At 37.6% G+C, this 72,089-nt stretch overlaps 1 protein-coding gene, 1 long non-coding RNA gene and 1 pseudogene across 8 annotated transcripts; 1 reads left to right on the top strand and 2 right to left on the bottom strand.

Moving 5' to 3' along the window:
- Positions 1-5,439: 5,439 nt before the first annotated feature.
- On the bottom strand, positions 5,440-8,135 carry LOC113289094. Of its 6 annotated transcripts, XR_003330849.1 has the most exons (5): positions 7,980-8,135; positions 7,433-7,518; positions 6,679-7,335; positions 6,378-6,493; positions 5,440-5,884 (listed from the first exon to the last, which is right to left on the bottom strand). It is a non-coding gene; the product is annotated as an uncharacterized LOC113289094 (long non-coding RNA). The 6 variants fall into 6 exon arrangements; XR_003330847.1 differs by having other exon boundaries at positions 6,679-6,736; positions 7,190-8,135; XR_003330848.1 differs by having other exon boundaries at positions 6,679-6,736; positions 7,262-8,135.
- A 22,059-nt stretch (positions 8,136-30,194) lies between these two features.
- LOC113289093 (probable purine permease 5) lies at positions 30,195-32,366 on the top strand. Of its 2 annotated transcripts, XM_026538264.1 has the most exons (3): positions 30,195-30,365; positions 30,897-30,935; positions 31,176-32,366. In XM_026538264.1, the coding sequence occupies exons 1-3, from the start codon at positions 30,338-30,340 to the stop codon at positions 32,243-32,245; spliced, it is 1,137 nt and encodes a 378-aa protein (XP_026394049.1). In that variant the 5' UTR covers positions 30,195-30,337; the 3' UTR covers positions 32,246-32,366. The 2 variants fall into 2 exon arrangements, with proteins under 2 accessions (XP_026394049.1, XP_026394050.1); XM_026538265.1 differs by lacking the exon at positions 30,897-30,935.
- Positions 32,367-35,061: 2,695 nt separating this feature from the next.
- LOC113291404 lies at positions 35,062-37,111 on the bottom strand (annotated as a pseudogene).
- Between the last annotated feature and the right edge of the window lie 34,978 nt (positions 37,112-72,089).

The raw sequence follows: 72,089 nt of genomic DNA, 5'->3' as shown, positions 1-72,089 counted from the left end.
TTTTATGCAGTTCCATCGTATGTAATACTATGCAGCATGGCATGTTCCCCCCCCCCCCCCCCCCCCCTCTTTTCTGTTTAAATATATACTTTTTAGCGCATATATCATTTCTCAGTGATTGTAAGTCACTATATAGTATATTCTATATATTTCTTCCCCTTTTTGTCACAAAAATGAAAAAAGTACGAAAAATACAGCAAGCATTTTGAAATTACCCTCAAGTTCGTAAGAATTCGATAGAATGTATAAGAGATTAAGAAAATCGAAGATCTAACATACCATTTTTGATAAGCACCACTAAAATCTAAACTATTTGTTTTATCCTCTTACCAAGGAACAATTACCCAAAATAATTTTCCTTTATTTCGATAAGCCAAACTAAGACCATAATTAACTTGGTTACTTATCGGGATCCAATTATACAAAAATAATTGTACCATGTTTCGATAAGCCAAACTAGATAATTAGTTTCTTGTCAGGAATAATAATTAATTGAATATATTTTAATACATAAAAATTAATGTTAGAATTAACTTAGTTTTTATATCAGGAAATCGATTAACTAGAGTAATCGTTCCCTAACTTCAATAAGATAACTAAAATCAGAATCAATTCTTGTTACTTATCAGGAAAAAGATTATCAGGAATAAATTTTCCCTCGATTTCCATAACCATGCTCCCCAGAAAGAATAATCATCAAGCGCAAGTTCAAAGTATACTTCACCCCCTTATATGTTATTCCCTACAAAACAAAAAAATAATACAAAAATGATCTTTACCGGAGAAAGATCAAAATATTTTAGCCATCTATTTATACCGAATATACAATTTATAGAACATAAATCATTATTAGTAAGTAATTCTAATTGTGAGGTAATCGATTAGGCATCTTTATAATATTTTGAAGAGATTAAGTAATTCTAATTATTGGGGTTTGCTTGATATTTTCTTTATCCCTGAAGATCCCTCATAAGCAAACAAATTTTCATTATCTTGATTATATATCTTTCTGAAGCAAATCAATAGGCTATCTGTTAGAGGAATAATAGTTAAAAGTATTCACTACGGCTGAAGAAACTCTGAGGACTGTAAAGGGAGTGTGTCGGATCACATTGGATCCCGGAAGTAAGAACACGACTAAAGTTGAATTGCTCGGAGGGTCGATTCGGTCTCAACTACATTATAGTTCTAAGTCTGATAATATGTTAGTGCTTGTAGCGGATTTATATAATGCGATATGCACTTTTGCTTGAGCAATTTCTAAATGATCAACTTGAAATAAAAATAGTTCTTGAACAATAAATTATTTTCAACTAAGATTGTGAAGGATATAGAATAGTTGTTGCTTGAATCATATTTCTAGAGTTTAACCAAGACAAGCTTGAACTCGAAATTTATTCTCCAAATTATTAAATCTACTAAAATCATATGACATAGTCTCATAAGATAGAATGGTAAATTTCGTGAGTAAATAAGGAGGTTCAGTTTTCACATACCTCTTTGTCGATGAAGCTCTTGCAAATGTCTTCTTTTGTTCTCCAGTGTTCAGTCTTCGAGGGTTATTCCATGACGTCTGATATTCAACTACCATACTCTAATTCTAGTTCGAGACTTGACCATAGTATAGACACGAAGATATAGTTTTGTACATCTAACATTGACAACAAACTCGAGATAGCAAAACTTATGAGTTCAACTGAGCGGTACTCTAATAGAAGACAATTAATTTTTGTTACTCACATATTTGTAGAGAAAGCAACTCAGACGTTGACTTATTGGCAAAGTAACCCGCAGTGATCCTCGACTTTAATTTTTAATGGATACGCGATGGGCAACGACAGAAGCCCTTTGCCGGTCCATAGATTTTTTAAAAACGTAGTTTTATCTAATTTTATTTTATTTTCTTGTCAACGACACTTAAAAAGATGCATAATGGGCAATATATATGTATTCATTAATTATTCTCGGATATCCTACAATTATATTACGGGTAATAGAAATTTTCATATATATCAATTCTGTTAAGATTAACGGGATATTCGATAATTATTCGAAAACTACATCTAAAGTAAAAAAAAAAACATTTTACTTGATTGTTTGTGTTTGTTCACTTCTTATTCTCATGATTTTATAATTGTAACATTTGATGAATTTTTTGAATTTTTCATTCTTTTTTTCGTCTGGAACAAAATCATCGATGTGTGTAAAAAAAATTAGGTATATGTTAGACACATTTTTGTGTCTGGATTATTCTCAATTTTCTGTAATGTTAGTTCTTGATTTCGTACTTATGATGGTGTTTTATGTATGCATGAGTATTTTTGGAGAAATAAACTTTTGTGAAAAAATTGGCTAAAAAAGTGTTAAAGGCACCCAAAAGACGTACTAAAGGCACCCCTGAAATTACTAAAGGAACCCTCATTTCATATAAGGGGACCCAACTTGTTAAATGCACCCAACAAATGGACCTCTCTTCTTCTTCATCTTGAAACAGGTTCACAAAATTTATGGGAGATTTTAAAGATTTAACGCAAAGATAAAAGACTCTCCACTTTGACTTTCTCAAAATATTAAGGAGACCGTAGTATTTTACTTGACTACCCTTAGTTATTTACTTGTTAAATAGTATAATAAAAATGCTAGCAATAAAAATTACCTAAAATTGTTAGAAGAATTATAAATACGAAATATAAAAGAAAAATTAAAAAGTATTGTATTTATGAAGTATAAACTTTATTAGGAATTTAATTTTTGGATCTAAATATATATTCTCTTAAAAGGAAAGAAGGATTAGATTTGTTTCCCTAACTATACAAATTTCTTTAATATTTTAGATCGGGTCCAGTTAAAAATGAATTTATGAATATAAAAACTAAAGGGTATATTGGAGAGTTCATTGGAAATGTATGACTATAAATAGAAGTTGGACACAATTTTGAAGCAAATGAAAATGGAATAGAGGACAGTCTTTTCGAGACGGAGGGACTAATATATTTATGAGTTGGTTTTTATTGAAAAGGAGAAAGAAAATCTGGGATTTTATTTAAAATTAAAAAAGATAATATCCCCAGGATTTTATTCTAGCAAATAAAGGAAGATGTGTGACAAATAGAGAAAAAAATTATTCATGAAATCTTTCATTAAAGAGTAGATACAGTGGAGTTACAGGAGATATTTGAGAATATATCCAGTGCTATGTATAAATACTAGGATATGGCCCGTGCAGTAACGGCACGAGTTCTGGTTTGTCGAACATAGAGATCAATTAGGTTTTTTTCTTTTATAACTCCTGCGAAGACGGCATTTGTCGAAGTGAACGTGGCATAACCATTGCAGGGGATATTTTTTACATTTGTCAGATTGAGTGAATAGTTGCCAGTGGTGGTTATAGCTATTTTGGTTTATAGGTTGAAAGTGTTACCGTTAAGCATAAAATCTAGATCCACCTTTATCAGTATGGCTTTGAAAGTGAAGGCTAAAAAATTGGAGCTGTTTGGAGTGTGGCTTCCATGCATTTTACGCTTTGCTTTTCACAAACTGGAATTGTAAAAAGATGAATTCATTCGATGTTTGACCTTTCCTAAGACATGGATCAGCAAACCTTTCTACAAAGTAATGCTTGTATACCTGCTGTCGTAAATCACATGGTTTATCAGAATTTTTCCAAAATAACCTATCTCATATATGTAAATGATACTATTCCAACTAAAGATTATTCATACCAACTTTTTTGTGAACTCATGCAAACACACTCATATGAGTACCAAATACCAATGCAGTAATAGCACTTCAGTCCTAGAATGGGGAAAGAACACTTCAAATTATGTTGCTATCTCTGCTTCCTCTCTTGCTTCTACCATCTGACGTCTCTTTCTCTTCCAATATGTCTTTTGGTTCTCCTCTTGTGGGTTTGTCATGTACAACCTCAGCGGAAACAAATAAAAAAAAAGGATTCAGAAAAACTCATTAGGCACTTCATTCTTCGACCTGCAGAACACACAAGTATGGACGGAAATCAGTATGCTGAAAAAATGAATAAAAATGGTGTCCCCATTAAGAAATACAATTTCTGCCTATTGAAGTCTTTAATTTGTAGAATCCAACCAAACAAAACTTTAGCTCTAAAAATCGGAACCAAATCAACCATCCGCAATACCTCAAACAGTATAGGTATGACAAACATTAAATTTTTATGCATAAGAACTAACATACAAAACAAAGTATAAACACAAAGGACACCATATTTTTATATGGTATGTATAAGAATTCGTTAAATGCAAAAATATAGGATAATTTTTTGATATCAGTTATGGTCGATACATGAATTAAAAAAAATATATCGAATTGATAAATTAAAGCAAGTAGTCATTTTTTAAACCGCAGCTTTAGTTGCTTGCTATTGAACTTTAAAACCATTTCTTCTAGAGTTAATACAACAATAGTAGCCAAAATCATTGTTAAAGTGAAAACTATTAAAAATAAATAGCTATCTGCATTTAAGAAGCTCAATAGGGATCCCTGTCAAAAATATCTACCAAGTTGAAGCGTACAATATATATCAACAGTCCTACTTACTAAACCAAGAACCGAGAAATGAAAGACCATAGCATTCACTTGAACAGTTCACCATTCTCTATATTTGGACAACTTAGGGTATGACCCGTGCTGTAATGGTACGGGTTGCAGTTGTTCAAAATTAAGATCTGTTTTAGTTTGTGATCGCTATCATAAAATTATGCTTCAAAGGAAAAATATTATCCTAAAATAAGCTCATACGCCTCCAGACCGCATGATAAATATTAAACAGAAAGTAATTCAATCCAGCAATGGCCTTCTCAATCCGGAAAGCTATTGTCTTAAACTTTAGATTACATGCCTCCAAATTGCGTGATTCATTCTAACTAAAAATAATACAAAAATTCTTTGAGAACTGAGAATTTGTACACCATAAAAGTTGACTCTCGCAAATTAAAAGAACAATGCTCGTCGCTGGAGAAGTGGCGGGGTTCACAAACTAATGTGTGAGTGTCCGTTTATATGATATCTAAATTCCAAGTATGTACAGAACTGTCCAAATTAATATTACCAGTCCCATAAAAAGCGAGGTATTTCTTTTTTTTTTCTCTGATGGAAGAGGTATTTCTTTTTGATTTTGCATATTTTTAGACGAAAATCAAAAAGTAGTGCATTCATCATTTGGCCTTTTCACTTTTTTGATTTTGCTTATATTTAGACAAAATTAAAAAGCAATCCACTCAATATTTGGCATACCCGTGAAAAAATAATGTAACCAAACCAAAAAAATCCTATGTCGTGTTCTTTGCTAATGACCCACTACATAATGTATCACAGATTGACAATGTGGAGCAATAAACCTCAGTTAAGAAATCCAAAGAAGGGAAAAAAAAAGTGGTTAGACACTCTAGCATTTCCAACTGGTTGATTTAAAGTCTAGCAATGCATCATCAAAATTCATTGTCAAATGACTCTTCAAGGTAGATTGGCACAGTTACAAAGTTAAACAGAGGGTGAGCAAGGAGAATGCCTAATCCACCTAAACTCCCCCTTTTGGGAATGATAAAAGGCAAAGAACAAAGAGAGAAAAATGAAGGCAGAGATACACAAATGAGCATATGTACACTTTATAGGAGGAGGTAGAAGATGAAAATGACGAACTTGTAAGCAAATCACATTTTTTTCTCTCTGGTAGACTTGGTGCTTGAATTCTTCTCGAGTACTTGAGAAAAGTAAACAATAAAACATTTCCATATTTCTCTCCTTTTGCTCTCACATTGTAGACTTTGTACAAACTTCTCAACATCTATTACCGCTTCGACCAAACTCAAAGTTCCAAGCAAAACCCAAAATTCCAAAATTTAAGAACCTGCAACATTTAAAATATAAAGTTAATCCTGCTGTGTTGCAGATATACGCTAAAAAAGAATACCCGCAGCACAGATAGGAAACAAAAAGAGGTAAATAAATATAAATTAATTTTCAGAAATCTGTACATATGAAGTAGATTGAATTATTTTACGCACACAAACATCTAATACAATACAAAAACAATGATATGTGGTTTCACTAATGCTTTCTTCTAGTTCTAAAACGGCTAATGAAATTTTGTCTGAGTGCTCTTTTATTAAGGCTTTAGGTGGGATCAGAAAAGATAAGGCAGCATGCACTCAAGTTCAGAAGTTGCTTTGGACAACAAAAATTCCTAGGTTGCACTATTACAGTAATAAAGTCACAAAGGCCTGAAACGGTTGATTACTTATCTTATATGCATTTTGTTTTATTTCTATAACATTTTAAAGTTTATGTTGCTACACTTAGTAAATTAAACAATTTAGCTCTTAATTGTTACTCTCACAAACCTTTTTCCCATTACTCATCTCATCAGGCTGCCGAGTTGTAATATCAATCCTGCATCCTTGCTTTTCCAAGACACAATTTGGTTCTTAGAGCTGATATAAACACCAATACTGGTGATCTGGAGAAAATTCTCAAGATCAATAAAACAAAATCAATAAGCAACTAAGTAAACAAACCCAATTCTACAGTTTTACATATATACTACATGAGTTTGTAGCATATAAAAAACTTTTGATTGAAAGAGAGAATTTTCAAGATGTCAACTCGTGAGTAGTGCGGGATGGATAACAATAGCAAACACACCTAGTAGGTGGATTAACCCCATCATACCACCTTTGTCTTTCCTGATTCAGGATCAAATCTGAAAAACCATTGCGAATTATGCTCAGCTAAGATGTAAACATTAAATTCAGCACTCCTTCACACGACCGTTGGGAAGAAATTTGTTAGCAAACAGGTAAAACTAATCATGAAAGATGCAGAGCTAATCATGAAAGATGTCGTTGGCAAGAAATGTACACAATTATTTCCGATTGTAATTAATAACACAAAAGTCTTTTGGCAACAGAATAGCTATATATATTTATGTTTCATGTGCAGTTCGGATTATTTTAAAGAAGATCCAATGACAAAATACTTCACAGAACACACTGGCAGTCATAAGCCATGCCATTCTGACCAAAATCAAGCAGTCATAGAATCTAGAAAATTTAGATTAAAACACCAAAATGAGTAAATTTAGCTTAGATTGTGAATAAATATCCGTCAATTTGTTGTAAGTACACTGAGAAACTGAGAAGCTTGTAAAGATTACCCAGCGAAGTGCTTAAATGTAAGAGTAACTACATTCCAAAAATTCAGATTTGGAGAGACTTGCATCTATTACCGATACAATCACTTGCATCCAATGCACGGCTTTGTACACAAATTCCCTGATGATCGATACAGTCATTTGATCATCTATATCCCCGAAGTACATACCCTAAATCATTAACTTCCAAAAAGAAATCACAATCACAAAAGTAAATGAAAAATGGAATTCAAATTAATATTATACCTTTAAATCCATCGCAAATAGCAAGAATGTATTCACAAAGCTTGGACTCATTTTTTGTTTATCACATTGAGTAGCATAACCCCTTTCTGATTTAACGGATCAGTAACCAAAAATTATAGATCAGAAAGCAATGTAATTAAGTGTCAGATAATTAAACAGCCGAAAATTGTGAAAAAACCCCAAAAAATCATTCTTTATAACATGGTAAAAGAAAGGGTTTCTCCATAATTCTATAACCTCATCAAGCGGAGTATGTTTCAATCAAGTGCAGTATTGAAGCTGAATTCTTCATATTATTTACATGACTATGTGATTGGAAAAATGGCAATAGCCTTTTTGAAAGAAAAGATAACTACATTGAATTTGAATCTTTACATGTCTCTCACATTATTCGACCTTCATACTAAATCAACACTGAACTACCCATCTATTTGGTGAATGGTTTAGTTCTTAAACCTTCCAATTGATATACAATAATACAAATCAAGCCCTGACCTAAAGGACCCCAAAAAGATTACCAATCAAGAGAAATTCTATTGACATTTACCTGCCACTGGAGATGGATGCACTTAATTATACCTTCGGAATCTTATAAAGGAAGCGCCTTTCGAAGCTGAGAGGTTTGGGCTGCAGAAGTGAATCCAACCGAGAACCTAAAACGAAGAAATCATCTTGGAAGCTTCGAAATCTGATATCTACTTCAGCTAACGAAACATTTATATTGCATTAAGTTGATGGCGAGAGAAAAGGTGGAGAAACGGTTTCAGGCATGCGTTACGTTTTTTCTCGTATGTATGGGTAGCTTAATCGTGACCGTCCTTTACATAACCAAAATGTAAATCTCCCAAATTCTCAAAACCTAGGAATTATGATCAATCTGGACCGTCCTTTATGTGTCCAAACTGTAAAGAGCCGTCAACCTAGGAAAACACCACTGTCCTTTATAATATAGATGAGTTGGGGGAGAGCCACTAGGGGAATACGGAGAGCTTGGGGTTCGAAGAAAAATAAGTTGTAGTTTACTTTTTATTATTTTCTCTATTTTCATCTCTTGTAAACACTTTTGAGCATTTAAAAATAATTTTTAGCGTGTATACGATATGAGGAGCTAAACCCAATCTCTGGGGCGACATTGAAAGTCATTCTTTCAATAATTATGTGGTACGATTTATTTAAATTAATTTACGCAATTCTTTTATGATTATTTGCATCGAATAAAAATTGAGTAAATGATTTTTATTAATTAGTTGTGTTTTCTGTTAATGAAGTATGCTTAGTTTAATGCTTTTGATGTGTCATGCTTGCGATTAACAATTGATGTTTTGAAAATCTAATATAGGCAATAATTTAGAATCACAATTTCTTTTGATTGGAGCTATATTGTCTAGAACTGCATGATAAAAATTAATATTGAATCACATAAATGTTGGCGAGTGGTGGAATCCTTAGCCTCGCTCAAACATTTTTCACACCAACTTTGTTTAAATTTTTTTATTTTAGTACTTTAAATTAAATCGAGAACCGAATCTTTACAAGTCTTAGCAAACCCTTATTACTTACCACTGTACAAAGCTACATCAATTTTTGGCGCCCCGACGCGAAATTGTCGTTAGGTTTAGAATTAGATTTAATTTTTAGTTATTTTTTCTTAGTTTATTTTATTTGTTCTATTTTACGTTTTTGGGTATTTGTCTTTTCATTACAGATTTTGGAATTTGGAGCGAAAGAGAAAAGGAGTTGTCAAAGGTTTTGGTGATCCATTAAAGATTTGGAGTCAAAGACAAAGCGAAAAAGAACGAACGAAAAAAATTAAAAAAGAAAAGCGAGAGAGAATTTATTTTATTTTTTAAGATTTGGTTTTCATTTTTTGATTTTCTTTTTTGAAATTGTGATAGGATATCTTATATTTTTGTAATTTTATTTTTCTTTTGGACTTTTCATTTTGGACTTTGGACTTTTGGACATTGTTCTTATTTTTAAACCCTAAGGAAGGGTATATTAAATATCAAACTGCACAGGTAAGGACGACAGTTACGATATTGTCTCGGATCCTCTGGTTCGTACACTGATATAGGAGTCGGTGGCCCGAGTCGACTTCATCGGTCCATCCCTTATCAGGAACGGGAGGTAAGTTTTTCTAAACACCCGTGAATCCCCTGTCAGCGGGTTACTGTCTTCCTCCGTATGCATATATGTTGAGGAATTGAATATGACTTTTCATTTATATTAAAGGACAAGGCCTGTCCAAAATCAAGATAAAGACTCGGATTTCATCACCGTTTGTTTCTTTCCTGCCTTAGGAACACGTAACCTACGCGAACCTATGCCTTAAAATTTTGACTAGAACGAGACCGATAAGGTGATGAGCTTTATAGGAAAGTCATTTAAAAGACATTGGCCGCTCTATTAAGCTTATTTCGAAGTTCATGATGATTATTGTAAGTTGATGATTACATATTGGTTGTCCTTATTTCCTTGGGCTACAAAGCGGTTCTCTCAACCTACAGTAATCATCATGAAATTCGAGATAGGCTTAATTGAGCAACCAATATGTCTTTTGAACGACTTTGATATCAAGCTCGTTACCCTATCGATCTCGTTCTAGTCAAAATTTTAAGGTTTAGGTCCGCGTAGGTTACGTGTTCCTATGGCGGGTAAGAAGGAAACGGTGATGAAATACAAATGCTAATCTTGATTTGGCCAGGCCTTGCCCTTTACTAGAAATGAAAAACCGTATTCAATTCCTCAACATATATGCATACGAAGGAAGGCAATAACCCGCTGACAGGGGATTCGCGGGTGATTAGAAAAACTTACCTCCATTCCATACGGTGGATAACGCTGAAGTTGACTCGGGCCACCGACTCCTATGTCAGTGTACAAACCCGAGGGTCCGAGACAGTATCGTAACTGTCGTCCTTCCATGTGCAGTTTAATATTTAATATACCCTTCTTTAGGGTTTAAAAATAAAAATAATGTCCAAAAGTCCAAAATCCAAAAAGGAAAGTCCAACAGAAAAAGAAAATTACAAAAATATAAGATATCCTAATACAATTTCTAAAAAGAAAATCTAAAAATAAAAACCAAATCTAAGAAAATAAAATAAATTCTCTTTCTCTTTTTTTTTTTTAATTTTTTTTCTTTCGCGCTTTTCTCTTTGTCTTTGACTCCAAATTTTTAATGGGTCACCAAAACCTTTAGAAACTCATTTTTTCTTTCACTCCACATTCCAAAATCTGTAGTGAAACGACAAATACCCAAAAATGTGAGATAGAACAAATAAAATAAACTAAAAAAAAAAATTAAAATTCTAAACCTAAAGACAAGTCCGCATCGGTGGCGGAAAACATTGATGTGGCTTTGCACAGTGGTAAGTAATAAGGGTTCGTTAAAACTTGTAGAGATTCAGTTCTAGATTTAATTTAAAGTACTAAAATAAAGAAAATTAAGCAAAGTTGGTGTGGAAAATGTTTGAGAGTACCGATGCTAAGGATTCCACCACTCACCAATATTTATGCGATCGAATATTAATTGTTATCATGCAATTTTAGACAATTAGCTCCAATAAAAAGAAATTGTGATTCTAAATTATTGCTTATATTAGATTTTCAAAACATCAATTGTTAATCGCAAGCATGAAGCATCAAAAGCCTAAACTAAGCATACTACATCAAGAGAAAACACAACTAATTAATAAAAATCATTTACTCAATTTTTATTCGGTGCAGATAATCATAAAAGAATGTGGAAATTTTTGAGGAACCCGTGTTTGGTTCCTCTCTCTTCTATAAACCCATCAATAAGAAAGTATATATCTATAGCCCAAAACACAAGATGTACGGTTGAGATTACTAGTCTTGGATTGAATTTAGGTTTCCATATTTTATGTGAGACTAAATTAACATTTATCCCTTATATATTACTAATAACAGAATTTTTTAAAAAAAATCATTGATTTACCGTCAATTAGGCGTGGGCGATATTTTTGGTAGCAGTGAAAGAAAATATTTACCAATTTGACGGTGAATTAATTTGACTAAGAAATATATTGAAGAAAATATTTCCGCATTAATTGCTTGCATTATTTTCGGTAATGAATTGATTTTGCAGATTTATATTTCATGTTGGCTTTTCTTCTTCTCAAAAATCTTTCCACTTTCCACTCCCTATATCAATCAAAAATCTTATTACGATTGTTTCTCTCTCCAAAATCTTCTCCAGCTAGTAAATATCTCTTTCTGGTTTTGTTCTCCATTGTTAGATTTTTTTTCATTTGATTATTGAGAAGAAAAGATGTCAAAGTCCTGAATGGCTTAAGGTTTATTTCATGCTCATCGTGGAAGTAGGTCTGTTGTTTTTAAATTCTAGAGAGATCATGAATGGATGTCGAATCTCTCCACTTCCAGGTTATTTCTCCGTCTTTTGATAATTATGTGTTTAGCGACCCAAAAGCCATTTTCATATACGCGTTGGTATTATCAGCCATACTTCTACCTTTGTTTAATTAAGAAGTGGGGAAAAAAAAACCTTCTACGTACGACACCTAACAAGCATTTTCTGTTTTGGATCCATTGGTTGGATTTAGAATCAAAACATTCATCATCGAGAAAAGGCCGTTGTTGCTCAAGTATTTTTAGCCAACATGCAAATAAGCTCCTTTTGCTACAATTATGTTCTTAAATCCTGACGTTCTTTGTTTGGATATTCTTTTATCACTCATGTTCAAGTGAAAAAATACAACTACCACTAGTTTACATATTCAACGACCCGATGATAATTAAAATTCTCACTAAATATATTTTGACATGTGAAAATTTCTAATTATCACTAAATTGTGAAAAGTAGAATTTTCATATATGAAAAATTGCAATTATCAGAAAGTAGAATTTTTCATATTTTTATACGTAAAAAATACAATTATCACTACTTTGTGAAAAGTATAATTTTCATAGGTGAAAAACTGCAATTATCACTATATTCTTAAAATTAGAATTTCCTTATTTTTATATGTGAAAAATAAAATTATCACTATGTTATGAAAACTAAAATTTTCACATCTGGCCTTTAATTATGTTAAAAAAATACAATTATTATTACATCATGAAAACTAGAATTTTCACATTGAACCAGGCATGGTAATTAAACGAAATAAGTAAAAAGGAATAATTTTGGGAAGAGATTTTAGGGATCTTTTCAGAATAAAAGGAATAATTTTCGGGAGAGATTTTAGGGATTTTTTTGAATAAATGGAATAAGAGTCAAAGGAGTAATAAAGAATAAATTCGGGGAGACATTTTAGGTATTTGTAAAATTAAAGGAATAATAGTCAAAGTAGTTATTTTAGGGAGACTTCCTTAAACCAGGCGAGCTTGATTTTTGGGATTTCCTAAATTTTAGGTTTTTGACTTTTTTCGCAGTAGACCAAAATTGGATAATTACTAATAAAAAATAAGATAAATACTATAGTAAAAGGTCAGTATAGTAAAACTAGTAATTCTAAAACTAATTTTGGGTTTCTAATATAGAGTATCTTAATGGCGGGTTCCTCATATAAAAAAATTCATAATTCGGCTAGAAATATTTTTCCTCATAAAAGAATTGCATAAATTAATTTAAATAAATTTTACCACATAATTATTGAAAGAATGACTTCCACCGTCCCCCCAAAGATTGGGTTTAGCTCCTCATAAATTATTTTTCATTACTCAAAAGTGTTTACAAGAGGTGAAGATATAGAAAATAATAAAACGTAAACTACAACTTATTTTTCTTCGAACCCCAAGCTCTCTGTATTCCCCTAGTGGCTCCCCTCAACTCCTATATTTATACATAGCACTGGATATATTCTCAAATATCTCTCATAGCTCCACCAGATCTTCTCTTTAATGAAAGATATATCATGAATAATTTCTTTCTCTATTTATCGCATATCTTCCTTTATTTGCTAGAATAAAATCCTGAGGATATTATCTTTTGATTTTGAATACATTATCTCTTTTAACTTCAAGATATGAAACTTTTTGTACAATAGGCAGGAAGATATCTTTGCGTTAAATCTTTAAAATTTCCTATAAATTCCGTGAACCTGTTTCAAAATGAAGAAGAAGAGAGGCCTCTATCCATTTGTTGGGTGCATCTAACAAGTTGGGGTGCCCTTATCTGAAATGAGGGTGCTTTTAGTAATTTCAGGGGGGTGCCTTTAGTACGTCTTCTGGGTGCTTTTAAAACTTTTTAAGCCAATTGTTCCACAAAAATTTATTTCTCCAAAAATACCTACACACACATAAAACATCATAATAAGTGTGAAAACAAGCACTAACATTACAGAAAATTGAGAATAATTCAGACACAAAAATGTGTCTAACAAATACCCCCAAACTTATTATTTGCTAGTCCTCGAGAAAATCTAATCTAAAAAATAAAATGCTAACTACTGTCGCAGGCATCGCGATTGCACTTAGAGTGTGCAACAAGCCTTTGAACCCCTAGGTGTCCCCTGTGGCTCTCCCTCAACTTCTACAACCAAGATGCTTCCATCCACTTAGATTGGTTAGTGCTATCCTTAATTGGCACAAATTTCTAGGATTTAGAGTTTATAATGCAACTAAAGGTTTCTCCCAATGTATTTTTGCATGCATATATTTATGTTATAGGATGTCTGGTAAGCATCCTATAGGACATCGATATTTTTGTATCTTTTTTTGATAAAGAAAAAAAATCTAACAAGATATTTGTACCTGGTATCGAATATCCAATACTTCAGGTATATATCAAAAATTTACGACGTCAATTTGTATGAATTTCGGAGGATATTCTATTATCCATTAACAAACCTATTTGTTGGAGGTCAGGTCCTTGCCTCTCTAGTTATTGTATTTTATTTTTTAATTTCCTTTATTATTAAAGCCTCTTTGTCCAGAAAAAATAAAATAAATATCGCATGAATCTTTACAAGATACAATGGTAATAATACTCGAAGAATAAGAAGAAGAAAATCCAGCTTTACTGGTGGTCAAGATTGTGTGACTGCAAGATCTAGTGTAATAGTATGATGAAAAAATCTATATTCGATGGATATTGGGATTTTCTTTGCAGTTCATGGAGATTCATATTCCAGAATCAATTATAATATTCGGTTAAGAAACCAGCCAAACAGATGAATTTCGATGATTGCTACTCGATGAGTTTTATCTATGTTAATTAATTTTGACCACCCAAGTAATAAGCCAACCAAACAGATGAAGGGTGGAATTTTTGTAATCTTCGTCAAATGACTCGAGGAAATCATGTAATAATTCGAACCCAATTCAACACACCAGTAGTCTCTATAAATTACATATGTTAGATAATCGCTCGGTCAAACTCACAAGTTTTGGTATGTCAAATTTGTTATCTAATTTAGTTCATCAATTACATCTTGATTTATAGTACACTAAGGTCAATCTCGGACTTGGAATAAAGCTGAGTATTAGAATTCACCAATCGACCTTGAAGATTGAATATTAAAGAACAACATAGACATCAACGGGAACTTCATCATCAAAGGTATGTGAAGACTGACTATCCTATTTACTCATATTGTCTACCATTCGATCTACCGAGACATGTCATACGACTTTGGTATTATAATGGACGTTGCAAAGAAGAAATCTAGAGTACGAGCTCTTACTTGATAAAAGTGAATCTTAAACTCAAGCAATATAAAATTATCGCGTAATAGGTTGAGGGCAATTTATTATTCGGCATATCGCAATTTCGTATTAAGTTCATAAGGAGTCGTCAAGTTAGTTTTTATGTTCACCAACTGATTTTCTCAGCACACAAACTTGGAACTTATAAATAAAATGTCTTGATGAATATTCTCTAATTAACTCCCGTACACGAGTTGATTTGGTTAGTTTGAACTAGTTGATTTTGAGATGTTCCATGATACTTTTATTTCTCTAAAGCACAAACTGATTTTCTCAGTTCGCGAACTAGTTGATTTTAAGAGGTTCGTGGACACTTTTTGTATTTGAGTAAAGGAAATGATTTGGAAAGTTCATGAATTTATCAAAAAGAAAGGTTCTTGAACTCCGAGACGATTAAATATTCACAAACTGTTTTGGACAGTTCACGAACTGTACTTTTGGTCTTGAGAGTTGTTATACTCCAATTTACGCTTGAAGGTTCACGTACCACTTAACCATTGTTGTTGGGATAGCTACTTGGTGCATAATGCTTATTTCGAATAATATGCGGCAACACGTTCTTCTTTGAAATTCAAGGCATACTTTTCACATGGTTACATGATCATTTGATATGGAAAATTTAAGCTTGCTTGGTATCAAATTAATTCGTAAACATGGAAAAAAGTTCACAAACTCAACTTTGTTTGTAAGCTACCTATACTTTTCACAAACTCAGCATAATACAATCCCAGTTCAGTATTTTTATATCCTAGTTGCCGATGGATTCGTCCTCTAAAGACCTAGATTTCTTCGTAAAACTGTATTAGATTACTAATTTAAAATATTCACTAAGGGATCCGTGAAGCACGGTTAGACTATCTTTTATATGATAGTTCTATATCTGGATCTTATTCTTTCTAATTATTAAAGTTCACGAAATATTGATCAAGAACAAGATAAATAAAAATCACAAAGTACTCTTCGCCTTAGACTTTGTGATTCCACAAGATAGATATCTAAAATCTTGTTTGATTTTTTGGATTATTCTTGTGAGGTAGAATCAATTACTTATCTTTATAATATTTTGAAAGGAGTATGTAATCCTAATTGTTGAGGTTTTCTTGATATCTTATTTACCTTGAGAATCTCTCATAAGTAAACAGATTTCCTATTACCTTGAATGAAACATATCCGAAAGGAAATTAATAGGCTATCTCTTAGATAAGGATTAGTTAAAAAGTGCTCATTTAGGATGAAGAAACTCATAAGGATGCAAAAGACATCAACTAGGAGAATCAAGTGCATAGGGTCTTGCGGGATCCAAGAGACGTAAGGAGCACGAATTAAGATGAATTTCTCATAAGTTCGATTTGGTCAACTATATTCCACAATGAAGTCTGATAGTAGGATAGTGTGTGTAGCAGCTTAATACAATGTAGCGCTCAAGACTGACTAGGTTCCTAATTTTTTCTGCACACTGCAGTTTTCCTCTCTAATAAAATTTTTGGTGTCTTGTTTTATTTATTTTCCGCATTATTTTTTATCTTTATCACAAGTAGTATGTTAAACAACGTAGATAGTTTTTCAAGCTCAAACTGTATGAAACCTATATTACTTGCTCTTGTGAATTCATGTCTTGAAAAATAGATTACAAGGGTTTTTCTTATTGGAATTCGATTAATATACACTTCAGATACATACTAGGTTGATTATTGGCATAAGATATTTACTGTTGATTTATACTAACTGATTGTAACAAGTTTGTCTATGTAGTTTCTGAACGAAAATGTTGGTAGTTTACCTGGTACCCTGTTCTTTCCAATATATACCGTAAATAAGACATGATTGGAGGTTCAAGTGGTATCATCACTCATATCATTTTTCGTTGCGAGCTAATTTTAAAGTATTTAAAGAGGACAAAAAACTACGAAGTTCATGAAGCATGATAACTGAAGAGTTATAGGTTGAATCATATGCAAGTTCCTTTGATATTTTGCGAATTCATATATAACGAGTATCCAAATTCTCTATCTGACAACTAGTTGACAATCTCAATCAGAATTAAACCTCATTATCACATTTATAAGTACAAAAATTCTACTGGTAAATTGAAATTAATACCATTCAACTGAGTCTAACCGTTCAACAAAAAGATTTTGGATTAGAAAAATGTGAGATCATCACAATAGGTCAAATCTAATATGAGAACGATCATCTGCAGCCACAAGGTTTACATCATAAATCGACAAACCATTAATCACTTGATTAAGTTATCGATCAACGAGAATTAGGTCAGGTCTCCTTAAAACTCTTATTATAACCAAAAGAAATAAAATAATCTCAATCCACTCTACCTACCATCAACTCAGTTTTTACTTCACCTATCACCAACTCGGTTTTTACTGATTGATCTAAGATCGAGTCCAATTTTATGCACACTCCTTTAAAGAGTGTGCACATAACAAACTGATTCAATTGGCTACTCCTAATTAACAATTAACCATTTAGGGAAATTAGATTTTTATTTTATTTTATTTTAATTGTAATCTAAATAAGGAAATAAATATATATCATAACACCTAATCAAACCTAAATCCAGCCAAACATTAGTGCCAGACGTTTTCTTTGCTCAAACAAGCTATGATGATCAACGTGAATCCAATTGAATTTATATTAAGTGATTTTGATCAAATGGGCGTCAATGACATATAAATCCATTTATTATAGGATTTCTCACAATTCATCTTTTTTTTTTACGAATTTTTTAAATGTATTTATATTTTTTTTGTACAAAATTTAATCAAAAATACTTGTTCATCATGCTCTTTTTCCTGGAGAAAAGGAGTACTATGTAACTATGATCAAATACCAAGCTAACAAGATTTTAAGTTAATTACTATTATTAATTAATTTTATTAAATTTTAATCGAGTAGTGATTGTTTTCCCATAATTTCAAGAAAAAAGAAAACAAACGCTTACCCAGGTACGAATTTAGTTTTCTTTAAAAAAAGATATTATGTTTTTTTATTTCAAATCCTCCCTAGATGTGGCTCAATTGGAATAAATAATATGCACTTATAGTTGATGTCAATGATTTTTTTATCGAGCAGGATGATCAACCGATCATCACGTGTTTTCTGTAAACTAACAGAGAGTGACATTCTCTAACTATAACTTTTATTATAGTTGTATATGTCCGGCCTGTCATTAGCGTGTGCCGTAATTACAGATGCATGTGACCAGCTTGTCACTAGTGTGTGCTGTCTTGTTCTGATTGGTTTACTCTGATCAGTTATGTCAGCATATCTATATATGTTGTTCTTGCTTTTCCCTTTCTCTGTAATCAAGACAATTGACTTGATCAATTGAAACTGTGTAAGAATTATCTAACGGGATCCTTCTACTATGGTATCAGACTCATCGTCGATCCTATCTTTTGCTGAATAATCACCATTAATGGTGTTTCTCCGATCTTCTTTCATCATATTCTTACTTTCATCAGATCTCTTTTCTATTTCTTTCTCTATTTCTTTCCTTCATCAACTGAATCTTGATCAAAATAGCGTTAGTACACTATGAAACAAGAATTTCCCACATTCCTTTGAATCAAATAACCAGTATCATATCCACAAAGCTTAGAGATGATAATTTCAACTTCAGTAGTTCCTTCAACAACTTCTACTTCAATAGATTTTTCTACTTACTTCAGTCTACTTTTGACACAACTATTACTTCCATAACTAGTATTACTTCAGTGCTATACCAACTTCGACATGTATTTCTACATTCTCCTAGTATTGATTTACCAGTTACTTCAACACCTTTGACTAATGCCACTCTAGTTAAGAACAATCACTTAATGAAAACTAGAGGTAACTCTGGTATTTTTAAACTCAAAATTTATTCAACTAAACATGTTATTTCTGCTAAACTCAAAGCGCACCTTCCACTCCAACTTGTTTTACCCAAGCACAAAAATGTTTAAAATGGCAAGTTACTCTTGTTCAATAACATACTTCCCTCAAAAATGCGGGTACTTATTCTCTAGTACCTCCAGATCCTTCTTATAATCTTGTTGGTTGCAAATGTTCTTGAACAAGAGTATAGTTACAAAGGGATTAGCAGGTCCTCGATTACTGTATAGTTTTTAGGTTCAATCATGTTTCTTGGTCTAGCAAGCGACAAGGTACAGTCTCAAGAAGCTCTACAAAGGCAGAATACAAGAGTTTAACTCAATCTGCTGGTGAAGTTGTCAGGTTATGTAAGCTTCTCAAAGACCTGCATATATTCTTACCCATTACTCCAACGCTACAGTGTGACAATCTCAGTTCCATTTCCTTCTCTTCCAACCCTGTTTTTCACAGTCGTATGAGACACATGGCAGTTGATTTCCATTTTTAAGAGAAGTGGTTCAACAACAATCACTCCAGGTGCACTATATTTTTACTATTGATCAGATTGCTGATATATTTACAAAGGGATTAGCAGGTCCTCGATTCAGTTATCTGCGTGACAAGCTGAAAGTGTCTTCTGCAAAGATACTTCATCTTGAGGGGGACTAACGGAGAGTGACAATCTCTAACTGTAAATGTTATTGTAGCTGTATATATCCAGCCTGTCAATAATGTGTACTGTCATTATAGTTGTATCTGTCCATCCTGTCACTAATGTGTGCTGTCTTGTTCTGATTGGTTTACTCTGATCATTTATGTTGGCCTGTCTATATATGTTGTTCTTGGTTTTTCCTTTCTCTTTAATCAAGATAACTGACTTTATCAATTGCAACCATGTAATAATTCTCTAATGAAACCCTTCTACTATAAACAAGGTACACATGATCAGTTGATTGTTGATTTCACCGATCAAGCTAAATTTATAAAAGTGTCTTAATTAACTTTCAATTTTACACTATATTTTAGGAAATAAATAAATATGACATATCTTTTTTTACCTACATTTGCTGAGAAGCTGCGCTGGGGTTTCCAAGCTATATTTTTCTATGCGCACCATTATGCCTGAGTATTTGACAGAGGCACAAGGTATTTTTGATACGCATCTGTCACAACATGTGTGTCATATTGTGACGAATGATGGGCCTGGTATGGGATTACTTCAACAAAGACTTATCTCTTTACCCCTTAGGCATGGTGGGTTGGGCTTATTTTTTATGGATGATGCGATTCATTATTGTTATTTAGCTTCGGTGATACAGACACAACCCATGCAATCTGTCATCTTGTGCGGTACTTCCTTTCTGGGACCAGATTCTGGTCTTCAGCGGTCTATGGAGTTATTTTCAAGTGTATGTCCTGGTGTCAACTGATGAGTGCTAAAAAGTGCATATTTCTATATATTTTTCTTGGCATTTAACTCATCTTTTGTGCATTAATTCTACATTTTATCCCATATTCTTTATTTTCATTGTTTTCAAGAATAAATATTTTTCTTAATTAATTTTGCATTTTTAGGTACTAAATAAAGCCTGGTTATCTCACGGAGCGAAAAGAGCAAAGGAACGGCAAAGACTCTCGCTAGGAGGAAGCGAAGAATGATGTTTGCAAGAGCCGGATCAACTAGAAATGGGCTTGAAGAGGAAGAATTGTTCTTAAAGAAGATATGGGCTTGGCATACCCAAGGCCCAAAACCCTTACCCAAATCCATTTCCATTATCCATACCCATTTCCATGAGAGCCGTCAGATTGGATCCATCTTGTCATCCAACGGTCGCCTCATCATTGTGCATCAAAATCCGAAGCTCCTGTCAAACACTATAGTACCTAACTCCATCTGAAGCCGTCAGTTTTGTTGTATCTCATCATCCAACGGTCGCTTCTATCGCGTCGTTGGATCATTCCATCACCTTTTCATCCTACACTTTCGCTTTGCTGAGCATCAACCTTTGATACACCCGCCTCACACCTTAGCCATCGAACCCATCGACCTAAACCAAACACACCCTTCTTCCCAAACATCGAGTTCTTCTCCTCCACTCCGTCTGCAGAGAAAACTCTGCCATCTCCATCACCACCATCTCTTCCATCTCCACCTCGAACACCACCACTACCACCTTCCCCCGACAAACTCAGTATTCCATCACCACCCTTGTCTCTTCCTTTCTCGTCTGTAGCATCGAGTCCTGATGCTACAAACTCGACAGTGAGAGAAGCTAGGGTTCACAGAAGTCTAGGGCTAGGCCAACAGCGCAACAAGAGTTAGAGGAGTAGCAGAAGAACATCAAGAAGCATGGGTCGAAGCCAATTTACACATGGGTATGTCGAATTTGATTTTCCCCAAAAGTTAGGGTTTGCAAATTTAGGGTTTTGTGAAATTAGGGATTTTGTTGTAAGCTATAAAAGGGAAGCTGTAGAGAATGCAAAAGGTTGTTCTTGGGTCATCCGAGATACCCCCTAATTGGGTTAATGTTGTTGTTTCAATTTCAATTTCATAATTCAGTTAATTTCAATTTCAAATATTTATTATGTTAAACATGTTCTGAATCCACACTAGGGTGAGAAGACCCTTAAGCCATGATGGTTAGCCATTAGGTTAGTTTTTGTTGAACTCAAAATAGCTTAGGCTAGTTAGATTCCTAAAAGCCCAACTGACTTGTGATTAGTGGTTCTGTAAGAAGACCACTAATGCTAGGGGTCAGTGGTGGTTCTAAGGGATTAACCAGCCATATTAGTTAGAGACCTAGAAACCTAATTGACCTGTGATTGTTTATGATTTAATCATATAGGCAATGCTAGGGGTTAAACTAAGGATTTTAGGTTAGATAACTTGCCACATGAATTTCCCTGGCCAAGAGACTAGCTTGAACTAGACCCTCTTGTCCATTAGGGACAAGGAATTAACCTAGGTGAACTAGCTAGGTGAAAGGGAAATCTTAACCCTAGAATCACACTTCCATTCCCACTGTTTTCATTTTCTTCACTGCTTTTTCCACTGTCATTCTTAGTCACTTTCTTTGCTTCCTGCCAACATCTCACAGTTATCTTTTGTCACTGCCTTGCATATAGAATTAGCTAGGAAAACTTCATAACACCCCAAGTCCCTGTGGAATGACCCTGTTCTTGCACACAAGCTACAACTGACCCTGTGCACTTGCAGGTATCACTGTAGGCTGTCTTTGCTCTTATTTTCTCACACTCTTAGAAGCCTACCAAGTTTTTGGCGCCGCTGCCGGGGACTGGTGCTGTGTTGAAGTTGTTTTCTTGCTTACATTCCTGCATCATAACTTGCATATTCATCTTTGCATTGCATTCCTGCATGAGCATTTAGTGTAACTTAACTTTTTTGTATTGCATCAGCATATTGCATCTTAGTGTAACTTGCATCAGCATCTTGCATATTGCATCTTGCTTTGCATTTCATTGCTGTTATCCCTCATTGTTTCTTTGCTCCACCCATTTGCTTCAAAGAGACTTATCATCTCTTTTTGAGCCAACAGGTGTTGTTGTTGCTGCTGCTTCCGTTGCTGCTGCCTGCCTTTGCTGCTGCTGGTGCTGGTGCTCTTGTGCTGCTGTGGTGCTCCTGCTTGTGCCAGGCCAAGACTCCTGTGAGCTGCTGGGCTTGTTGATGTGCTGCTAAGGCTGAAACTTGCTGAACCAAAGCTGCAGCTAGAAAGAACCCAAGCCCTGAACTGGTGAAGCTGCTGAGCCTTGATTGCTGCTGATCTGCTCCTGCTGCTGATCTGCTCCTGCTGCTGAGCCTTGATTGCTGCTGCTTGTGCCAGAACTGCTGCCTGAAGCCTACTTGTGCTGCCTGGTGCTGCTGCTGTTTCCTGCCAGGCCAAGCCTGTTGCTGTTGCTGAGTTGATCTGGTGTTGTTGTCTGCTGCTGCTGTAGCTAGACCAAAACACAACTGGGCTACACAAGCCAAAGAAGAAAGACCAAAGCCCAACTGGGCCTTTAGTGTTGAAGCCAAAGCTTAGGATGATCCAAAGCCCAACTGGGCTTTTGCAACCAAACTGAGCAGCTGGGCTGTGCTTAAGCAAGTAAGCCTAAACCCATTAAGAGAACCCAACCTGTGGGCTTCCATTTTTTAATTTGTGGGCTTGTAATGATTTTTTCCATTTTTCTTTTGGGTTTGTAATTAATTTCTTGTGGGCTTGTTTGTTTAATTGCTTGTGGGCTTGTGGTGTTAGATTGATTTGGGCCTGTAGTTTTAAATTAGAAAAAATGAACTTTCAAAAGCCCAACAAACAACCTAAACAAGGTTAACTGAACCTACCAACTCAGCTGGGCTTCATTAGTTTCTGGGCTTGCTGAAGTCATTAGTGGGCCGTGTACCCAAACTCTAGGCCGAAAGTTGGGCTCTGTTTCACAACAGTTCCCAAAACCCATTGCCTCACCAAAGCACAACCAAAACAGTGGGCTTATCCCAATAAGAACCAAATTTTTAATCCCATAAAAACCAAATGTTTCCCATCAAAAACCAAATGTTTTTCATTCCCATCAAAACCAAAAGTTTCCCATAAAAAACCAAATTTTTGAAAACCCATTAAAACCAAATAGTGGGCTTTGTGTCTTTTCAATATGGGCCAACCTCGTGCTCTCCATGAATACATGTATCCCACAATAAAAATTCCATTATCATGTATTGTCTTACCTCAAAAAAATAACCCTTTTAAAATAAATGCAAGCATGATACAAATACTTCCTATATTTCGAGGGTTCGATACTGAGAACCCCTATACTCATGTAAGAGAGTTTGAACAAATTTGTCGGACTATGCAACCTGAACATATGTCCGAAGACTCTCTGAAATTGTGTTTGTTTACATTTTCTCTAAAGGAAAGGGCCAAAACATGGTTTTACGGTTTGAGACCACAATCAATCAACACTTGGGACCAACTCACAGATCTATTTTTAAAAAAATTCTTTCCACATCATAGGACCATCGCTATTCGTCAAAGTATCAATTGTTTTGTCCAATTGGATGAGGAAACTGTTTTTGACTATTTTGAACGTCTTAATGATTTGTTGAGCGAATGTCCACACCATGGATTTGAGAAGTGGAGACTTGTCGCTATCCTCTATGAGGGACTAGACTTTAAATCTCGAGCCATGGTTGAGTGTATGTGTAATGGTGAATTTCTTGATAAAACTGTGGATGATGCATGGAAATTTTTAGCTGAGATTGCAGAGAAAAACCATCAATGGGAATCTGTTAGGGAAACAGGGACAACACCACATGGTATGAGTCACCCCCATGAGTTAAAGTCTTATTCTTGTGATAGCTCCGACCTTAGGATTGAAAATTATCCTAGATTGCAAAATCCCTATCATGATGATGATGATGATTATGATGTTATGTTAGAAGAACATGTCTATACTGAAAATGTTATGGAACCTTTGGGTTCAAATACATTAGGCTTCTCTGCCTCGACCTTCATGAATGATGTTTCTTCTAGTATTCCATATACATGTGATGTTGATACTCATTTTGAGCATGTGCATCTGTCCTATGAAAATGATTTAGGTAATATAGAATATTCTGTTGACACTAATATGCATGAAAATATAATTGTTGTGTCTGATTCTCTACCTGGGTCACGTTGTGATGTTTCCACTGATTTGCCGATGCATGAGAATAATTCTTCTGATGATGTTGATGATTCTGATTTGTGTGAGCATGGTGAGCATGTTGTGACACTTGTAGAAGACTTAGGAGATGTTGATGTGATTAATAATGATGTGCCTATCGTCCTACATAAGTCACAATCTGATGGCCTTCCACCCAACCTAGATTTGGTTTGTACCGATATTGTCAAACCAATTTTTCTGAGAATGCCCAACCTAGGTTTGGAACTGTGTGCTTCCCAAGTCCTTTTGGACTATTTTGCATCTAAGTATAATATCTTTGAGGAGCCACAGTTGGAATTAGCATGTTTGCCCGTCCCTAGCAAAGTTCATTTCGAGCTAGACCTTGTGCATGATGAACCCCCAAAACTGCGAGATTTTGTACCCAAAATTTTATCCGTTGAAAAATCCAGGTTTGGGGGTAGCTCATTTTGTTTCATAGTTTCACTTGCGTTTCTTTCCTGTTATATTTGTGTGAAGCTGTTGAAACCTCTACACTTTGTCTTTTGGGTTGATCCTCAACTCTTTAGATTGTTAGTATATGGTGAATTTTTTGTATATAATCCAGTAGATAAAAATTTTAAAAAAATCCTTTTGTTCCTTTTGTATATATTTTGCTAATCCAATATGATCTCGGCTGACATATGTTGGATTCTTGCCTTGAATAACGGATTTCTAATATTGCTTTCGCCGAAATCGGGTATTCTCTTTCCTTTTTCTCTACTCAACATGATCCTCTTCATATGTTGTATTATAATTTTGTTCATATTTTGAAACATTGAGGACAATGTTTAGTTTAGGTTTGGGGGTGAAAAGTAGATACTTTGATAATATGCCATAATTGAAAAATTGAACTCTTCCTTTTTGAAAAAAATGAAAAAAAAATCAAAATAAAAAATTAAAAATTGAAAAAAAAACATAAAAATGGAGCTCATTTACCTTGAAATGTTGACTCTTCTGAAAATATGTAATTATTAGGAGTCTTAGTCTAGATATTTAGGCACCCTGATTCTAGCACAATTCACATAGTGATAAGAAATTTGCACGCGCACGATCTACCAATACATGTATAGCCTCGATCTTCAAGGTGTTTGATAGGAAGTCACGATTGCCAATCACTTTAGAATACTGAACGAAACTTGACTAGCTTGTTCTTTGGTTGGTTGGGATAGAAGGTGGAGGTTACATTAAGAAAAACAACCATCGAATTTAACTGGGTGCATCAAAAAGGGCTACCTCTTGCAAAGTGTCATGTAATCTTTTGTTTCCTTTTGTATATGTATCAAAAGTGTTTCCTTATCAAAAAAATAAAATAAAAAATGATGTATATATTCAGAAAAAAAAAAAATCAAAAAAAAAAATCAAAATATATATATATATATATATATATATTTATCAATTCCATCCTCTCTTGTTCCAAAAATAAAAGAGAGTAGTCATTGTAAATAAGAGTCATGTAAATAGTCAATTTGTTGTTTCATTGTAATAAGCAAGGAAGGGTGTATGCCATTGATGTACAACGCGAGTAATTGTGAAATACCTCCAACTCATTCACAATTCTCGTAAAGTCCGGACAACTAGCTAGATTTCGTTCTTAGCCTGAGAAACTATCTCTTGGTGATTAGTAGTCATAACATCCGATCTTTCTTTACACATGTGTAGATACACTTTACACTCTTATCACATGTCTTTATTTGTTATCAGTGCTAGGATTGTGCCTTTGATAGCTAGATTGACATCTCCATTTTGCTGTGAGCTTAAACTGACTTGCACATGTCACATTTGATGGAATCTGAGCTTATATTTTGACCTAGAACTTTGTAGGTACGTTCTAAGCAAACCTTCACGAGACTTAACTCGTCCACTAGGGACACTTAGTGGTTTAAAAGGCTTAGTGCATACGCTAAATGCATTCGAGAGACCAGCGACAGTGGTATAGGTAGGATTTCCTTAGCTTTGTTTTACTTGAGGACAAGTAAAATTCAGGTTTGGGGGTATTTGATGAGTGCTAAAAAGTGCATATTTCTATATATTTTTCTTGGCATTTAACTCATCTTTTGTGCATTAATTCTACATTTTATCCCATATTCTGTATTTTCATTGTTTTCAAGAATAAATATTTTTCTTAATTAATTTTGCATTTTTAGGTACTAAATAAAGCATGGTTATCTCACGGAGCGAAAAGAGCAAAGGAACGGCAAAGACTCTCGCTAGGAGGAAGCGAAGAATGATGTTTGCAAGAGCCGGATCAACTAGAAATGGGCTTGAAGAGGAAGAATAGTTCTTAAAGAAGATATGGGCTTGGCATACCCAAGGCCCAAAACCCTTACCCAAATCCATTTCCATTATCCATACCCATTTCCATGAGAGCCGTCAGATTGGATCCATCTTGTCATCCAACGGTCGCCTCATCATTGTGCATCAAAATCCGAAGCTCCTGTCAAACACTATAGTACCTAACTCCATCTGAAGCCGTCAGTTTTGTTGTATCTCATCATCCAACGGTCGCTTCTATCGCGTCGTTGGATCATTCCATCACCTTTTCATCCTACACTTTCGCTTTGCTGAGCATCAACCTTTGATACACCCGCCTCACACCTTAGCCATCGAACCCATCGACCTAAACCAAACACACCCTTCTTCCCAAACATCGAGTTCTTCTCCTCCACTCCGTATGCAGAGAAAACTCTGCCATCTCCATCACCACCATCTCTTCCATCTCCACCTCGAACACCACCACTACCACCTTCCCCCGACAAACTCAGTATTCCATCACCACCCTTGTCTCTTCCTTTCTCGTCTGTAGCATCGAGTCCTGATGCTACAAACTCGACAGTGAGAGAAGCTAGGGTTCACAGAAGTCTAGGGCTAGGACAACAACGCAACAAGAGCTAGAGGAGGAGCAGAAGAACATCAAGAAGCATGGGTCGAAGCCAATTTACACATGGGTATGTCGAATTTGATTTTCCCCAAAAGTTAGGGTTTGCAAATTTAGGGTTTTGTGAAATTAGGGATTTTGTTGTAAGATATAAAAGGGAAGCTGTAGAGAATGCAAAAGGTTGTTCTTGGGTCATCCGAGATACCCCCTAATTGGGTTAATGTTGTTGTTTCAATTTCAATTTCATAATTCAGTTAATTTCAATTTCAAATATTTATTATGTTAAACATGTTCTGAATCCACACTAGGGTGAGAAGACCCTTAAGCCATGATGGTTAGCCATTAGGTTAGTTTTTGTTGAACTCAAAATAGCTTAGGCTAGTTAGATTCCTAAAAGCCCAACTGACTTGTGATTAGTGGTTCTGTAAGAAGACCACTAATGCTAGGGGTCAGTGGTGGTTCTAAGGGATTAACCAGCCATATTAGTTAGAGACCTAGAAACCTAATTGACCTGTGATTGTTTATGCTTTAATCAGATAGGCAATGCTAGGGGTTAAACTAAGGATTTTAGGTTAGATAACTTGCCACATGAATTGCCCTGGCCAAGAGACTAGCTTGAACTAGACCCTCTTGTCCATTAGGGACAAGGAATTAACCTAGGTGAACTAGCTAGGTGAAAGGGAAATCTTAACCCTAGAATCACACTTCCATTCCCACTGTTTTCATTTTCTTCACTGCTTTTTCCACTGTCATTCTTAGTCACTTTCTTTGCTTCCTGCCAACATCTCACAGTTATCTTTTGTCACTGCCTTGCATATAGAATTAGCTAGGAAAACTTCATAACACCCAAAGTCCCTGTGGAATGACCCTGTTCTTGCACACAAGCTACAACTGACCCTGTGCACTTGCAGGTATCACTGTATGCTGTCTTTGCTCTTATTTTCTCACACTCTTAGAAGCCTACCATCAACATCGATCTTACTGCCCCTCATCCCATGAAATCCTTGGCAGTTAAGTACTTTGAGGTTGTCATGAAAGAGATGCCCGAGAAGTTTTCCATGACTGCGCCATATGGCAATGTACCAAATCCAATCATGCTTCAGATTTTCTCAAGGCTTTACCCATCGAGGGGCTTAATCAGAGACTTGGGGCGCGTCATTTTAGTGCAGTTCTTTGCTATCGTTTGGGTATCCCTTTATTCCCCATTGATAGTCGATGTGCCTTCTGTGACCGTGACATGGATTGTTTTGGGGATCACACTCTGCATTGTGCACATGAGGTGGGGCTCAAGTTTCGACATGATCTTGTTCGAGATACCATTGTTGACATGTGTTTTCGTGCTGGTGTAGCTGCTGGGAAGGAGTTTTCTTTGGGTTTCTTGTCTAATGATGGTGGAGCTCTGAGACCTGCTGATATCATGGTTTACAATTGGGTCAATGGTCGAGATGTTTGTTTGGATGTGACTGGGGTGTCGCCTTTTACTGGTGGAGGAGTTCGTGTTTTCCAGCCTGGATTAGCATTAAGGAATGCTATGTCGCGCAAACACAAAAAATACTTTGATAAATGCTTAGATGAAGGGTTTGGTTTTGGCACCTTAGCGTTCACGACATTTGGGGAGCTTGGTGAGGATACGGTTAACCTTATGAAGAGGTTGCATAATCATTTGTCTAGGTTTGATGTTAGTGCAAAGAAATGTAATTTTTTTTTCATAAACTAGGCATTGTCATTCAGAAGGGTGTTGGTGCCCAATTGGTGACTAGACTCCCTTCCAGCTTTTTAAAATAAATATATCTATAAAAATATTTTTTTTACTCGGTCCGCGAGTTATAACTCCAAAGGTATCACTATCCTTCCACAAAAAACCCATCAAAACAAAAGTAACACAAAAACCCCATCAAAACAAAATTAACACAAAAACCCCAAAGAATTTGATGAAACCGATTTGGTTTCTTCAAAAAAATTGATGAAACCAACATAAAAGTTAATGAATCAATTTTGAAAATTGGGGTTTTTGTATCAAATTTTAAAAATTTGGGGTTTTTGTATCGATTTTTTTAAGATGGAGTTTTAATGGTTCCCAACATTTGAGTGGGTTTTTTATATCACAAGTTTGGTCACCTTGATTTTTTGTCACTAGTTTTGTTTTTTAATATTAAAATAAACAAAACTAGTCATAAAAACCCAAGGTGACCAAACTTGTGGTACAAAAACCCCACTCAAATGTTGGATTCATTAAAACTCCATCTGAAACTAAATTGATACAAAAAACCCCAAATTTTAAAAAAATGATACAAAAACCCCAAATTTCAAAATTTGTTTCATCAAATTTTATTATAAAAAGTAAAAATTGGTTTCGTCAAATTCTATGAGGTTTCATCAAATTTTATGAGGTTTCATCAAAATCTTTGGAATTTTTGTGTTACTTTTGTTTTGGCGGGTTTTTTATGGATGGATAGTGACACCTTTGGAGTTATAACTCGCGGACCGTAAAATAAAATCAAAAGTATATTTTTTTAATTAAACAGATAACGTTTGTTTCAAGCCGACCAATCAGGTTGTTTTGTTACGTGCACACTCCTTTTTAAGGAGTGTGCACAAAATTGGACTATCTAAAATCGCCCCACGGCCCCCACCTACCACCGACTCGGTTTTTACTACAGTGCGAGGGAATTGATTGATCTAAGATCATTTCACATATCACCAACTCGGTTTTTTCTAGAATCTCATTCTGGGATTAACAATCAAGAAGAAGAACAAGAAAATCTTCAGCCATGGAGATGGATCCCTCACTCACACCAGGTTAATAGATACTACCTGAGTTTCATCACTTAATGTCAATTTTTTTTTATTTTTTTTGAAGCATCACTTAATGTCAATGTTAAACCCATAATTCTTTTGTTCTTCTCTGCTGTTTACTATCAATTCTAGATAGGGTTTATCTTCATAATTGTTATTAAGTTTTGTGATTGAAATATGATTTTATTTGGGCTCAGTAAGAACAGTTCATACACTGATCTCTTTTCAATAGATAGGCTCTTTGATTTGTCCTTCTTCAATTGGTCAGTATTTGTTGAAGTGAGGTACACAGTTTGTTTTGTCGATTATCCAATTGCTAGTTGAGTTTTAACACTGAACTAAATTGGGGATAGACATAGGTTCACCTCGAGATTGGATTACCATGAACATACTTCCTAGGGTTCTATAAGAAAAATTGTTTGTTATCCTGTGGTATAAATGTTTTCAATTTAATACTTCCAATTGGTCTTTAAAGCGAGAAATGAATTCATAATGTTTCCTCTTAAGTACTTTTTTGATATTTTTCTCTTGCAGATTATCCCCAATTGTCTTACAGCATCCTACCTAGCCATGGTAAAACTTCGGAATGATCAATTTTGCACGTTTCCTGAACATGTGAACTTTCATTAATTAGTTTTGTGTGTTCTTCCTTATCCAATTCTCCATTGTTTGTGGGTGATAATGCTGTTATGTTAACTGAATTTCAAGAGCATATATGGTTTCATGTTTTTTTACTATTGACATACATTATTCCTTCTCATTGATTCTGAGTGTAATGGCCAATGGGTATGGTTTTATTTTTGACTTAAAAAGAAACAAAGGAGGATGGATCGCCAGAACCTTCTCTTTCGTTGCTGGACCAGCTTTCTAGATTTAAAACCATGGCATGTGAAGCATACACAAGGAAGCCAGCCTCGTACTGGGTTCTACTAGTTCTAAGTATTGGATCAATGCTTGTTGCTTTTCCAGCGTCGAGTCTCCTATCTCGTCTCTATTTTGCTAATGGTGGAAAAAGCAAATGGATAATTTCATGGGTTTCAGTTGCTGGGTGGCCTCTAACCGCTCTATTCTTGCTTCCATCATATATTTTTCTTAAAATTCAGCCAACGCCTCTCACGTTCAAGCTCACTTTCTCTTATATTGTTTTAGGGTTTTTAAGTGCTGCAGACAATCTCATGTATGCATATGCTTACGCCTATCTGCCTGCATCAACTGCTTCTCTTTTAGCTTCTTCTTCACTGGTTTTCTCTGCCATTTTTGGCTATTTCATAGTTAAGAACAAAATTAAAGTATCCACGTTAAATGCCATTGTGATCATAACTGCGGCAGTTGTTCTTATCGGTTTAGATTCAGATTCAGATAGATTTGGTAACGTCAGTGACAGCCAATATAGATTGGGGTTCATATGGGATATTGTGGGATCAGCTCTTCATGGACTCATATTTGCTCTGTCAGAGTTGGTTTTTGTGAAGTTACTGGGGAGAAGGTCTTTTCATGTAGTCTTAGAACAGCAAGTTATGGTATCCTTATTTGCTTTCATTTTTACAACAATCGGGGTTATTGTAAATAACGATTTCAAAGGCATGAAATCTGAAGCTAAAAATTTCAAGAATGGTGAGAAGTCTTACTATGTGGTTCTTATTTGGTGTGCATTAACTTTCCAGTTGGGAGTTTTGGGAGGAACTGGGGTTCTTTTTCTGGCTTCAACTGTTTTAGCTGGTGTCATCAACGCAGTAAGGGTTCCTGTCACTAGCATTGCAGCTGTTATTCTTTTCCATGATCCAATGAGTGGCTTCAAAATTCTTTCTTTGGTTATTACATTTTGGGGATTCGGATCATATATTTATGGCTATTCTTCTGCAAGTACTAAAGTGTCGCTGTAATGATTTGGCTAGTTATTATTGTATTTAAATAAACCTCAAATTTACATGCATCATATAGTGCTTTTAACCTTCAAAAATGTAACTCTTCAGTATAAATGAGTGCTAAATATATTTTCTCAAAGAATCTTAGTACAAGGGGAGAGTGTTAGAAGGCAAGTTCAACTAGAAGTTAAACCAAAACCCAAGTTCAAGGCTTTGGTGTTTGTTTGATAATAATAGGGAGTTTAACATTGTTGATCCAAGATCGCTTCACCTACTCGGTTTTTACTACACTAAGGCATCTTGATAACTTGCCTGGCCACATTCAAAATCAAAGGGGATGATAGTGATTGAATGAAACCGCTCCACTAATTACTAATCCATTTTTACTATACTACAATGCATCTCTCTAACTTTCTTGGCCAAAATGGCAATAAAAACAAACCATCACCAATTCGGTTTTTACTACCCCATAATTACAACGCATCTTCCTAACTTGCCTGGGCGAAAATGGTACATAATTTTGGTGCTTGCGCCCTAAAATCACAACACAAGCAAACCAAGTTTGTGGTGCATCTACAAAATTGAACTCAAATTGATTAGTCACCACATTAAGCAAGGTCATATTTGTGATCAGTATTTCCCATATACATACCCGTTCACCTCTCTTGCTTTCCTGGCCACAATTGCACATGGTCTTGGTGTTTGCATCCTAAGCTCCCAACACCATGAAACCACCATTTTGTGGTGCGTTTATTGAATTCATAAGAAGGGTTACCTAACATGGCTATGTATCTGCCTTAAAATTACTTAAAACTTTGCGAGTGTCAAGATAAGGTATTTGTCATTCCCGTGGATTTGTGTTTCCATGGAAAATGATTACACTTGATAACATTACGGAGGGTCCATATAAGCTAAAACATCTAATTGTATACTTTGTCACCCACCATGTTATTGGTGACTGAATAAAACGTGCCCACGTCACAATGTAGAGAGACCAAATAGAGAAGCACCATTTGTCTATAAATTACAGGACCCTTATTAACATTTTAGGATAACTACCCTGTCAAATCACATGCGACCTTAACTATGCCAGTTACATAATTTTTTGTGTAGTCATTATAGAGAAAGAGATTACTCATTAGTTATTCACTTCTGACCAGTGAGAGCTTAGAATTTGATCTAAAGCCAAAAAGTGCTGCTTGTTTTTAAATGTAGTCTAGGAGCCACAATTATGACCAATCTGCGGTCTGAGTAACTAATCGTGTGTTTCCTCAGCTAAATCCAAACTTGCCCCACAATGTCACCCCCCCCCCCCCCCCCCCCCCCACCCACCCACACCCACTCTTGTCATATCACTCTCTTCAGCAGCCCATCGATTTCCAAAACCAACCAGTCGCATTGCTCAATCACGCACATGGGTTGTTCTTGATTCTATAATTGAACTGACCTCATCCATTCCTTGTATAAATATGTGCCTTGCACTTGCAGAGACGTATGTGCAGTGCATCTTCATTTCTCCTCATCTCAACATTCCAATTCTCTACAAATTCCTTGCTTTTGTTTTCATAACTAGAATGAAAATCAGCCCAAAGAAACTACTGTCCATGGTTAGGAGATGGCAAGATAGAGTTGAAGCGAAAAGAAGAAGGATTTCATTTCCAACAAGTAATGATAATGGGTATTTTGTTGTGTATACAACCGATAACAAACGCTACGCAATCCCTTTGGAGTACTTAAACAACACCCTGTTTAAGGAACTGTTTAAAATGTCTGAAGAAGAATTTGGTTTACCAGGCAATAGATCTATCATGTTACCATGCGACTCGATCTTCATGGATTGTGCTATCTCATTTCTTCAGCGATGTCAGCCACCGCGTGTATGTGCAAACGTAGAGAACGCGCCACTTTTACTTGCGAGTTTCATGTCCGATGAGTATTATGGATATCCAATGTCTTCTAGTCTCCCTAACCAACAACAAAATCATCAGTTACTTTTGCCTGGCTTCTAAAGAAATCCTCACCTCCGTAATTACTCATTTTTAACTCGTTTAAATTCTTATTTCCTTTCTTGTCAAAAATTATTAAAAAATTATCTTCTTTCATTACTAGGCAGGACTGTGAATTTGTTATGTAAATATATGAATCTATATGCACTAGCAAGATTCATGTTGTGCTTCAAACAAACAAAAAAAGAGTTTCATGTTTGATGGGTTTATCGTCAATTCCATATTTTATTCAAAATATATTCTGAAGTTATACATTTTGAGTCTTGAAATTCTATCCTTGACATATTGACACCGATAAGACTGATTTTTTTTCTTCATCTGTCATGGGCCATGGCCAGCATCAACAAAATTATAGTATTTAGATGGAGTTGGAAAGCTGGCTATCCTGAGGGTAGACAATACTAGAAACTGCATGTGATTTCGAGAAACCAACGGAACATAGTCTTTGTAGGCCCTAATTGTTATACCTTGGTAGGTTTTACTCAAAAGTTTCCGGACTCACATCGTCACGGGTGGGTGGGTGTACAGTTGTTAACCTCACACAAACAAAAGTACCTTGCTAGCTTGTAAAAAAAACACAAATAAAGGAGAGCTTCAATCAAGCACTGCTACAGAGCTAACAAGTTGTGTGCATCGTTGCTAGTTAAAGCCGTAAACCACTTATTAGGATACATTCAAATGAATCGCTTTCCACAGACATCATTGGAGCTTGAAAATACGAACCACACCAAAGAAGGATACCGAGTTCAAGAATATAATGAAATATATTGATTCACAGGCCGTGAAGACTGTGGATTTTATTCTTAATTACCACAAAGCTTCAAATGGCTAGAGTTGCACTTCCTTGTTAAAAATCCAACTAAAACGATGCGTTTCTGCTTTCTTACCATATCTCAGTATTTGGGATCTTTCATATAACCTTCTAATCCTCTTAGCCAAATTGCAAACATAATCCTGAGCTTTCCTACCTTCTTCAGAGAGATTAGTAAGCTTCTCAACCTTCCATTTTGACACCAGCAACTCCAGAATCTCTGCAGTCTTTAGCAGTGTAAACCCCAAACCGTTGAGCTACTTCAGAGTAGTTCTCGAATAAGTTGTCGTCTTGTCCATCAAACATCATATGCGAAGGCATTGTTATCTTCTTCTTCATCATGTCAGCAAAAGCTAAGACAGTTTCATCAGGATCAATCTCAAATAACTTCTCAATGATTTTGGTGTAAGCAATTTCATGGCGTTTCTCGTCTGCAGCAATTGTCCCACATATTTGTGCAAGTTTAATGTCACCGTGAGCCTTGGCAAGCCTAGCTGTATTTCCATGAGAAATGAAAGTTGCTCTCTCTTGGAAGGCTGTGTAAATGAACCCCAGGTAAGGGTTGTTTTCCATCTGCGGGTTCTAGTATACAAAACAAACAAACAAACATCGGATTGTTAAAAGGAGGTCTAAATCGCAATACTCAAACGGAGTAACGTAGGACATAGGTACATACCATTCCATTTCCAATCAGATACTGGATTGTCTTTTCAGTCTGCTTCATATCTACACGTCCAGATAAGTACAAATACTTGTTAAGAAGATCTCCATGTCTATTCTCTTCTCCACTCCATGCTCGTGTCCAGACAGCCCATGGACTTGAACTCACACCAGTTTCATCTTTGACACCATCAAGTGTGGTGAGTATTGTTTGGTAAGTTGGAAGTGCTTCTTCTGTGATCATATCTCCCACCAAAACAACCAAATATTCATCTGGAATTTCTTTACATCTTTCTCTTAGTTCCTTTATTTCATCATAAAATCCATCCGATTTTGGGTCTGGAAGAAAATCCTGAGGCTGCCAACATTTCTCAACGGGATTCAGGTGTACAAGTATGTTGTTGTCAGCCCAGGTTTCTAAAGATTTGAATATCTCCAGCTTTGCGGGTGGCATTGAATGTGTCAACTGTACAAGATTGTTTTCACGATGAGATTTGAACTTGATCACTCCCCTGATTAAATCAGATAGCACAACAACCTTTTAGTTAACGGGATAACACCCTTTGACACAAACCAAGCTATTATCTTGTTAAAATTTAAACCGGTAGATGATGAAGTTACATCATCTTCCGAAACACGAGAATTTAGTTGACAATAAAAACAACGAAAGTGATACACACCGCCGGTTGGATCCTGCGGTATATACCGAGTGAGATAGAATGGGTGGTCCCTTGACCCGATAGTTTAGTAGGGAATGGATTTAGTGCGGATCCCACCCTCTCTCTTATTCAGTATAACGCGCGGAATATAAATTATTTTCGCAAAAACAACATTGTAAATAAAAAATAAACTTCTAGTTATTTTAGTTGAACTCTATCAGAAAAATAGTCATAAAGAGTCAAATTATTATGAAGTCAACAGTGTCAATGTGTTAACTGATCTAGTGGTCATGATTAACTCATCACATATACTTGCCAGCCTGTATTAGCTGCACGGAATACTCATTTATTCTTTTGTTGCTTTTACTTCATTTAGTCACGTGAGTTCTGTGTGTCATTGTCCTGTCTACATAAATGACTCAATCTTGTATCTCTTTTCTTTAACAAGTACAATCAATACATATCCTTTCCTTACATGGTATCATATACCAAACGGGAATTGATAACTTCCTTCGATCCTTTCAATCACCATTAAACCTGCAATTTTTTTTTTCAATGACAAGAACCATATAAATCTCTCACGCATCTTCCGCTGCTTAATGACATAAACAACTACAAAATCACGATTTGTTTCCACTTTTATCTTCTCCAAATCGAGTTTCACAACCTGTGATCTCTTCACAACCATCTTTTTCTCAACCACAACCACCACCAATCTCATCTTCATCTCAACAAACTTCTCCACCATTATCATCTCATGTTTCTCCTGCTGCTACTCAACGATCTTCACCTCTTCTTTATCACACACCAATACAAATTCCATCATATACTACCAATTTCTCTCAATATTGGTTTTTACAACCACAACAACAACCTCTTCAATCACAACAATTTACTTTTCAATTTCCTTAACAAACATATAATCCTTTTCTATTTTAGAGTAAATTTAGTATTCCTTTTCCCAATATTGCAAACTTTATTTCTGCTAAATTAGATAGCTCCAATTACCTCGTCTGGAAATATCAAATGGCTTCAATTCTAATGTGTACAAATCTGTATGGTTTTGTTGATGGAAAATTCCTCAAGAGCAGCTAATGCTTATAATCAACAATGTTCAAGTACCGAATCCAAACTACCTTGAATGGTTACAATTTGATAAGTTTGTAGGATCATGCTGCTGATAAATCTTTATCATTAGAACTTCTTGGAAAACTTTCTGCTAGATAGAAATGGATACATCTTGTTAAGATGTTCACCGAATAATTTTTTGCCAGAAAATCGATGTTACGATCTCAATTTCACTCTATCAAGAAAGGATCTGCAACAATTAGTGAATTTCGACATCAACTCAAGAATATTTCAGATTCACTTGCAGAAATCGGAAAACATGTTCCAGATGCATATCTAGTCATGTATGCGCTCAAAGAATTGGGAAGAGAGTATATTCACTTCGTGGTAAGTGTTAAACATAGAGAACCTCCTCTTCCTTACTCAGAACTGAGATCTAGGTTGATTAGTCATGAAAAATTTATAAAAGAGCAAGATTCAGAATCGTCTATTCTCTTATCACTGATCCAACAAACTCAGCCTTCTATGTCAAGAAGCAGATTTATCCTTCTAATACATCTTTTCGTAAACCTAGTACACCTCATGGTTTTAATTTATTTCACAACTGAAATCCTTCTCGATTCACCTATTTATTGGCAGGACTTGAAAGAACCCTACGACTATGTCTAACTGCAAGTGCACAGTGTCGATATGCAACACAGGGCAAGCACAGGTCGATCCTCAGGGACAAGGTGGGTGTAAAGCTGAAACTATGGTCTCACTTAAACTGGTTCTAAACAAGAAAGAGTAACCAAAATGGGGGTTGTTTTGATGTGTCGATACGACAAGGTGTTGGTGAGGATTACAACAAAAAATAAATAAAATTAAAAGATGCAAATAACACAGGGAGTAAACACTGATAATGAAGGTACTAGGATTGTCGAATCCACCATTAACTCATACTATGTATTCAACTGATTATGATACTCTTGTCCTTTTAACAGATAAGGTAGAGGTGTCAAGTCTATTACTTACCTAAGGTGTTTCACCAATGGATAATTCAATCACAACTAAAATATCAATACGGAGCACTAACTGTCTAATTAATCACAACTAGTCAAGGGATTAACAATAGTCTCTAAAGCATGAGCTGCAGCATAATCAACACAGTTTTATCCTGACTACGATGAATACATGGCATACACTGTGAAAGCAAAGCATTGACGTACTAAGATTGAAACTATCCTAACAGTTTGAGCATTCAAGAGCAACACAATTAATATGAATAACACAGCAGAGAACTAAGGTTTCATCTAAACCCTAGTTATTGAATTAGAACATAATAACACTACTGAAAACAAACATAAATTACTACAGCTTGGTGCACCGGCTAATCCGGGCATGAATCCTACTCACACCCACACACTCAATTAATAGTTACAATGAGTTCTAAAAAAAATCCCTAATTTCCAAAACTAGGGTTTTGAAAATTACCTAACCAATTTGTACCACCCATGCTAGATAACTGCTCTATCACTTCGACCCATGCTTTTTCTGCTCTCCCCCTGCTCCAATTGACGCCTATGATGCTCTAATTTTTCCCTAACTCGAGTTGTTTTATTCACCCCAAACCTAGGGTTCAGTGGTTGTGAGATGTGTAAAAGAACTAGGCTAGGGAGATGGTGGAGATGTTTGGAATGATTTGATGGAGATGGTGGCAGTGAACATCGGGGTCTGGTGGTGGCAGGATATGGTGGTGAAGGAGTTGCAGGTGATGGAAGAGAGGAATTTGGGGAGAAGATGAGAAGAACCCGATGGAGAATGGGTTAGGGAGTGTTTGGGTATAGGTGTTTGGTGTTGTAGTGTTGGGCGATTGTAGCAAATTCGATGTCCAGCGAAGATGATACGTTGGATGATCACATCTGGACTGAATCGAACGGCTAAGATGGAACAAGCTTGAAGCGACCATTGGATGCGTGATACAACAATTATGATGGCTTAGATTGGAGTTAGGTACTATGATGTTTGACAGCAGCTTCAAGATTTGATGCTCGGTGATGAGGCGAACGTTGGATGATGTGATGGATCCAATCTGACGGCTCTCATGGAAATGGGTATGGATATTAGAAATGGATTTGGGTAAGGGTTTTGGGCCTTGGGTATGCCAAGCCCATATCTTCTTTAAGGACAATTCTTCCTCTTCAATCCCACTTCTAGTTGATCCGGCTCTTGCAAACATCATTCTTGGCTACCTTTCTGCGGGAGTCTTTGCCGTTTCTTTGCTCTTTTCGCTCAGTGAGTTAACCAGGCTTTATTTAGTACCTAAAAATGCAAAATTAATTGAGAAAAGTATTTATTCTTCAAAACAACGAAAACACAGAATATGGGATAAAATGGAGCGTTAGTGCACAAATGATGAGTTAAATGCCAATAAAAGGTGCAAATATATACAATATTTGGCACTCATCAAATACCCCCAAACCTGAATTTTACTTGTCCTCAAGTAAAACAAAACTAAGGAAATCATACCTATACCACTGTCGCTGGTCTCTCGATTGCATTTAGCGAATGCAATAAGCCTTTTAAACCACTAAGTGTCCCTAGTGGACGAGTTGAAGTCTCGTGAAGGTTTGCTTAGAACGTACCTAAGAAGTTCTAGGACAAAATATAAGCTCAGATTCCATGAAATGTGACATGTGCAAGACAGTAGAAGCTCACATCAAAATGGAGATGTCAATCTAGCTATCAAAGGCACAATCCTAGCACTGATAACAAATAAAGACATGTGATAAGAGTGTAAAGTGTATCTACACATGTGTAAAGAAAGATCGGATGTTATGACTACTAATCACCAAGAGATAGTTTCTCAGGCTAAGAACCGAGGTCGAAATCTAGCTAGCTGTCCGGACTTTACGAGAATTGTGAATGAGTTGGAGGTATTTCACAATTACTCGCGTTGTACATCAATGGCATACACCCTTCCTTGCTTATAACACAAAAACACAAAAGATGACTCTTTACACGACTCTTATTTACATTGACTACTCTCTTTTATTTTTGGAACAAGAGAGGATGGAATTGATAAATACTTGATTATTTTTTTTGATTTTTTTTGATATTTTTCTGAATATATACATCGTTTTTTTTTTGAATAAAATTATTTACAACATGGTAACTCTTTTGATACATAAGCAAAAAGAAACAAAAAAATACATGACACTTTGCAAGAGGTGGCCCTTTTTGATGCACCCAGTTAAATTCGATGGTTGTCTTTCTTAATGTAACCTCCACCTTCTATCCCAACCAACCAAAGAAAAAGCTAGTCAAGTTTCGTTCAGTATTCTAAAGTGATTGGCAATCGTGACTTCCGATAGAACACCTCAAGGATGAGGCTATACATGTATTGGTAGATCGTGCGCGTGCAAGTTTCTTATCACAATGTGAATTGTGCTAGAATCAGGGTGCCTAAATATCTAGACTAAGAATCCTTATGTTTACATACATGCACAAGAGTCAAAATTTCAAGGTAAATGAGCTCCATTTTTATGTTTTTTTTCAATTTTTTATTTTGATTTTTTATTTTTCAAAAAGAAGGAGGAATTTTGTTTTCAATTATAGCATGATATCATGGTATCTACTTTTCACCCCTAAACCTAAACTAAACATTGTCCTCAATTTTTCTAAAGATAAAAATATTTATAACTTGGACATATCAGAAGAGCATGTTGAGTTTTGAGAGAAAGGAAAGAGAATACCCGATTTGACGAAAGAAAGAAACGAACTCCATTATTCATGGTTAGAATCCAACGTATTTCAGCCGCGATCACCATGGAGTAGAAAAATATATACAAAAATGGAAAAAGAAATCAAGTCAAAGTAACTCAACCTGAAGATTTTGAATCTTCAGGATTATATACAAAAATTCACTATATACATAAAGTCTAAAGAGTTGAGGATCAACCCAAAAGACAAAGTGTTGAAACATAGACAGTTTCAAAACACTAAATTGGACTGAAATGGGAGCGAGAGTGAACAACCGAATGAATCACCCCTAAACCTGAATTTTTCAACAGATTTATTTTTAAGCACAAAATCTAGCAATTTTGGGGTTTCGGGATTCACCATGTCTAACTCAAAATGGACTTTTTGCGGGATGGGAAAAGAAATGTATTTCAATTGTGGCTCCTTAAAAGTATTGTATTTTGATGCAAAATAGTCCAAAAGGACTTGGGAGGCACACAGTTCCAATCCTAGGTTGGGAATTTTCAGAAAAGTTGGTTTAAAAGTTTTGTTACAAACCAAATCTAGGTTGGGTGGAATAATCTCAATATGCGATTTAGGTAAGAAAGTTGGTACTTCTAAGTTATTTTCATGGATAAGATCAATAGTACCAACACATACTTCCCCTAAATCAGAAATTGGTAAATCATGCTCACATTCATCGAACAAAACATCAAGACCTAAATCGGTATCATGATTGTCCGTAGTACTCAAATCAACATCGGAAGAAATAACATTTTGTGACTTAGGCAAAGAATCAGACACATCAAATTTGTTTTCATGCATATTAACATTAGTGTCTACAGAAGATTCAACTAGTTCTATGTCATGCTCATCTTTGAAGAACAATTGTACGAGTACCATATCAATATCAAAATCATATGATTTGCTATGAGTATTAGAAGAAACAACATTCATGAAGGTCGAGGGCGAGAAGCCATATGTTATTGAACCAAAATGTTCCACAATATTTTCATGTTCTTCTAACATAACATCATTATCATCATAATCTTCATAATCATCATCATGGTAACATGCATATTGGTCCTCATTAACAGTGGTGGTGTCATTAGTCGATTCATGTTCCTCTAAATTAGATTCATATTCAACATCATTTACATGAATGGGACTAGACACTTCATTAGGTAAAACATACATTTCCTCATGAATTTCCTCCTTTTGTAGGTGAAGCAAAATATGATCTAAATATGTCTGAATTCGTGATGTAGATCTAGCAAAGTTTTGCTCACTGAGTCTGAAAGCTTCTGTGGTGGAGTCTAAATTCATGGGAGTACAAAATTATTCATGTTCAAATTGTGGTGAATGGTACATGTGTGCATGGTCATTAGGGTTTATAAAAGATTGATCGCAACCCTCAAAGGATTGATTATGGTCCCAATGACTACCAGCCTCACAATTTGTGGGCATTTCATAATTTGGATTTCATGGGATTCTCTAAATTGCCTATAATCATGCAAAATATAGCAATATTTATCAGGTTGGTCTAAACCACCACATAAGGTACATGCATAGATTTCAGGTCGTCTATGTGAACTAGATACTACAGATTTCTCATGTGTTTGCATTTCTAAAGCAGGGATCCGAGCCTCTAACTGATTCACAAGTGACGAATGTGTGAGTTGGATATTGTCTAGATGTTCATTTTCACTCAATGATGGATGATACATGTGTGAATAGTCATTAGGGTTTGCATATTGAGGTTCATGACCTACAAAAGGTCCATAATAATAATCCCTATAACTATTGACAGCATGGTCTGTGGGAGGCTCATAAGGTGAATCTTGCCCGTAAGCTTCTCTAATAGATTTATTCCCAGTGGAAGACCAAAATCCAGACATGTTATGTTTATCAAACAATCACACAATTCAAAAAGAGAAATAAGGACCACACTTTTTAGTTATGGGTTTCAAAATTTTGGTTTTAGACTTTAAAGGTAAAGCCTATTTGGGAATTTTTTATTTAACTGGGTTTTAAAATTTGGTTTCAAAATGGGAGCAAAATTTTGGTTTAAATGGAAGCAATTTTTGGTTTTAAAGAGGGAGAAAACTTGGTTTTTTAAAAATATTGGGAGAAAAACTTTGGTTTTAAATTTGGGAGCAAGCCCACATTGGTGGGAGAATGCATAACCTACTTGGCAATTTGGACGAAGCCCAACAGAGAAGTTTTAATTGGGTTTTGAGGCCCACAATTCAGTTTAGGACAGGCCCAAAATTCAGTTTAAATCAAAATTACAAGCCCATGATACAATTTAAACAAGCCCACAGTTTACAATTCAGTTGGGTTTACACTTTAGTTTGGCTGAAGTTGAGCCCAAAGTTTAGGCTTACCCCTTTTTAGGCATTGCACAAACCAGTTGGGTCTTTGTCTTTGGCAAACCAATGCAGCACCACAATTCAGAATTTCTTCAGCTCTTTTCTTCACAGCACCACACCACCTGTTTGAGGCACTAGAACAGTTTTGTTCTGCTTCTCCTTCTCCTTGTTTTGCACAGCAGTTGCAGGTACCTGGTGGTTTTCAGAAGAGAGAATTAGTTCTCACAGCAGCAAATTTCATGCATTCAAGATGACACTGCTAACTCAGGCATTCACAACATTAAATTTCAGCAAATTTCACAGTTGACGGCACCACACCACATTCACAGCAACATATTTCAGGCATTCAAGATGACAACAACACATTCAAGCATTCACAGTATGTTAAACTTCACAGTTGCACTTGTTATAGAACCAAAAATGACCCAATGGTCAATATGCAGACTTAATGCTCAAGTACTCCAAGCAAATGCAGTAGCAGATGCAGTTGTGGCAAGGCCAAGACTGGGAAGCAGGTAGTTACAGGGCAGGGCAAAGCTACAGACAATGACAAAATGAGCAAAGCCACAGATGCAATGATGCTTTGCAGGTATGCAGGTGACAGAACAAAGACAAAGCTAACACATATATACACAAGGTTACTGTTTTCTAAGTATGCAAATGAGGCAGACTATGTTACATGGAAGACTAAGCTAACACATGGAAGGCTAAGCTAACATATATATACAAACAGTAAGCCAAGATGAAGTGGAATGCAGGGAAAATGAAAGTGCAGTGAAAATGAAAATGCAGTGATGCTAAGTTAACCACTACAAAATGGCAGATAAACTACAGCTAAGATGAAGTGGAATGATGATGTTATTAAACTATTACAAAATGGAAGATCAAATAAACTAGTTACATCTAACACTATTAAAAACAGAAAAACAAAAAATCTAACACATATATACAAGCAGTATATTAAAAATCAGTAAAGTGGAAGAAAATAAACAATCACACCGCTACCGAGTCCCCGGCAGCGGCGCCAAAAACTTGGTAGGACTTGAAAGAAGCCTACGACTATGTCTAACTGCAAGTGCACAGTGTCGATATGCAACACAGGGCAAGCACAGGTCGATCCTCAGAGACAAGGTGGGTGTAAAGCTGAAACTATGGTCTCACTTAAACTGATTCTAAACAAGAAAGAGTAACCAAAATGGGGGTTGTTTTGATGTGTCGATACGACGAGATGTTGGTGAGGATTACAACAGAAAATAAATAAAAGTAAAAGATGCAAATAACACAGGGAGTAAACACTGAGAATGAAGGTACTAGGATTGTCGAATCCACCATTAACTCATACTATGTATTCAACTGATTATGATACTCTTGTCCTTTTAACAGATAAGGTAGAGGTGTCAAGTCTATTACTTACCTAAGGTGTTTCACCAATGGATGATTCAATCACAACTAAAATATCAATACGGAGCACTAACTGTCTAATTAAGCACAACTAGTCAAGGGATTAACAATAGTCTCTAAAGCATGAGCTGCAGCATAATCAACACAGTTTATCCTGACTACAATGGATACATGGTATACAATGTGAAAGCAAAGCATTGACGTACTAAGATTGAAACTATCCTAACATTTTAAGCATTCAAGAGCAACACAATTAGTATGAATAACACAGCAGAAAGCTAAGGTTTCATCTAAACCCTAGTTATTGAATTAGAACATAATAACACTACTGAAAACAAACATAAATTACTACAGCTTGGTGCACCGGCTAATCCGGGCATGAATCCTACTCACACCCACACACTCAATTTATAGTTACAATGAGTTCTAAAAAAAATCCCTAATTTCCAAAACTAGGGTTTTGAAAATTACCTAACCAATTCGTACCACCCATGCTAGCTAACTGCTCTATCACTTCGACCCATGCTTTTTCTGCTCTCCCCCTGCTTCAATTGACGCCTATGATGCTCTAATTGTTCCCTAACTCGAGTTTTTTTATTCACCCCAAACCTAGGGTTCAGTGGTTGTGAGATGAGTAAAAGAACTAGGCTAGGGAGATGGTGGAGATGTTTGGAATGATTTGATGGAGATGGTGGCAGTGAACATCGGGGTCTGGTGGTGGCAGGATATGGTGGTGAAGGAGTTGCAGGTGATGGAAGAGAGGAATTTGAGGAGAAGAGGAGAAGAACCCGATGGAGAATGAGTTAGGGAGTGTTTGGGTAGAGGTGTTAGGTGTTGTAGTGTTGAGCAGTTGTAACAAATTCGATGTCCAGCGAAGATGATACGTTGGATGATCACATCTGGATTGAATCGAACGGCTAAGATGGAACAAGCTTGCAACGACCATTGGATGCGTGATACAACAATTCTGACGGCTTAGATTGGAGTTAGGTACTATGATGTTTGACAGGAGCTTCAAGATTTGATGCTCGGTGATGAGGCGAACGTTGGATGATATGATGGATCCAATCTGACGACTCTCATGGAAATGGGTATGGATATTGGAAATGGATTTGGGTAAGGGTTTTAGGCCTTGGGTATGCCAATCCCATATCTTCTTTAAGGAAAATTCCTCCTCTTCAAGCCCACTTCTAGTTGATCCGGCTCTTGCAAACATCATTCTTGGCTGCCTTTCTGCGGAAGTCTTTGTCGTTTCTTTGCTCTTTTCGCTCCGTGAGTTGACCAGGATTTATTTAGTACCTAAAAATGCAAAATTAATTGAGAAAAGTTTTTATTCTTGAAAACAACGAAAACACAGAATATGGGATAAAATGGAGCGTTAGTGCACAAATGATGAGTTAAATGCCAATAAAAAAGGTGCAAATATATACAAAATTTGGCACTCATCATTTATCATCTCCACCTGGTTTTAAAAAGACTAAGTTTAATCTGACTTAGAAACAAGTTCTTGACTCAGACAATGTTCCATGGCAAATTTGTCATAAGCTTGTTCATCTGGCTAATTGATGTAGATTCCGTTACATGCAATCCAAGAACAGTGGTCCGCCTCAGCAGAGAGCGTTTCTTAGTCTTGATATTAATGCTGGAAGCAGTTCTGACCCTAGTCCTTGGTTCACAAATGAGTTTGATTATAATGATCAACCTCCATCTACTGCCTTTGAATATGGAGGTTATTGGGGACATAGTACTTCTGGTCCTGTTTGGATACCAGATTTTGGTGCATCTAGTCACATGATAAACAATTCAACATTGTTAACTCATCCTACTTCCTATTCTGGTGCATATCAAGTAATGGCGGATGATGGTAAGCTTCTCCTTATATCTTTAACATATTCTTCGGTTCTGTCTACTTCAAATACTAATTTTAATCTCAATAAGGTTCTTTATGTTACTCATATTCAACACATCTTATTATCTATTGCTAAATTTACACTGGATAATCATTGTGCTTTTATCTTTTATCCATGGGGTTATGAAATAAAGTCATGAAGAACAATCATATTCTAGCTAGAGGAAAGGTACAGGATGGCCTATATCCAATAAGAACTTGTTCATCTCAAGTATCTCCTCTACATGTGGTTTTCTCATCCTTGCTGCTACTCCTATCAAGTTATCTACTGGTGTGCCCGGGAAAGTGTATAAAATTGAAGAGCAATGAAAACGGGCCTACAGTAATACCGCAAGTGCACGGTCGTCGGTTGTAGCTCGTGCAAGTACGGGTCGATCCACAGAGACTGGGGGTGTTTGGAGTTTCTAGCTATTTGGGCTCTAAATTGCTATTGGGTAACTATGAAGCCTTTTGGGCTTTGGGCTTAGGGTACCTTTGGATTATAGGCTTGTTTGACAATGAAGTGAACTGAGCTTGGTCTCAGTTGGTCTTGAAGTGCACTAGGCTTGGCCTTTGAAGTGCACTGGGCTTTGAGTGTCAATGGGCTTCTAGATTAACCCAAGACTGAACTGGGCTTTGTAATGAATCTGGGCTTCAGTAGTCTTTGAAATGAACTGAACTGAACTGAACTGGGCCTTAGGCCTTAACAGATTCAGTGGGCTTTTGTAATGACTGGACTTGTAGCCCAGAATTGAACTAGACCTGGAGCAGCAGCAGTGGTGGCTTCAGCAGCAGCAGACAAGGCTGGGCTGGAAAAGAAGCAGAAGCAGCAGCAGGGGAGGAAGGTAAGCAGGCAGGGTTGCAGGGCAACTGAGCAGAACTGGCAGCAAGGCCAGGGAAATAAGAAGATGGTAGGGGAGGTGGAGCAAACTAAATGTAGCAGTGGCACTAGGCCAAGGTAAAACATGGATATTTACAATGGCAAAAGCAAACAGCAAACAACAATGATGATGGTGAAGGTGACAATGGCATAAAGAATGACAAAGAGATAAACCAAGGCCTAAGCCAAGGGCAATGGCAGGGGAGCAAAACTACAGATACAAAACAGAGAAACAACACAACTAGGTTATGAATCCACCTTGTGACCTAGCCAGATGGTGTAATTCTATGTTAAATCCCTGTCCCTAATGGAGCTAGGTGAAGGTTCAAGCCTGCCTATGTTCCAGGGCATACATAAATGGAATGGAAGGAGAAGAAGCTTGCTCAACTGTTTACTCCTAGCATTGACTGTCTTTTGACAGCACAATCAATCACAAGCACAGTTGAGCACTAAATTCCTCCATTACTCAATCAACTCAATTTACATGAATTATAACCTAGCATTCCACCACTAACAGTGACTTAAGGCATCATCTCAGCCTAGCTATACACATACACATGTGAGCTCACATAACAGCAACAAAAACAAAACAATTACTAAACAGAGCATTGAACTGATCATAAACAAACACAGAAGACATAAAACAAAAACATGAACTGAATTGAAACTAAATAAGAGTAATGGAATAAACATAAAGATAGTTGCAAATTAAACACTAACCCTTGAGACACTGGCTATTCCAGTGCTCTTGGGTGACACACTGGCTAATCCAGGCATAAGCCTTTACATCACACCCACAGTCCCCTTTTTATACCCAATTACATAATTAGGGTTTACAGAAAAATTCCCCCAAATCCCCAAATTGAACAGTGACAAAATTAGGGTTTCTCACCTAATTCGACTAATTTAATCATACCCATGTTGCCACTGTTCTTCCTCATGCTCTCCCTAGCAGTAATTAGGGTTTTCTCAAACAAACCCTAAATGGACAGAAAAATTAGGGTTAGGGATTTTTCTCACCAAACCTGCGATTTGACGCTTCCCTCTTCAACCCATTCCTCTCCTCGTTCACCAGATCCATTCCCATGCCTTCAATTGCTTTTCTAGCTTCACTAATTCGTCAACCACTCACCTAGGGTTTCGACAGGGGAGAAAAGAAGGAGAAGGGGAGAAATTGACATGGGTAATAGCTGTAGGAAGGTAGGGGTGATGATGGTGGAGGTGTGGTGGTGGTAGAGGAGTTGGTGGCGGTGGCAGTGGAGTGGGTAGTGGTGATGAGGGAGAAGGTGGTGGTACGGGTTCTGCAGACGGGGGAAGGAAGAAGAGATGGAGAAGAAAGAAGAAGTCGATAGAGTTAGGGTTAGGGGGCGTTTGGCTAGGGGTATATGGTTCGGATGTTATGGTGTTGAGCGGTTTCAGCGAGGGAAGATGTTATGCGATCTGCGTCGTAGGATGAGAAGATGGTAGGTAGATCTGACGGCGATTCGGAGGCAAGCGATGAGAGACCGTCGGATGAAGGGATACAACGAAACGGACGTCACTTGGTGGAGTTAGGTACTGTAGTGTAGATTGGGAGTATCTAATTTTGATGCACAGGCATAGAAGCGATCGTTGGATTCAACTACAATCTAATCTGAAGGCTTGGAATTTAAGCGCTGTGGTGTTTTGCAGAGACTTCAGATTTTGATGCTCTACGAAGGAGCGACCGTAGGATTTCGATGTAGTCCTATCTAACGGCTGAGAATGGAGGCGGTTATGGATATAAAAAATGGGTTTGGGTAAGGGTTTTGGGCCTTGGGTATGCCAAGCCCATATCTTCTTTAAGAACAATTCTTCCTTCTTGAGCCCATTCCTAGCTTTTTGGACGTGTGCTCCATTCTTTGCGGCTTCCTTGCGTAATTCTTCCCGGCTTTTCACTACTTTTCTGCTCTTTTCCGCTCCGCAATTCATCTAACTTTATTTATTATCTAAAAATGCAAAATTAATTAATAAAAATATTTATTCTTGAAAACAATGAAAATACAGAATATGGGATAAAATGTAGAATTAATGCACAGAAGATGAGTTAAATGCCAAGAAAAATATATAGAAATATGCACTTTTTAGCACTCATCAAATACCCCCAAACCTGAGTTTTACTTGTCCTCAAGTAAAACAAAACTAAGGAAATCCTACCTATACCACTGTCGCTGGTCTCTCGAATGCATTTAGCGTATGCACTAAGCCTTTTAAACCACTAAGTGTCCCTAGTGGACGAGTTGAAGTCTCGTGAAGGTTTGCTTAGAACGTACCTACAAAGTTCTAGGTCAAAATATAAGCTCAGATTCCATCAAATGTGACATGTGCAAGTCAGTTTAAGCTCACAGCAAAATGGAGATGTCAATCTAGCTATCAAGGCACAATCCTAGCACTGATAACAAAAAAAAGACATGTGATAAGAGTGTAAAGTGTATCTACACATGTGTAAAGAAAGATCTGAAGTTATGACTACTAATCACCAAGAGATAGTTTTTAGGCTAAGAACCGAATTCTAAGCCAAGCTAGCTGTCCGGCTTTACGAGAATTGTGAATGTTCACCCAATGAGTTGGTGATATTTCAGTTTACCCGCGTTATACATCGATGGCTGCACCCTCCTTGCTTATTACAAGACTATTTACAACAAAAAGATGACTCTTTACATGACTCTTATTTACATTGATTACTCTCTTTTATTTTTGGAACAAGAGAGAACTATTGTCTTTAACATGACAAAACATGGAATAAATATTTGATTTTTTTTTTTTTTAAAGAAAAAAAACTTTGATCTTTACAACATAATGACACTTTTGATACATGAACAAAAAGAAAAACATAATTACATGACTCTTAGCAAGAGGTGGCCCTTATCGAATGCATCCGGTCAAATTCTATGGTTGCTTTTCTTAACGTATCCTCCAACTTCTATCCCAGCCAACCAAGGAACAAGCTAGTCAAGTCTCATTCAGTATTCTAAAGTGATTGGCAATCTAACTTCCTATCAAACACCTTGAAGATCGAGGCTATACATGTATTGGTAGATCGTGCGCGTGCAAATTTCTTATCACTATGTGAATTGTGCTAGAATCAGGGTGCCTAAATATCTAGACTAAGACTCCTAATAATTACATATTTGCACAAGAGTCAACATTTCAAGGTAAATGAGCTCCATTTTTATGTTTTTATCATTTTTCTAAATTTTTTTTTTTCATTTTTCATTTTTTTCAAAAAGAAGGAGTTCTTGTTTTCAATTATGGCATATTATCAAAGTATCTACTTTTCACCCCCAAACCTAAACTAAACATTGTCCTCAATGTTTCAAAATATGAACAAAATTATAATACAACATATGAAGAGGATCATGTTGAGTAGAGAAAAAGGAAAGAGAATACCCGATTTCGGCGAAAGCAATATTAGAAATCCGTTATTCAAGGCAAGAATCCAACATATGTCAGCCGAGATCATATTGGATTAGCAAAATATATACAAAAGGAACAAAAAGGTTTTTAAGAAATTTTATCTACTGGATTATATACAAAAAATTCACCATACACTAACAATCTAAAGAATTGAGGATCAACCCAAAAGACGAAGTGTTGAAACGTCGATAGTTTCAAACAACTAAAATTGGACTGAAAAGAGAGTGAAAAACCGGATGGATCACCCCCAAACCTATATTTTTCAACAGGTTTACTTTTAAGCACAAAATCTTTCAATTTTAGGGGTGCAGGATTCATAAGGTCTAACTCAAAATGGACTGTGTTTGGGATGGTCAGAGAAATTAATTCCAACTGTGTTTCTTTAAAGATGTTATATTTAGATGCAAAATGGTCCAAAAGGACTTGGGAGGCACACAGTTCCAATCCTAGATTAGGGACTCTCAGAATAGTTGGTTTAAAAATTTTGTGACAAACCAAACCTAGCTTGGGTGGAAAAATCTCATTCTGTGATTTAGGCGAGAAAGTAGGTGCATCTAAGTTATTTTCATTTGTACGATCAATAGTACTAGCACATACTTTCCCTAAATCAGAAACAGGTAAATCATTCACACATTCATGGAACAAAACATCAAGACCTAAATCGGGATCATGATTGTCCAAAGTACTCACATCAACATCAGAAGGGACAGCATCTTGTGATTTAGGCAAGGAATCAGAAACAACTAATTCATTTTCAATTATAGGAACATTAGTGTCTACAGAAGATTCAATTTTTCCTATATCCTGCTCATCTTCAATGAACAATTGTACAAGCCCCAAATCAATCTCAAAATCATATGAGTTGCAATGATTATTAGAATTAGAAGAAATAACATTCATGAAGGTCGAGGGCGAGAAGCCATATGTTATTGAACCAAAAGGTTCCATAATGTTTTCATGTTCTTCTAACATAACATCATCATCATAATCATCATCATGGTAACATGCATATTGGTCCCTATTAGCAATTGTGGTATCCTTAGTCGACTCATGTTCCTCTAGGTTAGGATCATATTCAACATCATTTACATGAATGGGACTAGACACTTCATTAGGAACAACACACATTTCATCATGAATTTTTTCATTTTGTTTAATAAGCAACATCCGATCTAAACATGCCTGCATTCGTAATTCCAATCTAGCATTATTTTGATCAATGAGTCTGAGATTTTCCATGATAGATTCGTACTTCATAGGGGAACAAAATTCTTCATGTTCGAATTGTGGTGATGGGTGCATGTGTGCATGGTCATTTGGGTTTATAAAAGATTGATCGCAACCCTCAAAGGATTGATTATGGTCCCAATGACTACCAGCCTCATAATTTGTGGGCATTTCATAATTTGGATTTTCATGGGACTCTCTAAATTGTCTAGAATCATGCAACATATAACAGTTCTCAACAGGATGGTCTAAACCACCACATAAGGTACATGCATAGATTTCAGGTTGTGTTGGTTGATATATGTGTGAATAGTTATCAGGGTATATGTATTGAGGCTCATGACTATGAAAATGTCCATAACAATCCCTATAACTATTGACATCATGGTCTATGAAGGGCTCATAATGTGGCACATGCCCATAAGCAAGTTCTCTAAGAGTTTTATTTCCATCCCCAGGAGCAGACCAAAATCCAGACATGTTATGTTTATCAAGCAATTACACAATTAAAAAGAGAATAAGGCCCACAATTTTCAGTTATGGGTTTCAAAATTTTGGTTTTAGACTTTAAGGATAAAGCCTATTTGGGAATTTGGTTTAAATGGGAGCAAAAAATTTGGTTGTTAATGTGGGAGCAAAATAAAATTTGGTTTTAAAATTTGGGAGCAAAATTTATTTATTTATTTTTTATTTATTTTATTTATTTATTTTTTTTAAAGAAAATAAAATTTGGTTTTTGAATGGGAGCAAGCCCACTGTTGGTTTTGTGTTTGCTTTGGCTCAACTGGTTTGAAAACGTTTGGTGAAACTGAGTCCAAAATCTCGGCCTAGAATTTGGGTACTCGGCCCACTAACGAGTTAACCTAGCGTGATCGGTTACAAGCTCAGCTGGGTTTAAAAACCCAGACTACAAAATACCAGTCCAAATTAAACAAGCTCACAAAAATTAAATACAAGCCCACAAATTAAACAAACAAGCCCACAAAAATTAATTACAAACCCAACAGAAAATAAAAAGCCCAAAAATTGGCTTTAATATTACAAGCCCACAATTAAAAATTGGAAGCCCACAATTCGGGTTCTCTTGAATGGGTTACCTTTTAAGCACAGCCCAGCTGCTCTGATATTGTTGCAAAAACCCAGTTGGGCTTTGGTTCTTTTCCTTGGTGGCGTCCCAGCAGAGGAAAAACTGGTTCAGAACAGCAGGTCCAACAGCAAATGAAGTGAAGCAGATGTAGATGCAAAATGCTATGCAGTGAAATGCAAAAATAACTAATAAAACTACAAGAAAAACACAGCACCAGTCCCCGGCAACGGCGCCAAAAACTTGGTGTGCCCGGGAAAGTGTATAAAATTGAAGAGCAATGAAAACGGGCCTACAGTAATACCGCAAGTGCACGGTCGTCGGTTGTAGCTCGTGCAAGTATGGGTCGATCCACAGAGACTGGGGGTGTTTGGAGTTTCTAGCTATTTGGGCTCTAAATTGCTATTGGGTAACTATGAATCCTTTTGGGCTTTGGGCTTAGGGTACCTTTGGATTATAGGCTTGTTTGACAATGAAGTGAACTGAGCTTGGGCTCAGTTGGTCTTGAAGTGCACTAGGCTTGGCCTTTGAAGTGCACTGGGATTTGAGTGTCAATGGGCTTCTAGATTAACCCAAGACTGAACTGGGCTTTGTAATGAATCTGGGCTTCAGTAGTCTTTGAAATGAACTAAACTGAACTGAACTGGGCCTTAGGCCTTAACAGATACAGTGGGCTTTTGTAATGACTGGACTTGTAGCCCAGAATTGAACTAGACCTGGAGCAGCAGCAGTGGTGGCTTCAGCAGCAGCAGACAAGGATGGGCTGGAGAAGAAGCAGCAGCAGCAGCAGGGGAGGAAGGTAAGCAGGCAGGGTTGCAGGGCAACTGAGCAGAACTGGCAGCAAGGCCAGGGAAATAAGAAGATGGTAGGGGAGGTGGAGCAAACTAAATGTAGCAGTGGCACTAGGCCAAGGTAAAACATGGATATTTACAATGGCAAAAGCAAACAACAATGATGATGGTGAAGGTGACAATGGCATAAAGAATGACAAAGAGATAAACCAAGGCCTAAGCCAAGGGCAATGGCAGGGGAGCAAAACTACAGATACAAAACAGAGAAACAACACAACTAGGTTATGAATCCACCTTGTGGCCTAGCCAGATGGTGTAATTCTATGTTAAATCCCTGTCCCTAATGGAGCTAGGTGAAGGTTCAAGCCTGCCTATGTTCCAGGGCATACATAAATGGAATGGAAGGAGAAGAAGCTTGCTCAATTGTTTACTCCTAGCATTGACTGTCTTTTGACAGCACAATCAATCACAAGCACAGTTGAGCACTAAATTCCTCCATTACTCAATCAACTCAATTTACATGAATTATAACCTAGCATTCCACCACTAACAGTGACTTAAGGCATCATCTCAGCCTAGCTATACACATACACATGTGAGCTCACATAACAGCAACAAAAACAAAACAATTACTAAACAGAGCGTTGAACTGATCATAAACAAACACAGAAGACATAAAACAAAAACATGAACTGAATTGAAACTAAATAAGAGTAATGGAATAAATATAAAGATAGTTGCAAATTAAACACTAACCCTTGAGACACTGGCTATTCCAGTGCTCTTGGGTGACACACTGGCTAATCCAGGCATAAGCCTTTACATCACACCACAGTCCCCTTTTTATACCCAGACACCCAAATTAGGGTTTACAGAAAAATTCCCCCAAATCCCCAAATTGAACAGTGACAAAATTAGGGTTTCTCACCTAATTCGACTAATTTAATCATACCCATGTTGCCACTGTTCTTCCTCATGCTCTCCCTAGCAGTAATTAGGGTTTTCTCAAACAAACCCCAAATGGACAGAAAAATTAGGGTTAGGGATTTTTCTCACCAAACCTGCGATTTGACGCTTCCCTCTTCAACCCATTCCTCTCCCCGTTCACCAGATCCATTCCCATGCCTTCAATTGCTTTTCTAGCTTCACTAATTCGTCAACCACTCACCTAGGGTTTCGGTAGGGGAGAAATTGATGAATTAGGGGGCTATAAAGATGGGTAATAGCTGTAGGAAGGTAGGGGTGATGATGGTGGAGGTGTGGTGGTGGTAGAGGAGTTGGTGGCGGTGGCAGTGGAGTGGGTAGTGGTGATGAGGGAGAAGGTGGTGGTAAGGGTTCTGCAGACGGGGGAAGGAAGAAGAGATGGAGAAGAAAGAAGAAGTCGATAGAGTTAGGGTTAGGGGGCGTTTGGCTAGGGGTATATGGCTCGGATGTTATGGTGTTGAGCGGTTTCAGCGAGGGAAGATGTTATGCGATCTGCGTCGTAGGATGAGAAGATGGTAGGTAGATCTGACGGCGATTCGGAGGCAAGCGATGAGAGACCGTCGGATGAAGGGATACAACGAAACGGACGGCACTTGGTGGAGTTAGGTACTGTAGTGTAGATTGGGAGTATCTAATTTTGATGCACAGGCATAGAAGCGATCGTTGGATTCAACTACAATCTAATCTGAAGGCTTGGAATTTAAGCGCTGTGGTGTTTTGCAGAGACTTCAGATTTTGATGCTCTACGAAGGAGCGACCGTAGGATTTCGATGTAGTCCTATCTAACGGCTGAGAATGGAGGCGGTTATGGATATAAAAAATGGGTTTGGGTAAGGGTTTTGGGCCTTGGGTATGCCAAGCCCATATCTTCTTTAAGAACAATTCTTCCTTCTTGAGCCCATTCCTAGCTTTTTGGACGTGTGCTCCATTCTTTGCGGCTTCCTTGCGTAATTCTTCCCGGCTTTTCACTACTTTTCTGCTCTTTTCCGCTCCGCAATTCATCTAACTTTATTTATTATCTAAAAATGCAAAATTAATTAATAAAAATATTTATTCTTGAAAACAATGAAAATACAGAATATGGGATAAAATGTAGAATTAATGCACATAAGATGATTTAAATGCCAAGAAAAATATATAGAAATATGCACTTTTTAGCACTCATCATCTACTAAGTCCTTTAATTCTGTGTGTGTTTCATGTCAGTTAGGGAAAAATAAGTGTCTTCTTTTTAAGTCCACTAGGTTCTGTGTCCAATGCTCCTCTTGTACTGGTTCGTTGTGACATATGGGGACCTGCCCGTGTGAAATCACATTTGGGATTCAAGTATTATGTACTTTTTGTAGATGATTGCACTAAGTTAAGTTGGATTTATCCTATGAAGAATAAAACAGATATCACTTAGTGTTTCAAGGTTTTCAAGTCTCTTGTTGAGAACCTCTTTGATGTAAAAATTAAACATTTTCAATGTGATGAAGCACTTGAGTTGACTAAAGGACCTTTTAGAGAATTTATTGATTCATGTGGCATTAATTTAATAATCTCTTGTCCTTATCTTCATCAACAAAATGGATCTGCAGAAAGGAAACATAGGCATATCACAGAAGTTGGTTATAATTTATCTTTTAATGCTTCCATGTCCAAAAAGTTTTGGTTTGATTCATTCTTAGCTGCTGTGTTTCTCATCAACAAACTTCCAACCAAAGTTTTAGACTACAAGTCTCCTTATGAACCCTTATATCATACAATACCTGATTATACCATGCTCAAGGTTTATGGTTGTCTCTGATATCCAAACTTAGTACATTATAGAAAATACAAACTTATTCCTAAATCCTCAGCCCGTGTCTTCTTAGGCTATATCATTCATCATAAAGGATACAGGTGTATGGATTTACACACTCAAAGGATTTATGTCACCATTAATGTGGTCTTTGATGAGGATAAATTTCCATTTGCTACTACTCCTTCTTCTACAGTTTTGTCTACTTCTACTGAGGCTCCTGTTACATTATAACCATCTACTTCAGTTGATTCATGCATTGTGCTTCCTCATTCATTACTAGATTCCAAGGATACCTCTCTTCAGTGCTTAACAAGTACTTATCCAGTCTCAAGGATGCACACAAGGTTTAAGTCAGGTATTCATCTACCTAAACCTCATTCTAAGTATTTTGTATCCAATAGTTCCCTTAAGCATCCAGTTCCTTTTGCTCTTCTTAGCAAAGAAACATCTACTTCTGATCCCAAAACTTTCAAAAAAGCTATTAAGAAACTTGTTTGGGTCAAGGCAATGCATAATGAATATGACGCTCTCCATAAACATAACACCTTTATTCATGTTCCTTATGATCCTTCAGTGAACGTTCTTCATTGCAAATGGGTGTTCAAGACTAAGCTTAATGCAGATGGCAGTATTGAGAGACATAAAGCTAGACTAGTTGCTAAGGGGTATCATCAGGTTGATGGAATTGATTTTGAAGAGACCTTTTGTAAATTTTTCAAGGCTACTACTATTAGATGTGTCCCCAGTCTTGCTTTATCTCACAACTCGTCTATTAGGCAACTAGATGTGAGCAATGCTTTTTTACATGCGAATGTAACTGAAACTGTATATATGGAATAACTACATGGATTTGATGATCCTCAACATCCTAACCGTGTTTTTTTACTATAAAAATCCTTATATGGCCTTAAACAGGCACCCAGAGCTTGGTATGAGAAGTTCAGTAATATCTCTTAGCTTATGGTTTATCCAACTCTGTGTGTGATACTTCCATGTTTCTTTATCAAAAAGGAACTGCAAGAATGATTCTTTTAGTATATATGGATGATATAATTCTATTGGGTTCTTCAAATGATGTTCTTACTTCTTTTATTGCTTCTATCAAATCTGAGTTTGCTATGAAAGATTTAGGCTCCTTACACTATTTCTTGGATATTGAAGCTACCTTTGACTCCAAAGCTAAGAAGTTATTGTTAACTCAAAACAAGTATTCTCTTGAACTCCTAAAGAAGCATGACATGTTGGGTTGCAAAAATTGCAAACTCCATTTGCTCAAGGCCAAAGAGCATCAGTCTGTGAAGGAACTGCTTTATCTGATGTAGCTTCTTATAAAAGTTTAGTGGGTGGTCTTCAATATTTGACTCTCACTAAACCTGATATTAGCTTTGCTGTTAATTATATCAATCAATTTTTACACAGTCCAACTGTGTTCATCTTCAGTTGGCCAAGAGAATATTAAGGTATATCAAAGGCTCTCTTGGTCAGGGATTTACTCTCAGTGCTGGTGACTGCTCTGAGTTACAAGCTTTTAGTGACAGTGATTGGGCAGGCTGTCCAGATACTCGCAAATCTACTTCTGGATATTGTTTCTTTGTGGGTGGTAATCTAGTCTCCATGTCCTCTAAAAAGTAGCAAACTATTTCTCGTTCTTCTACAGAAGCAGAGTATCATGGCTTTGCCAATGCAGTAGCAGAGATATTATGGCTCTCTTACTTATTTAAAGAACTATCAGTTCATCTTTCTCTGCCTTGCAAGTTGTTTTGTGATAATCAGGGTGATGGCAGTCTCACTGCTAATCCAACTTTTTCATGCTCACACCAAACACATTGACATGGATTATCATATGATTCGTGATCTGGTCAGATTTGATTTTTTCAGAGTTTCCTATGTTCATACTTCCCAGCAAATTGCAAATTTTTTCACGAAGGGTCTCTCAAAATCTCAGTTCAGTCCCTTAAAAACCAAACTAATGGCTGATGTACGGACATCAGTTTGAGGGGGGATGTTAACTGATCTAATGGCCACGATTCACTCATCACAGATACTCGCCAGCCTGTATTAGTTACACGGAATACTCATTTATTGTTCTGTTGCTTTTACTTCATTTAGTCACATGAGTTCTATGTGTCATTGTCCTGTCTATATAAAGGACTCGGTCTTGTATCTCTTTTCTTTAACAAGTACAATCAATATCTATCCTTTCCTTACACAAATGGAATAAAATAAAACGTACGGGAAGTGAACTAAACTATATCTCATCACTTAACAAAAGCTTCTCTTAAATATAGCACACGTTTTTGTGAACACAACAAAAGAAATTCTACCGAAAGAAGAAAAATTCAAGCGAAACCATTTTCATTTTACCTTCAACATACTTAACAAAAGAGAATTGCGTATAAACTTGTACCTCTAGCATGACCACCACCAGTGCAAGTGTGGATGACTGGGTATATATGTAAATCAACTTTTTTATGAAATTGGCAAAAACATGTGCAAGAAATTTTTGTAAATAAATGTTTCCATTTTTGATCATTGATGAAAGATACGTGACGAAATACATAAACCATATACCAAGCAAACCAGAGCACGATGGATGAGAAAGTCTATGTTCGAAAAGAAAAAGAAAAAAAAAACGAAAGAAAATGAAACGGAGCACGATGAGATGCGTAAAGAGAATAATAAAGTCCAATCTAGGCAACTTGACATGTGAAAGCCCACCATGCATGGTTGTCCATGGTTATGACCACAAGAAATTATGAAGAGCAGAACAGAGAGTTTGGTCGTTGGTACCAAACACTTAATTTTTGACACATGAACCTACACTATTTTAATTTATTGAAACCTTAGTTTGGTAACCCAGTTTTTCTGAAATTAAAGGTTAGTACTTGGAATACTCGTTGACAGTCAAAAATTTTATTTACCAAGATGAGTCTCTTAATTAATTTTTTAAAGCATTTAACAGGTTTTTTCCTATCTTCTTTGGTTTTTAATCTTCTTCAGAAAAAAAGTTGAGGACCACACTTTCTTCAATTAAACATTTTCCTTTTCCTTTTCCTTTTCCTTCGGACCATTTAAAATTTCCTTTTTCTTATCTTCCTTTTTTTTCTTCTACTTAACAAAATATGCAACTTAACAAAATATGCAACTTAAGGAGGGAGAAAAACATTAATGAATAATGAATAGGTGAAGTCTCGAAGGAAAAAAATGAAAAAGATATGGGCGACTATATAAATGGTTAAAGAACTAATTAAATTTTTTTTTACTGCATATATATAAAAGAAACAAATCATTACAATTTGGTTAGATAAAAGTCTTGACGGTCAACTATTAGTTCGGGTACCAACATTTCATTTCTGAAAAACTGGGTAGCAAATTAAACTTCTGGTCAAAATTTATAAATGACTCTGATTTGACACTAAGTAAATAAAAATAATAACTCTTGCATTATTCTTGAAGATAATTTGAAAATAAAGGACATGACAAGATAAGATAATGAGCAAGAGCATGAAATTCTAAACGTTATATTAGCATAGTTCAATTTTTTTTTCTTTTTTTTTTTTGGCATAGTTCAAACTTCAAATTGGTCAAAATAAGCCGTCAAAACTCAAATTTCTTTGATGACAAATCTAGTGGCTTAAAATTACATTTTCAATGTGGATTCGAGTTCGTAATATCATTGGTCTAATTTTTATACATACGGTATAAACATTCTAAACATAATTTATACATAATCATGGCCTGATGCAGCTCATGTCATGTGTCGTATACATGTGCATATCTGGTCTCAAATACTGTAGCAAAATAAACGTTGGAAACTAATAATAGAAAGAAGAAAAAATAGTTCATAGAAAGTACAAAAGCATACAATGCATAAAATCATGAACTTGACTAAATAATAGTTACACATCCGATAATGTATAATCAAGAAAATATGAATAAAAACTGATATAGACATGAAACCTCAAAAATGAATACATGTATGAAAACAATCAAGACAAATGAAAAGTAATTCACTTGTTGGAAGAAGAATTGGAGCTGCTCAAGGCGGCAACCATAGTAACCTTCTTATCACTATTTGGAGATGATCTCATCATCATGATACCATTTGCTGTCTTCTTCTTATAATCGGCTGACCTTACAACACCAATGGAGGCAGCCGTAGAATGATATTTCAGAGCCATTTTTTCTTCCAATCGGGAGATACTGAATTGAGTGGGAAAGGCAGAATTTTAGAAGGAAAGAACAAGGTAGAAGGGGAAGTACTAGAACCGTATTTATAATCATGCTTTAGGTTCCTTTTCTCTCTGTCAATATATTTAGATTCAGTTTAACAAAAAGTAGAATCGTAGAAACAAAGACCAAGGTACGATTTTAGTGAGGAACTGTGACAGTGACTACAGATAAGTGGACATTTTGACTTAATATGGGTATAAATCGTATGAGATGTCGGAGGCATCAATGTGTACACATATATCTCACTATCAGACACGTGTATATAAAAAGATACGTGGAAAGCATGTAGGCCAAGACATCAAAACATGATGCGCTGCGAAACACCGAATAAACCCCGAGGAGTTACTTTATCTCATCCCCAAAAGAAGCTAAGATCAACGGTGGAGAGAAAGTTAGCTGACACGGACGTGACAGGGGCAGAAGACACTTGTCTGACACGAGCAGACCTCTCAACTACCCGCATTAAACACTCTGAGCAGTGTACGTGTCGATCAACCTGTGGAACGAGCGAGGATGTATCTGCGGGATCAAGGGGCAAACGCAGACCTCTGCGTGATAGACGCAAGAACACAAGAAGATAAGGTTCCAACGGCCTTCAGAGATGGGTCCCACATTCTAACCTTATAAATACCCCTTCTCCACCAAGAGGAAGGGGGATCCGAAAATCAGAAAAAGAAGGAGAGAGAGACTTGGAGTGTAAGTAAATCTTTTAGAATAAACAAGATATGTAAACCAAAGTCATTCGACTACTCTTGTAACCGTGAGGAAGATAGTGAAACAACATATCCCGTGGATGTAGGCCTTAGTGCTGAACCACGTAAACCTCGGTCTTGTTTACATTTCAGCACATTATATTTGCCTAACCCCATGGATCTTTATTTATATGCATTGTTTTCTTTGTTTTTACCTATATCCCGTGCGAAAACTCCCCGCACGGAGTTGTTAGACGAGGCTGTGATAAACCCAAAGGTTTTGAGCCGAGGAATCAACACTCAGACATCATCATCACAAATCACTCTAGATTACGATGACTGATTGTGAGCATTCAGATGCCTTCGTGATTTGAGTGTTCACAATTTGGCGCTAGAAACAGGGACTTCGTCCCAGTAAAATATTTATCTTGTCCTGTGATTTCATCTTAAACTGGCATATGATTGCCTTCATTTATTAAATCGGGCCGTACAGATCATTTGTTAACTTTATTGTATTCCAAAACGCACCTATTATCTTTGTTGGCTCTGGCAATACTTTCATTTACTGATAAGACTTGTTGTTTTGATCCACGGATTTATGTTTTTCTTAGATCCCGTGCAAACCTGTCTCTCAGGCGGATTTTCGTAGCTTTTGTTAAAAGATCTCTTTTAATAGGATTTTAACCCGTGTATTGTAACTCGCATGTATTAACCCTCTCCGGGAATGAGATATTTCGCCAACTAACCTGACTCACATGGATATTCCCGTTTTTCGCTGTTTGAAATTCCCTTGTGCAGAAAGAACGGATTGTGAGTAAAAAAGGCGAGCTCCCGCGAGATTTCATTTTTGACAAAAGAACCTGTGATGGAAAAGACGCAGGAAGCAGGAAAATCCAAAGCTTTGTCAAAGGAAACACCCAGGACAACCCCGGTCATCACCCGAAGCAAGCAGAAAGGAGAAAAAGATAAAATGGCCAGTCAAAGGCAAGACACAGCGGAAATCACTTCACCTATGAACGCTAACTCAGTTGCAGCCGCGGCCCTCAGAGAAGCAGCGACAAAGTACGGTGCGGCAGCGGTAGTCCCGAAGGCTGTAGAGGCTATCAAACCGGTATTACGAATCAATTTCATCAACCAAGAGAAAGGGTGGATGAATCCAGAACGTACCAGCCCGCACACCTTCCAACTTTGGGAATGCCATCAACAAACGATCAAAATCAAACCATGCCGGAGAGGGGCACACACCCCGATTTGGAAATGCCTGCAACCGAAGCTGAACCTCGGCTACCTTTAATACAGACCGTAGAGGAAGGAGGCACCATGGCCGTAGGGGAACGAGCAGGGACTCCCAATCAGGGGTCAAACTAATCACATCGATTGATGGCTGAGCTTGAAGAATTGAAGAAGAGCCAGCAGGTTTACGCGGATGCTGTATCTCTGCTGGCCAGAGAGAATCAAGATTTAAAGGATCGGATTTCCCTAAGCACGAAGACCAGCCAACAACATGATGAAGCAAATTCCAAAGCGCCAGAGCCAAATCGAGACCGAAGAGTCGTCATAGCGGCTAATGGAGACGCGACTAGGGGAAGTAGCGTAACCGACCCGGATTATGACGACGGAGAATCAGACTATAACGAGCAGAAGGACATAGGGCACCACCGCGCAATGGAAGAGCTACGAGGTGAAATGATGGCCGAGATCAGACAATTAAAAAGTAGACAAGGCGGGGGAAGGTTAGAAGAGGTCATGAGAGAAGCTAACTCCACGCCCTTAACTCATCGCCTGGCCAACACCCCTATTCCGCTGAAGTGCCCTGTCCCAACGTTCGAATGCTATGATGGATCCAGCGACCCTGCTGCGCATATTCGGTATTATAACCGTGTCTTAGCTAGATGGGGTCAAAACGACGCCGTACTCTGCAGATACTTCCCATCAAGCCTGAAAGGATCGGCATTGTCCTGGTTTGATAATCTGCCGCCAGACTCCATCCACTCATACGACCAACTCGCAGAAAAATTCTTAAGAACATACATGTACAACAAGACTGTAAACACCGGAATGGATAAGCTCTTTTCACTAGCGATTGGCTACAAGGAAACCACGAGGGAATACACTAACAGATGGCACAAGATCTGCCAAGCCATAGGAAGCGTGGACCCAGTGGTAAGCATCAATTGCTACAAATGGGGATTAGACCGAATGAGTCCGCTATTTGTTGAAATTCATGGAAGCGTACCTAAAACAGAGGGAGATCTTCGAATAATTATTGAAAAGCACGCTCGACTTGAAGAAATTCAACGGGAAAACCCGAGGGCATATCCGCAGAGATCTCACCGCACCAATTCAGCAGAACAAACCCACGGAGCCAAAAGGAGTTGCTCAGTGGAGAGGTCTCACGAAGATAGGAAGGAACGAAGGGATGAGCGGAGAACAGGTGACCGAAAATTCGAAGATCAAGTTTACACGAAACTCAACGCTAGCTATGCTCGTATCCTACGAGAGATCAAAGAAGGGAAAACTTGGAGTGGCCATGGTCTAAGGGAAAGCAGCCCCCGAGATCCGAGAAGTCTAAAGATTACTGTGAATATCATTGTTTCAACGGACACCAGACCGAAAATGCAAGAACCTTAAAATAATGATCCAAAAATTAATTGATGCGGGAGAGCTCAAACATTACGTACGAAAGGATTGACCGAGGATAGATCCAAACGAACCAAACCAGTCCAACTTCCGGAAGGAAACCGAACAATCAACACCATCTCGTGTTCTGAAGCCACAGGCCCTCACTTACGCGCAGATAGGAAAGAGGTTACGGAAGCAATTCGAAGACCGCTGCGAATTGTATAAGGTCGATGGGAGGTGGACGAGCACGAAGAATGGATGGAATCTCCTATATCTTCGATGCCGAGATATCGAAGAAGATATGGAAGACCATAACGATCCCTTGGTCCTAACACTACCAGTAGCTGGATGTAACCTCAAAAAGATCCTCATAGACGGGGGAAGCTCCGTAAACGTCCTATTTTACGATGCATTCAAACGGATGAACTCCATGATGAACAGTTAATGACCTCTTATACACCATCTACGGATTCAATGGAGCAGCCACGAAGCCCTTGGGAGACATCGTGTTGCAGGTTAACGCAGGGCCCATGAAACTAGAAACCCGATTCAGTGTGGTGGACCCCATCCCCCTACAACGCTATTATTGGACGAAAATGGATACATAAACTCAAAGGAGTTGCGGCAACGTACCACCAATATCTCAGATTCCAACACCTGAGGAGTAATGGAAATCAAGGGAGATCGGGTCACTACGAGAGAGTGCCAGGCCACTCAGGATCATATCAACAACGAGCAAGAAGAGCAGCGAAAAATCCGAAGAGTAAAAAATAAAGAAACCGCGAAAGAGAAGGCCATAGACCTGTTCCTCAAGGAAACTACAGGGAAGGGCTTGACGAAAGATGATGTCCTAAGCACAGAGACAAGTACTTCAACAACCAGCGAAGACAGAAACACGCTAAATAGCAATTAAAGAACGTCCCAGTCCTCGGAAACCCGAAGCCTGTGTTCACACCAGTGGAGCCCGTAAAAGAAATCAACATAGGAACGGAAGAAAGCCCGAAGATGATCAAATAGGGACCATAATGGACGAAGGAAGGGAAGATTCTTTAACCAAATTACTTAAGGAATACGCGGATGTGTTCGCCTGGAAGCTAGGAGATATGCCGGGGATTGACCCAAAAGTAATCCAACACGAGCTACGCATCAAACCGGGCACGCCCCCGTTCAGGCAGAAAATACGAAAAGTAGCTCCAGAGTATCGAGGCAGTAGAAACAGAACTTCGGAAACTACTAGACGCAGGATTTATCAAGGAAGTCAAGTACCCTACCTGGATCTCCAACATGGTCATTGTTCCTAAGAAAAATGGAGGGGTTAGAATATGCATCGACTTTACTAATCTCAACAAGGCATGTCCAAAGGACAGCTATCCCCTGCCGCATAGATCAGCTGGTGAAGCAGAGAGAGTAGAAGGATATGAAGAACTGTCATTCATGGATGGACATTCTGGCTACAACCAAGTAGCCCTGGCAGAAGAAGATCAGCCACACACAGCGTTCTACACCCCACATGGCCTTTATTGCTACACTAGAATGCCTTCGGACTTCGAAACGCAGGGGCAACATACCAAAGATGGTCGATGCTATCTTCAAGCCATGGATTGGAGGAACCTAGAAGTCTACGTTGACGACATGCTCGTCAAAAGCAAGCTGCGTAAAGATCACCACCAGGACCTGAGAATATCTTCGAAGCAATGAGAACATCACATGAAAGTGAATCCGGAGAAATGTACTTTCGGTGTCACCTCGGGGAAATTCCTCGGGTATCTGGTAACAAAAAGGGGCATCGAGGTAGACCCAGCAAAGATTCAGCCATAGTAGAATGCCGTCCCCAAAGAATTTAAAGGAAGTACAAAACTCAATGGATCCATAGCAGCGTTGGGCAGATTTATTGCCCGTCCTCGGACAAATGCAAACATTTCTTCAATATTCTCAAAAAAGGGAGCAGGTTCGAATGGACCGTGAATGCGAGGAAGCATTCCAAAAAATCAAAGAACACCTAGCCTCAATCCGATCCTGCAGAAGCCAGATCCGATGAGGTTTTGGCATTGTACATAGCAGCAACGAAGACGCAGTCAGCGCAGTGTTGGTCAAAACCAACACAAGATAGAACACCTATCTATTACGTCAGCAAGACCCTCAATTCTGCGGAAAGGAACTATACAAGATGAACAACTCATCCTCGCATTGGTATGGGCTACAAAAACTGAGAACCTACTTCCTAACTCACCTCGTCAGGGTCCCATGCAAAGCACCATTGGAAGCAGTCCTCAAAAGCACGGGAAAAGTGGGCGAATAGCCAAATGGAACACCCATCTGGACCAATTCAACATCATTCATGAAATTCAACATTCTCGGAAGTCCCAAGTTCTGGCGGATTTCTTAGCAGACCTCCCCCTTGACAACGACGAAGAGATTAAGGGAATACCAGAAGCCGAGGAAGAAAACAAGGATCCAATGGATATCCTCGAACCTGCGAGTCAAAGACAATGGGAAGTCTTCGTCGACGGATCCAAAAATAAGGAAGGAGCAGGAATAGGCATTGTCATATCACCCCAACCGGAGAAAGGATTATACAGGCACTTAGGTTGGAATTCAAAGAGCATACCAACAACATGTTGAATACGAAGCTGTCGTACATGCCCTCCGTATAATAATAGAGATGGGGGTAACCGATGTAAGGCTGACAAGTGATTCGCAGCTTGTCATACGGCAAATAGGGCTCGAGTATAATGTGTACGATGACACCCTCTCAGCTTACATGGCCTTGGTCCAAACATTGGGCAACAAATCCCGAACATTAAGTTCCGGCACTTATGCAGAAGGGACCTCAGGCACGCGGATGCCCTAGCATATATATCATCCATGCTGAGGGATAAAAATGTCGAAGCTATTAAAATAGCAAGGGTATACGAGCCTTCGATTGCATCTCAATTCTCCTTCGCTACCAATCAAGATACAGTGGAAGAAAATATCGAAGACCAGGTAGGAGAAGACATCCATAACGACTTTGACGAAGAAGATATCCTGTCAAGAGCAAATCAAGACGAAGACTTCAGCAACGAAGATGACTGGAGAGTAATCCATGCCTTTCTCGAAAAGGAAGCTTACCTGCATAAACAAGCTAGGAAGATACTCTCCAAAGTAGGAAGATATGATCTTCGGGATGGGGTCCTGTACAAAAATCCTTCCTGGACCATTACTACGTTGCTTGTCCCGGAAAGAGGGGCATCGAATTCTAAATGATATCCATTATGGTGACGCGGGGAATCATAGCGGCATGAGATCACTAGCTGACAAAGCAAAAACGCAAGGATATTACTGGCCGACAATGATACAGGATGCCGCGAGGATGTCCCGACGGTGTGAAGAATGTCAGCGCTTCGCCAAAAAGATCCACGCGCCGGCAACAATGTTAAACTCCGTCGATAGCCCGTGGCCATTTGCAAAATGGGGCGTAGACATCGTCGGGCCTTTCATCGAAGGATCAGGGAAAAGACGATTTTTGATAGTAGCCACGGACTACTTCAGTAAATGGGTGGAGGCTAAGGCCTTGGCCAGGATCAGAGACGCGGATGTGTTTACTTTCATATTCCAGAACATCATTTGCAGATTCGGTATACCCGCTGAAATTGTGTCTGATAATGGCAAGCAATTACAGGGGAAAAATATAGACATGCTCTTCGATACTTTCAAAATAAGAAAGAACAAGTCCACCCCCATATACCCTCAAAGCAACGGACAAGCGGAAGCTACCAACAAGACCCTCGCCCTTATACTCAAAAAACAATTAGACGAGCATAAGGGAAGATGGTGCGAACAACTGCACAATGTGTTATGGGCATACAGGACAACACGAAGATCCGCCACCGGGGAATCCCCGTTTCTTCTAACTTATGGAGCTGAAGCAGTCATCCCTACGGAAATCCTCATGCCAACCACGAAGACCGAAGCTTGGGAGAAAAACCTCACAACAGATATGATGTTAGAAAGGTTGGACGACTTGGAAGGAAGAAGGGAAGCAGCATTACAAAAGATGGAAAATTATCAACGAAGACTAGCAAGGGAGTACAACAAAAAGGTAAAGCTTCGGAATTTTGTAGAGGGGCAGTATGTGTTGAGAACAATCCCACGGTATCAGCAAGAAAAGAAATGGGGAAAATTAGCACCTACGTGGGGAGGACCTTTTATAATACACGACGTTGCGGGTAACGGTTCCTACTACCTTCGTAATCTAAAAGGCGAGGTCCTCCGGCATCCTTGGAATGCTAAGTGGCTCAAACCATACTTCCCATAGGAGCAACGCAGACTTGAATCTGCTTGGAGTGTACCAGAAGAAGAAGGGAGCCTGACCGCTCCACATGTTTCTATCTCTGGAAGAGGAATTGCAGGCCTCAACCTATCAATCAAACAAGCTTTCAAATTATCAAGTCACGGAATCTATCGACAATATTGGGGAAAGTAGTTAATCTACAATCTCTCAGGGCTCCCCCATCAGTGTCCATAAGTGTAAGACCAGGGGGAAGGCACCCAGCAGAAAGAGATACCCAACCAATCTTAAGGCAACGGGTCGACGGAATGGGTGTGTAAATATTTTAACCCCATATCCTAGAACGTTGCCTCGGCCCCCACCGTCTGGGAATCCTCTGGCCCAGGATTCGCCAGCGGGGTGACAGGTCTCAAGACGATCACGAAGGTACCTTCCTTCAGTATCGCACCCAAACACTTAAAAAACTTTGTTTGTTTTTTTCACAAATGCTTAAAAAAACAAACCAACATTGCAGGTATATCAAGAAAAGGATCCATTTCATAAAGGATGATTACAAAAAGTGAAAGGCCAATTCAAGGAAGGATACACATCAAAAAATATTCCTTTTACATGATATAGCAAAAAATATTCTTGTTACATGATTACAAAAAGGGAAGGATAATGATGCCGCGGTCTACAAAATGCTGCGGTCTCTACCTAGATGATGCCGCCCCATCGGCAGGATTGTTCCGAAGACTTGAAGGGACGCTCCCACCAGAAGAGGGTCCCGAGGACCAGGCAAGGCAGAAGGAACTGGACGACGAGGATAGTTCTTCACGAGACCATGCTCGTTCTTTAGGCCAAGTTCTATCCTCTCCAGCATCTTGTTCGTCTCCTCAGCCAATTGACAACGAGCCTTGTGCTTAATAACTGTTGTCCGCTGTTGGGCTTGGGATAATAACGAAGATAGCCGATTCACTTCTCTAGAAGCAGCACCAACGGCCTCCTCGCGGGTTGCCGCTAAATTCTTGAAATGATTGGTCTGTTCTTCCTGCTGCGCTAAGGAAGATTGAGCCTTTTCAAGTTTTTCATTTGTGACGCGAAGGTGTCCCTCGAGCTCTGAAAAAGACAACACCACGGAGTTAGCGCAGAAAAAACACGGTCACACTCGATGAAATAGGGTTATACCTTCGACACAAGCCGAAGCCTCTTCATACTCATTAACAACCGCATCTCGCGCTTCATCAAGATGTCATATTCCGCGGATAATTTCTTATAGTCTAGTTGAAGGTTGGTGAGAGTAAATTGACAGGCATCTAATTCTACCTGCTTCATCGAATCCATGTGACGAAGGTGGTCGACCTCTTTATTTATCTCTGATACCCCTTTGCTAAGTCTGTACATACACACTTCAAGATTCCTCTCAGACTCAGCCTGACGAGCTACGTCGGCACGGGACGCGGCAAGAGCATTGCTGAGAGCGCAGACTTCGGCACGGGCATCATCTCTTTCTCTGACAAGACAGAGCATACTATCCTTAACTCCTGAAGAGGAATGGATCGAGCCTTTGTAATTCTTCTTCCAGCAGCTGAATCCTAGACTCCAGCAAGGAAGTACGCTCACGGGCTTCCCGCAGACTATCACGTGTCCACAGCAGTGTGCCATTAAATAAAGCACGATCATGGTTGTACAGATTTTGCATGTCGACCATCTGAACATGCCTGCGCGCCATACCTCAGCCCGAGCATCCCATTTCTTGGCTTCATTCTTAATTTTCTCAACAAGATCTTAATACGAGATTTTTGCCGTGCTCTTTCGTTTCGAAGCCATATCAGCTCGGGGACGCCACCCACTGGAGATAGGGTGGGGAGACTCAGACAGAACAACTAAGAAATAGAGGAATGACGACACACTGCGAGGGAAAAAGAACCAAACCTGTGAAAGTGAAACTTGGCCGCGAGTTTGCTCTAACTCAGCGCGAACAACAACAAGCTCTGAACGAAGACCGGCCTCTGCTTCACCCAGCTTTTCTTTCTCCTTGAGGCTTTTCTTCAGCTCTTCTATTTCCACCTCAGCCGCAGATAATTCCTTTTCTCTGTGACGAAGCTTAGCCTCGAGCTTCAGAGATTTCGCTTTGAAGAACTGATACAGCACGTGGTTACAATGCTCACTCCTCATCATCTACACATCAAGACGACAAACATTATTTCACCGAAGAATTCGATCGTCACGAAAAGTATGTACGAAAATTTACCTCCAAGACACGCTGCTGCGGAAAGCCATATTGATACCCGTCGGCTATGGCCATCATATCTGCAACGGAAGTAGGAGGCTCCGGCACAAGGGTAGCTTCGGGAACACTCAAATTTTTTCCCCAGGCTTCAGACACCCGCGCCTTGGAAGACATCTCCATCATGCGACGGGTATACGCAGTAGATTCCTTTTCCCCAGCAACAACAGGGGCGGGATGAGGGACAAATAGAAGATTTTTTCCTTGAACCAATCCATTATGGCGTCCTCACCCTCAGACGTCGGCGACTGTGGAAGATCACCAGCAGGCGCATCAATGACCGATTTCCCCTTCTCTGACACGGCCCCTCAGCACAAATGTCGGCACCTACATGCGCAGCATGCTCCTCCGCGCCACCATCTTCAACAGTAGCGTCTCCATTACCATCACCACCAAGAACATCCCAATTATCATTGGGGGAAAGTAAAGAGAAGTCCTCAGGAAAATCGAGGGCATCGTCAAAGAACTCCCCTGTGGAGTACATCCGATCAAAAGAAAATTCTTGAGAGGGGAAGGGTATCCGCGATCACCAGCAGGGACAGAAATGTCACCAATAACACGTCATCAGCCACCACGGCTTTGTTTTCTCCATCACCATCATGACCCACGAAGACCTCTTCTTCGACATTGATAGGGGAAGTACCAGTACGTTCCTCCCCATCTGTAATCTCCTCATCCTCAGCAAACTCTTCGTTCACTGGACTAGTAACTTCTTCATGGGCCTCAGCCTCGCCCATCACAATGGTAGAAGACTGCTTCGGCTTAATCTTTTTCTTCTTCAACACCTGAAAACCAACACCACAAAAAGAATTATTTTTCCCGAACAGTTGAATTTCTAAAAGAGGAGAAGCGCAGCTAGAATCCGCGTACCTGAGCAGTTGAGGTACTCTTCGGTGGAAGTATAGCACCAGAACCTTCCTCCTCGTCTCCCTCTACGACGTCAAGGGCATAAGGAAAATTCATACCCGCAAAGTTCAAACGCCAGGGACAGAAATCCCCATAAC

This window comes from Papaver somniferum, chromosome 6 (assembly GCF_003573695.1).
Source record: "Papaver somniferum cultivar HN1 chromosome 6, ASM357369v1, whole genome shotgun sequence".
Lineage (NCBI taxonomy): Eukaryota > Viridiplantae > Streptophyta > Magnoliopsida > Ranunculales > Papaveraceae > Papaver > Papaver somniferum.
This window is presented reverse-complemented; position numbering and strand designations above follow the sequence as displayed.

Excerpts from the sequence above, each read along its gene's own strand:
- LOC113289093 (XM_026538264.1), top strand. The coding sequence starts at position 30,338 with ATGGAGATGGATCCCTCACTCACACCAG. Across the intron at positions 30,366-30,896 it reads GGATCCCTCACTCACACCAG|ATTATCCCCAATTGTCTTAC; the intron begins GTTAATAGATAC and ends TTTCTCTTGCAG. Across the intron at positions 30,936-31,175 it reads CAGCATCCTACCTAGCCATG|AAACAAAGGAGGATGGATCG; the intron begins GTAAAACTTCGG and ends TGACTTAAAAAG.